The 72089-nt window shown below is 42.5% G+C and overlaps 1 pseudogene; it reads right to left on the bottom strand.

Annotated features, from left to right (window-relative positions):
• Nucleotides 1-40115: 40115 nt before the first annotated feature.
• Nucleotides 40116-56321, bottom strand: LOC102144736 (eukaryotic translation initiation factor 2A-like; annotated as a pseudogene).
• Between the last annotated feature and the right edge of the window lie 15768 nt (nucleotides 56322-72089).

Here is a 72089-nt window from a genome sequence, read left to right as displayed (position 1 = left end):
TTCTGTGGCAGAAGAAGGCACTATGCTTTTCCCTGACACCGGGCCCTTTCGTCCCCGAAGGTGGGAACTCCTGCTACAATTTCCTGCCATTTCTCCCCACCATTGTTAACTCCCAATGTGTTGGGCATGGACACTGCAGAGAAGCTGATGCCCAGGTAGCTGGTGAAACTGTGAGCCTCTGACCAGTGTCTGCTGCCCTTTGTTGGGGGCAGTGCAGCATGGCCTCAGGGCTTGGCATCACATAACTCTGAGGGGCCCCTTGGGAGCCAGCCTCATAGAACACAAGCTGAATATTGCCCCTTGCAGTTCCACAAAGCAGCTACGGACCCTCCAGCACAGGATTAGCCATCAGGAGACCTGGATGCAGATTTCAACTCCACCCCTTTCTGGATGCATGACAAGTGACGGGTTATTTCCCATTTCTGGTCTTAAAGTTTCTCCATCTGCAAAAGAACAGTTTTGAACAAAGTTATTGTTAAATCTGCAGTTCAAATGTTCTATTATTCTAGTGTTGATGAAAGATTATGAACCCTAAATTAGCTGCAAAGTCAACGAGACGCTCTTATGGTTGTGGTTCTAGGGTATTTCCTGAACAAGAGACAGAGGGTCAGAGTGGGCCGTACAAACCTGTTGCCAGGTATCATGGGCTGCTTGCAAATAGAAGGTAGGGAGCAGCAGTGTGCCAAACCTAAGAGCATTGTGGAGGTGGATCTGGAGGCAGATCCATAGGGGTCCCTCTGTTGGATTTTCCCTTCAGTCTTCCCCACCCCCACACATGTCATCTCCCTTGGATTTCCTGCTATGCCCCTTCCTAACCAGATTCTCTCTAACTCATGCTTCAAGACTCAGTCTTCCCATCAGCTTCTTCACGCAGATTTCATAGGAGTCCACATCTGGGTCTGGTGCCCTCACCCATATTTCTTCTATACCCTATGCTTATCACTGTAGAGTGGTTTTAAATCTTCACAGTCAGGCGTGGTGGCTCATACCTGTAATCACAGAACTTTGGGAGGCTGAGGTGAGTGGATCACCTGAGGTCAGGAGTTCGAGACCAGCCTGGCCAACATGGTGAAACTCCGTCTCTACTAAAAATACAAAAATTAGGTGGGTGTGGTGGTGCGTGCCTGTAGTCCCAGCTACTCGGGAGGCTGAGGCAAGAGAATTGCTTGAACCCAGGAGGCAGAGCTTGCAGTAAGCCAAGATCGTGACAATGCACTCCAACCTGGGCAACAGAGCAAGACTCAGTCTCAAAAAAAAAAAAAAAATCTTCACACACACACACACACAAGTCATAGAACTATGTACTCTATTTTTATGTAATCAGTTATAATCAGTTCTCTGCCCCACTTCTACCAGGGCTGGCAGAAATTTCCCTCATCTCTACAACTGGAATTTGTTCCACTCATCCCAAAAGTCTATGAAGGGGGACTTGGTTTGAGGAAGGCATCTGGGAGGACTCTATTGATGGCCAAGCTGGCCACCTTTGGTTCACTCCTTGTCCAGTGCTCCACACCTTGGTTCACCCCTTGTCTGGCCTGTCTCCTGGTAAGCAGACAGTGCCAGGATCCCATCCCAGGCTTGCGTGTGGGGCTCTTTGCTGGGACCTGTGGGCAATCTCCCTGCAGCCAACCCCCAGGGAGCTCCCTCGGAGGTCCTACCACCCCCCGGGCAGTGCAGGTGCCTGCTGCTCACACAACCCCAGCAGATGTGTCCTTTTTAGTGCTGGGGACTCTCTTTCTCCCTCTTTTGGCTCTTGCCCAGTCCCTTCTCCCCTGCTTTACCTTTGTCCTCCTTCATGGGACCCATATACTACTCTTGATGAAACACAAATTCATATCTTATGAAACCTTCCAGCCACATTATGTACTATATTAAATTAAGCAGTTATGTTTATATGTATGTTTTCCCAATTAGCAGCATGCTTGGGGCAGGCAGGAGCTGTATTGTATTAATCTCTACTATGCCAAAAGCTGAAAAAATGCCAGACACACAAAGAAACTTGAGATGTTTTTTGTTGAGTTGAATTGAATTGAATATCCCTGTTGTCCAGGGTTATCCAAGATGAGTCTAATTCCAGATTCTTCTTTCTCTTTCTGCCTTTTTTTGTGGGTCTGGCTGTTTGAGTGAAGAAAAATCACAAGAGTTTCTATCTTTTGGCCTCTTCGAATCTTTGAGAATTGGCAAAACTCAAAGTTAGGTGAGTGATAACATCTTGTTGGTAACTAGGAGATAAAGGAATTAGGTTTCAGCCTTTGGAGAAAGGGAGGCGGGGACAGGCCAGAAGAATAGGGTTACAGCCTATTCTATTTCTATTCTAGGTAACTAGAATAGAAAATTAGAGACAGAGCAGAAACCCAGTCTTAGTGACTGGATCTAATCGGTGGTGATAACTGGGAGCAAAGCGCTGTCTTGGTTGGGCACTGGGGCATGGGGGCCTAATGTTATCGCCACAGGACAGCACCCTTCCACCTGGCAGGGGCATGCTAACACCTGCCACACCTAGTTCTCAGTGACTCCAGACACTGCGGGGGCAGCCTATCCATTAAGGCCTTCATCATCTTTGGTCTAATTTCCTGTTATGGAAATTACAAAGCTTGATGGAGTCATCTACAAATGGAGAACTGTCCTACTCTGCATGGAAGCAGGTCTCCGGGCAGATGAAAGATGACTTCTGAGGAAAGAACACTGATGTTAACTCCAGGGGCTGCTCAAGTCCTAGGGTGGGGATCAAGGCTTTAGATCCGCAGAATGTAGAAGCTCTGATATATGGAGTTTGAAGCTTTGGTTGCATCCACTGGCTAGCTGAGTAGAATTTTGGATTTTTCTCTCTGGCTGAGACTGACAGGCTATGTGGACTGCAAAGGTTCCCTGAGTGATGTCATGGAATCCATGGATTCACTGACTAGAATGTTGTGGAAAGTCTGACTAGAGCAGTCGGTCCACGCCAGCCAAATTAGTGTTCACTCTTCCTTCTGAGCATGGTGAGCCCACAAGCCTGGCTGCCTCTAAAGGTGCCTCCTGGTTTTCAATAGTAAACCTCGTCATCAGCAGAGAGAGGGGTGGGGCTCCTCTTCCTGTGTGCTGCGGCACATAGGCTAACACACACAGTTTGTCTAAAACCTGGATCAGATATTTAGCTGTAAGTGAAAGAGAAGGGGCCATTATTGAGTTCAGGTTTGAAAACTGAGTTGTTTGGAGACTGTTTCTTCCCACTTCCCTCTGGGTAATATTGTGATAGAGGTTTTCAACAAACACTGGCAAACAATGTCTTGTTTCCAGTTACATTTTCATGGAATTTAATTAGATTATTTTAGTGACCAATAGTGAAATGATTATGTCATAAGCCAGGCTGCTTCAGACCATAAGCTGATGTAGAGTTTTGGAGATGACACACTGATTGATCCTCGGCGTAGGCAGAAGCAAAATGTGCAGTTTATTGGGATGGTGATAACTCTACCTTGATTCAACATTCAGGATAAGTAGTAGATCTTTTGGTTAAAATTACAATGCTCCATTTGGAAAAATTCTGAAGAGTTTATGAAAGACCATTTGTAGTGAAAAGAATTAACGTTGTATTTATTTATTTTCTGTTTCCATATGTCTTTAGGATTAAAAATGTTTGGATTAAAACATTAAAAACATTTTTTTCTTTTTAAAATCAAACTTTTATTTTGAGATAATTGTAGATCCTCGTGCAGTTACTAGAAATATTACACAGAGACCCCATGTGCTCTTTACCCAGTTGCTTTCAGTGGTTAAACAAATTCTGGTATATCCACAGTACCATGAATTATAGTACAATATCACCACCAGGATGTTGACATCAAAATAGCCAAGCTACAGGGGCTTCCACCACCACAAAGATTCCTCATATGGTTTGTTTATAGTCAGCCACTTTCTCTCCTATCTCCACCCCTCCTTAGCCCCTGGATACCACTACTCTGTGCTCTGCATCTATAATTCTGTCATTTTTGGGAATATTATGTAAATTGAATCAAATAGTGTGTAATCTTTTGGGATTGGCTTTTTCTCACTAGCATCATTCTCTGGAGATTCATCTGTTAGATGTGTTTATCTATAGTTTCTTCTTACTGCTGAGTAGTATTCCATAGTATGGATATATATTAATAGTACCCAATTGTTTAACCATCTACCTGCTGAAGGATATCTCGTTGTTTCCAGTTTTTAACTGTTATAAACAAATTGCTATAAATATTTGGGAACAAGTTTTTGTGTGAATGTAAGCCTTCATTACTTTAGGATAAGTGTCCAAGAGTATAATCACTGGGTCATATATTATTTGCATGTTCATTTTTTAAAAAAAATTGTCAAACTGTTTTCCAAAGTGGCTGAATGATTCTACATTCCTACCTGCAATGTATGAGTGATCCAGTTTCTCTCATCCATGCATTGGGCATTGCACCCAGCATTGGGTGTTGTTATTATTTTTTATTTTAAGTATTAATGTAGGTATATTGGTGGTATCTCATTGTGTTTTTAATTTGCATTTCCCTAAAGGCTAATGATGTAAAATATTTCATGGGCTTATTTTCCATCTGTATATCCACTTTGTCTTTGTGTCTTTTGTGCATTTTCTAATTCGATTTCTTTTTTAATTGTTAGTTTTGAAGCTTCGTTATATATTCTAGATATTAGTGCTTTGTTGGATATGTGATCTGCAAATATTTTCTTATACTCTGTAACTCATCTTATCATTCTTTCAACAAAAGTTTTTAGGCCAGGTACAGTGGCTTACACCTGTAATCCCAGCACTTCGTCAGGCTGAGGTGGTGGATTGCTTGAGCTCAGGAGTTTGAGAACAGCCTGGGCAACATGGCAAGACTCTGTCTCTTTAAAGTAATAACACAAAAGTTTTAAACTTCGCTAAAGCATTCCCTCCTCTTCTGTTTCCTGGAAAAGATGCACAGAATTGGTGTTAATTCTTCTTTACATTTGGTAGGATTCTCCTGTGGAATCCTGGATATAAATATTTCCATCTGGGCATAAATATTTCTTTTAGGGGGTTTTAAAATTGCAAATTAAATTTCCCTAATAGTTATGGGCTATTCAAACTATTTATTTATATTGGATGAGCTGTGGTAATTTGTCCTTTTCAAGGACTTGGTCCATTAAATCTAAGTTTTTGTAGTTATGTGTGCTGAGTTGTTTATGGCATTCCCTTATCATCCTTTTGCTGTCTGAAGGGTCTGTATTGGTTTTCCTTGTTTCATTTCTGATATTAGTAATTTGTGTCTTCTCTCTTTGCCCTTTGCCAATCTTATTAGAGGTTTGTCAGTTTCATTGATAACCTACTGTTTTTCTGTTTTGAATTTCATTGATTTATACTCTTATCTTTGTTGTTTCTGGAAGCTTGCTTTGGATTTATTTTTGTCTTCTCTTTCTAGCTTCTTGATAGAGGTGCATAAATAAATGATTTGAAACTTTTGTTTTCTATTGTGTACATTCAGTGCTACAAATTTCCCTCTTAGCATTGCTTTTAACTGTGTTCCACAAATTTTAACATTGTGTTTTCATTTTTATTTAGCTCGATGCATTTAAAAATTTTCCTTGAGATGTCCTCTTTGACTCATAGACTATTTAGAAATGCGCTTGTGAGTTTACAAGTGCTTGGATTTTTTCCTGTTATTTTTCTCTTACTGATTTCTAGTTGATTTTATCATGATTAGAGAACACACTCTCTCTGATTTCAATTCTTTTACATTTGCTGAGGCTAGATTTATAGCCTAAGATGGTGTCTGTCTTTGTTTTCTGTTGCTTATAACAGAATACCCAAAACTGGGCAATCGATAAAGACAATGAATTTTTTTTTTATGGTTATAGAGGCTGGGAGGCCCAAGGTTGAGGGCTGCATCTTGTAAGGACCTTCTTGCTGGGGCAGCCTCACTGCAGAGTCCTGAGATGGTGCAGTGCATCACATAGAAAGGGGGCTTAACATGCTCATATCCTAATTTAGGTCTCTCTTCTTTTTCTTGTAAAGCCATCAGTCCCACCTCTATCACAACTATTAACCAATTAATCCATGAATGAACTAGTCCATTCATGAAGACAGAGCCTTTATGACCCAATCACCTCTTAAAGGCCCCACCTCTCAATACTGCCACATTGGGGATTAAATTTCACCACGAGTTTCCAAGGGGACAAACACTCAAATGATAGCAGTGTCTATCTTGGCATAGGTTTGGTGGGCACTTGAAAAGAATGTGCATTCTGCTGTGGAGTGGAGTGTTCCATAAATGTCAACGAGCTCTTGTTGTTTGATGGTAACCTTCATTGTGTTTTGTCTAGTTGTTTTTACCCGTTGTTGAGAGGGGGTGTTAAAGTTTCCAATGATAACCATTGACTTGTCTATTTCTCCTTTTAGTTCTATCTGTTTTCACATCACATATTTTGTATCTCTGTTGTTTGGTGCATACACATTTAGCATTTCTACGCCTTCTAAATGGATTGACTCTTTTATCATTAAATAATGTCTTTGGTAATTGTTTTTGCTCTGAAATCTACTTTATCTGATATGAACATAGTTACTCATTTTTTTGATTAGTATTTGCATTTTATATGTTTTTTTATATATATATATTCTATCCATTTACTTTCTACTTGCCTATATTGTTACACTTGAAGTGAGTTTCTTATAAAAAACATATATTTGGGCCATTTAAAAAGTGTTTGCTGCCAATCTCTGCCTTTTATTTGGCCTCTTTAGTGCATTCATGGAGTACTTAATTCTATTCCAAATTAAAGTCTTGTGAATGCTATCTGATAGACAAAAACTAAGTTATCCAGTATCCCGAGTGCAAGAGAGGTTAAGAAAGCTCATTTCATGTAATCCTAGCACTTTGGGAGGCCAAGGTGGGCAGATCACGAGGTCAGGAGTTTGAGACCTGCCTGGCCAACACAGTGAAACACTGTCTCTACTAAAAATACAAAAATTAGCTGAGTGTGGTGGTGCATGCCCGTAGTACCAGCTACTCAGGAGGCTGAGACACGAGAATCGCTTGAGTCCTGGAGGCAGAGGTTGTAGTGAGCCAAGATCATGCCACTGCACTCCAGCCTGGGCAAAGGAGCTAGACTCCATCTCAAAAAAAAAAAAAAAAAAAAAAAGGAAAGAAAAAAGAAAACAAACAAAGCTCATTTCAGGCTGAGCGTGGTGGCTCACGTCTATAATCCCAGCACTTTGGGAGTCTGAGGCAGGTGGGTCTTCTGAGCTCAGGAGTTCAAGACCACCCTGGGCAACATGATGAAACCCTGTCTCTACTAAAATACAAAAAATTAGCTGGGTGTGGTGGTGCATGCCTGTGGTACAAGCTACTCAGGAGGCTGAGGCACGAGAATCGCTTGAGCCCCAGAGGCAGAGGTTTCAGTGAGCCGAGACCACACCACTGCACTCCAGCGTGGGCTACAGAGTGAGACTCCATCTCAAAAGAAAAAAAAAGGGAAGGCTCATCTCAACTTTCCAAACTGCTTTTCAGTCAAGCACATGAGAAATTAAAACTGCAGCTGCATGAGGTTTTTACTCATCTCTTAGAAATGATCTACCTCCTGCTGAGGGTCTCCTGGCTCACCTCAACTCCTGGCACTGTTGTTCTCATTCTTATGTACTAGTCACAATTCCCTCCTGGGAGTTTGTGGAGTGTGGTGAATCCAGGATGAGCTTCCTTATTTTGAGGTGGCTTTCACTGCAGTGGTCTCTTTATTTGGACTTGCTATTGGTTAAACCATTGGAGCTATTCTGGTAAGTGTCCATAGACGTGGGTTGTGGGGGACTGATATTTTAGCTGTGTTCAAATTCTCATATGGCTAAGGGCAGCTTATTTTTTCTGAGGCAAAGGAAAAGAAACACAGGAAACAGCCATCAGTTCATATTTAATGCTGAAAAGTTCTGACACAGTTTGACTTCATGGTGCTAATGACAGATTTAAATGGAACTGAGGCACATGGATCTGAAACTCAAATTGTCTCTGTTTCTGGAAAATTAACATGTGTCTTTAGAGGCACGATCTGTCCTCACACCCAGGAAGACATGAATGAGATATCTAAAGCAGCACTCAATGGGATAACCAGGAAAGCCACAGGAGGGCTAGAGAATCAGCTGGTGGAGTTGAAAGTCACATCCAGTGGTTAGAACTTAGTTACTAGTGTATAGTCTCTTGGATAAGAGATGTCTAAATCCAGAAGAGCAAATTTCAGAGGTGAAGCCCATCCATCCATCTATCCATCTATCCATCCATCCATCCATCCATCCATCCATCCATCCATCCAGGTAAACCTGATGGGATCCACAGACAAACAAGAGGCAGCAGCATGTTTTCCTGCACAAGGAAGCTGGGTTCAAGACTTAGGCCAGTCAAGCAGCCTGGAGGTCTGAAGTGTCAGCCTGGGGAAAGAAGGAAAGTGTGGAAAAGACAAGGGAAGGCCGGGCACGGTGCTGTAATCCCAGCACTTTCGGAGGCCAAGGCGGGTGGATCACCTGAGGTCAGGAGTTCGAAACCAGCCTGACCAACATGGTGAAACCCCATCTCTACTAATAATACAAAATTAGCCAGGCGTGGTGGTATATGCCTGTAATCCCAGCTACTAGTGAGGCTGAGGCAGGAGAATCACTGGAACCCGGGAGGCAGAGGTTGCAGTGAGCCGAGATCACACCATTGCACTCCAGCTTGGGCAACAAGAGGGAAACTCCGTCTCAAAAAAAAAAAAAAAAAAAAAAAAAAGACAAGGGAAAAACTTGAGGGCCCTCAGCTTATGGTGGAGGGAAACGAAAACGGGAGATGGAGTGTGTGCTGAAAGCCTTCTTAGCCCTGGCCATCCTGGAATGTCCCCTCATCTGGGGTGAGGATAACTCCTTGCTCTGAATCAGATCCCAGCATCTTCTCTACTAGGACCCCAGCTGGTCTGGGTGCACATCAACAGCCATCATCTCCTTTGCTTCCCGTCTCCACATTTTCTTATATGCCATGCATTCTTTAAACAATTCTTTCTACAAGATATCCTGTGTCTTCAGAAAATGCTGCTTAAATGTTGCTAGAGTTTTTATTCATTTCTTATTTAATGTGATATATTAACAGAATGTCTTATAGGAGGGCAATGAAGGACTAGTGAACAAGGGAGCAACACAGAAATGAGAAAAATCTGAAAGGGAATTTAAAAAAAACCTCCCAAAGTCAATGAAAAATCTATGTCTTTATAAATGAAGCAATTACACTAACTGAAGGATACAGATCTGAATAAATGAAGAGACCAAGCATGTTCCTGAATGGGAAGACTCAATAGTGAAGACACTTGTTCTCCCAAATCAGTGGATGTTATTTTGTCTCAGTGCTAATCCAGTGCTTCTTCTCCTGGTTTCTTCTTATAGGTCATTATTTATATGAAAACTTACTCAAGCACTGTACCCTTATCTATTTATTAGCCATCAGTACTTTTTACTATGAATCTAATGTTCATATATTTTGCTTATATGTTTATATTGTTTGTCTTATTTCTTAGTTTTTGGTAGGATTTCCATATATATATTCTGAGAATTATTACTGTTCATTCTTGTTGTTGCAAACATTTTCCCTGCCTGTAACTCTGCCACTTATCTTTATACTTTGTTCATGGTGTCTTCTGTCATACTTCAAGTGATTCTCATGCCTCAGCCTCCCGGGTAGCTGGGATTACAGGCATGCGCCACCATGCCTGGCTAATTTTTGTGTTTTTAGTAGAAATGGGTTTTTGCCATGTTGGCCAGGCTGGTCTCGAACTCTTGACCTCAAGTAATCTACCTGCCTTGGCCTCCCAAAGTACTGGAATTATAGGCATGGGCCACCACACCCGGCCATTTCCTTCTTTTTATTTATAATTCCCCAACAATGTGCCTTGTTCACCAAGGATTCTTCCACCTTTATAAGTTTGTATTTAAAAAATTCCTATATGTACTTTTATTCCACTGGAAGTTTTATGTTTATCCTTTTATTCTAGCTAGAATTCACATTTGCATATCGGTCAAAGAGGGACCTGACTTTATTTTCTCTTCTAATTGTACTGCTGGCTGTACAGAAGTTTATTTATTAATCATAATTCACCCTTTCCCCACAGTTTTGATATACCATTTTAAAAATACACTATATATGGACCCATTTCTACTCCTTTTCTGCTTCATTGATTACTTAACAATTCCTCCATCAGTATTGTTTCAAAATATATTCTGATATCTGAAAAAACAAACCTCTTTTCATAATTCTTCTTTCTCAAAATTTTATTGGTTATCCTTATGTGTTTCCTAGAAGAACTTTAAAATCAGCTTGTCACATTTTATAAATCATCCTTTGGGAATCTTGATTTGAATGTAATAAATCTCCTAACTGATTTGGTAGAACTGATAATTTTACAGTATGGGGGATTCTCAGCCAGAAACATGATTTGTTCCTCATTGATTCAGGTATTTTATAGTTTTTCAAGAATGTATGATTGTTTTATTTATATATGCTATAAACACTTCTTATTAGTTTTTAGGAGTCTTATGGGCTTACAAAATTTTTAAAGGAGGGCTTTTTATTCTATTTTTTTTTTTTTTTTTTTTACTACAAAAGTATTGATTTCTGTATGGCATTCTTATTAATCATCCATCTCCCTGGATTCTATTACAGTTTTATTTAGTAAGTTTTTGTCTTGGTATTCTAGGTACATAATCCTTTCAGTTGAAAACATATAATTTTCTTTTTTGTTTTCAAAATCATAGCTTTGCTTTATTTTTCTTAACTTATTCTATTATCTGAAACTTCTGTGCAATGCCACACAGTAGCAGTGATTACCGAATTATCTTATGTCTGACTTTGTCATATTTTCTAACCCTTACAAACTGAACCACTATTCAAGAATCTTAGTTCTAGTTCCATCTCAGTTGCTGCTCCTTGTTAGTTTCAGCCTATTTATAAAATAAGGAACTTGAATTAATTGAGCTCTTATTTTCCTTCCAGTTCACGTAGTACGTGATTTAACAGATAGGCATGACAACAAAGATTAGCTTTTAAAAGTGAAAACGGGAACAAAATGGGGCCTAATTTATTTACAATAAAATGGAATCTATTTGATAACCAGGTTACAATTTACCTACAAGATTTGAAAAGTCAAGAAAACCTGCCAGTCGGAGATGTAAATCCTGAGAGAGGTCTTCCCCCGTCTTGAAAGCTCATATGCCAGAGAAGCTAATGATTTGAACAAGAGAGTCCCCCACCCCCGCGTCAATATTCAGTTGTGCTAAATTGACTAAAAATGGTGCATAATTGCACACCACAAGTATCCATACCCAACCTGCCTTACTTTCTTTGACTTTTCCCTTATAAAATCTTATAATGGACAGAGAAGAGAAACTGGAGAGAATTTGAAGGTTGTGCTAACAAAACATAAGGTATTGCAAGACTCAGTTCAAGTTTAACCTTCATTCCCTTTCTTCTGAAAGTCAGCCATAATTCTCTGGCCAAATTGTCTGAAAAAGGATCCTAAGGGGTGTCAGAGAAAATGAAGCAGATCAGAGAGTTATGGGGCCTCCTTCCACTCAGGAGAAAGCTAAGGGGCCTTGCAGGAGACAGTGATGGATTCAAGCCATAGGAAAAAGCATACATCAAGGGCCTCTACCTCATCCCTATCTTTGGAGGATGTGTATAATTTATTGAGTGTTTAAATTAGACAAATAGCCCAATCGATTTAGAATAAGGGACAGGAAACACATGTTTATTTTGCATGAAACTGAACTTCACCAGGATAGAAATGCTTATGATCTCCTGAGTTATGGTGCTTGGGTTCTCCATGAAAGTGCGCCTAATTACTGGGATTGCTTCTTTGCACAAAGGCGATCCATTATGGAACACGCTGTCTCCATAAAGAACAGGGAACAAGCTAAGCAGCTCAGGCTAAGTGGTAATTTATATCATTGTTTATAGAAAGAAAGAGCAAGAGCAGGCAGGAGGGCAAGATGACAGCAAGAGAACAAGAAAGAAACCTGAAGAAAAGAAGTTTTAGGGAAGATGGAAAGGCTTGAAACATACCATGGAGAATGACCTCAGCCTTCTGTGTGGAGGATTTGTGCTTGGAGATAAGGAAAGAGAGGGATGTCGGAGAGTTGAGCAGTTCAGTTTCCTTTGCATTTCTTACATCTGAGCAGGTGATGGGAGTGAACACTCTGGAAGCCACAGTGGAGCCCTCTGCTTAGGGCTTTTTTTCTGGAAACCAGATCAATTCATTGAAAAACGATTTGTGAATGGCTAGTTCATTGAGAAGCAACTGACCAAAACTCCGAATCACGGAATGACCTGCTCACTGATTTATTCACTTGGATTTTATTCCAAGGTCTACTTCTCTCAGAATTTGTGGTTGCCATTTCATATGTGAATGTGTGGGTAGTTTGCTGTCATGCCTTTTTTGTGCATCTCTATCCTGACCCTGTATGTGGTGCTGCCTTTTCCCAGGCCCTCTGCCCCTGTCCTGGCCTCTGTCTGCAAAGCAGCTGTAGCAACCTCCCTCATGCTGTTGAAGATACTCATCTGGTGTCTATTGTGAATTGGCTGGAGCCCTTCTATGGGTTTGTCAGAGTCCCTCTGCATCCAGGCCGATGGTGCCTGCCATGCTCCTACATGCTGTTCTCTGCCACCCATCTGAGCCCAGCTAGAGACAGTGGGGAAGTGGAGGAGCCACATCAAAACAGTGTGGCCACCCCAGTCATCCTCCAGTGCGCATCGACGACCAGGCAGCCATTAGACCCAAATGCAGCCCCACAGTGTAGAGGCGAATGGAAAGGCAATACATCCTCTTTTCATTCTCCTTCCATGTGAGGCCCGGCAGAGCCTGGCATCTGTCTTCATCATCATGGCACCCTCAGACTCTTTCTTCTTCCTGGAGCAAGCTGTGCTCTCTGAAGCCACTGCCTGTGTGGGAAGCGCCCCAGCCTTTCTTCTCTGTTGCCAGGCATCCCTTCCTGTCCTGTCACTTCAAATGCATCTTTTCATATGTCCTTCCTGAGCGCCTCTAGCAACTGCATGTTCCTGTTTCAGCCTCTGCCTTTCCACAGCTCCTCCAAGATTCCTCTATTGGAGAGCACAGCACCACCTTGCAGGAAACCTCCCAGAGGACTGTGAGGTCCATGAAGCAAGGGGCTGCATCTTACTCTCCTCGGTATCTGTCTGGCCCAGCAGTGGGCCCAGGCCAGGTAAGTCTTCTATGTGTGTGCTGAGTGATCAACGGACAAGAAAACCAAGCAGTGATGGGCCTGAGAAACGAGCACCCTGGGGGTGCTGAGGGTGTCTTGATATACTGAGTTTTAACATACTGAGTGATAAAAAATGCCAGGGAACTTGAGAGGATGGGAAGGAGGTGGAGGGTCTCTATGAGGTGTGAGTTTCTTCCAACCTGGTGTATCCAGAGTGGGGAATGAAGCTTCAAATGCCCAGAGCCCACTGTCTATACCATCCAGTTACACTCCAGGACCAACCCACAACTGGTAATTCCCTTGGTGAATGCAAGCAAGGATCTCCAATTTATTTTTAGATGTTAGATGTAGTGGTTAATTGCACATGCCCCACACCAGCACAGTCCAACTAAACTTCCTGCAATAATGGAAACGTGCTATATTCACTCTCCAATATAGCTTCCTCTGGCCACACTGGGCACTTGAATTGTGAATAGTACAAACTGAGAAACTGAAAGTTTTATTTTTAAAAAATTTTACTGGATTTTGGCCACTGTCTTGGATAGTGCAGTGAGAAACAAACCATATGGATTCAAAATCTGTCTCTACCAAATGTATACTGGCTGTTTGCCTCATGTCCCATTTCCTCATTTATTAAAGATAATAGTGTATGTACTCTTGTTTTTTGTGATGATTAAATTATTAATGTGCTTTGGTTATCTAAGTGATTGGATACATGACAAATCACTTCAAATGTTGTGACTTTAAAACACAAGGAGCAATTGATGACCTTTCGTGGTTTCTGTGGGTCAGGGATTTGGGCAAGGCTGGGCTGTGCAGTTCTTACTTGGTGTCTCTGTGGTTGCAGCCATGTGGCCTTCTCTTCCACCGTGGCTCAGTCACATGGCTGGCAGGTTGTCCAGTGGCCCCTCTGTTGGCTGCATGAGTGTCCTCCCAGCACAGCAGTTGGCTTCCCCAACAGCGAGCCACCGTGAGAGCAGGGGAGCTGCAATGGCTGTGATTTTGTCACCTCAGAAGCCACTCACTCTCACACTGAATGAGCATCCTCGGGGGCCATTTCAGAGGCAGCTGTCACAGTTAACACTGAGGCCAGGCCTGAAAAAACCCTGAGCAGACAAAGTCCGTAAGCCTCTTAAGTGACTTTAACCTCACTTGCATTGCAAACATTACAGAGACTTAACTTGAGCTATTTCTTGTAAATATCTATTTTAAAGAAAAGCAGAATGTAATCTCAACCAATCAGAAGCAGCCAGCTCACTTATGATTGCAAGCATACCCTCTTTTATTGCAGGTCACTTTATTGAACTTGACAGATACTGTGCTTTTTTTAAAATTTGAAGATTTGTGGCAACTCTGTGTTGTGCAAGTCCATTGGCACCATTTTTCCAACAGTGTGTGCTCACTTTGTTGTAACATTTTGGTAATTCCCACAATATTTCAAACTTTTTCATTATTATTATATCTGTTATAGTGATTTGTCATCAGTGATCTTTGAAGTTGCTGTTGTAATTGTTTGCAGGGGGTACAAACTATACCCATATAAGACAGCAAACTTAGTAGATAAAGGTTGTGTGTGTTCTGACTGCTCCACTGAACAGGGAGACTGTTTCTCTCTCTTTCCCTCTCCTTAGGCCTCCCTTTCCCTGAGACACAACAATGTTGAAATTAAGACAATTAATAGTTCTTCAATGACTTCTAAGTGTTCAAGTGAAAGGAAGGGTCCACATCTCCCACTTTCAATTAAAAGCTAGAAACAATTAAGCTTAGTGAGGAAGGCATGTCAAAAGTGGAGACAGGCTGAGAGCTAAGTCTTGTGCACCTAAGAGTTAGCCAAGTTGTGAATGCAAAGGAAACATTCCTGAGAAAATTAATTTCTTAGAGAAAATCATCATTCATGCATTCAATGAACACATGATTGATAAGGAAGTGAACGCCTTATTGCTGATACAGAGAAAGTTTAAGTGGTCCGAATAGAAGATCAAAATAGCCACAGTGTTCCTTAAGCCAAAGCCAAATCCACAGCAAGGCCCTAGCTCTTCAGTTCTATAGAGGATGAGAGAAGTGAGAAAGTTGCAGAAGAAAAGTTGGAAGCTAGCAGAGGTTGGTTCCTGAGGTTAAAGGAGAGATGCTGTCTCCATAACATAAAAGTATAAGGTAAAGCAGAAAGAGCTGATGTAGTAGCTGCAGTAAGTTCTCCAGAAGATCTAGCTAAGATCATTGATGAAGGTGGTTACACTAAACCACAGATTTTCAGTGTAGATAAAACAGTCTTCTGTCGAAAGAAGATATATTCTAGGACTTTCATAGGTAGAGAGAAGTCAATGCCTAGCTTCAAAGCTTCAAATGACAGGCTTGCTAGGGGCAAATGCTCATTTATTATTCCCAAAATACTTAGAGTCCTTAAGAATTGTGCTAAATCTCCTCTTTCTGACAAAACAAAGCCTGGATGATGGTACATCTGTTTACAGCATGGTTTACTGAATATTTTAAACACATAAGTGAAACCTAGTGCTCAGAAAAAAAGATTATTTTCAAACTATTACTGCTCATTGCCAATGCACCTGGTCACCCAAAATGGAAATGTACAAAGAGATTAATGTTTCATGCCTGCTAACACAATATCCATTCTGCAGCCCATGAATCAAGAAGTAATTCTGACTTTCAAGTCTTATTATTTAAGGAACAAATTTTGTAAGGCTATTGTTACTATAGATAGTGATTCCTCTGATGGATCTGGGTAAAGTAAATTAAAAATCTTCTGGAAATAATTTACCATTCTAGATGTCATTAAGAACATTCATGATTCATGAGAGGAAATCAAAATATCAACATAAACAGGAGTTTGAAAAAAGTTGATTCCAACCCTTGTGGATGACTATGAGAGATTCAAGGCTTCAGTGGAGAATGTACCTACAGATATGGTGGAAACAGCAAAAGAACTAGAATCAAAAGTGGAGCCTGAAGATTAAACTGAATTGCTGCAATCTCATGATAAAACTTGAACAGACGAGGAGTTGCTTCTTACAGGTGAGTAAAGAAAGTGGTTTCTTGAGATGGGATCTATTTCAGGTGAAAGCGCTGTGAACATTGTGAAATGACAACAAAGGATATTATATAAATATAAATTACAATAAAGTAATGGGAGAACTTGACAGGATTGACTCCAATTTTGAAAGAAGTTCTAATCTGGGTAAAGTACTATCAAACAGCGTCACATGCTACAGAGAAATCTTTCATGAAAGAGTCAACGGATGTGGCAAACCTCATTGTTGTCTTATTTTGTGAAATTGCCATGGCCACCCCAACCTTCAGCAACCACTGCTTTGATCAATCATCAGCTGTCAATATCAAGGCTAGAAAAAGATTACGAGTCTCTGAAGGCTCGGATAATCATTAGTATTTCTCAGCAATGAAGTATGAAGTACTTTTGAATTAGGGTGTATACATTGCTTTTTTTTTTCTTTTTTCTTTTTTTTTTTGAGATGGAATCTCACTCTGTCACCTAGGCTGGAGTGCAGTGGCGTGATCTCCACTCACTGCAAGCTCCACCTCCCAGGTTTACACCATTCTCCTGCCTCAGCCTCCTAAGTAGCTGGGACTGCAGGCACCCGCAACCACGCTCGGCTAATTTTTTGTATCTATTTTTTAGTAGAGACAGGGTTTCACCATGTTAGCCAGAATGGTCTCGATATCCCGACCTCGTGATCCACCCACCTCAGCCTCCTAAGGGGCTGGGATTACATGTACATTGCTTTTTTAGACATAATGCTATTGAACACTTCATAGACTATAGTATAATATAAACATAACTTTGGTATGCACTGGGAAACAAAAAACATTATGTGACACACTTGATTGTGGTATTTGCAGTATTTGCAGATAGTAATCTGTCACTGAACCTGCAATGTCTCCAAGGTACGCCTGTATGTAACTAGGGGTTTTTCAGTAGGATAGACCCAATAAGGCAACTGCATATCCATAATCAATTAAATATTTTGTTTTGTTTGACTTCCCTGTTTGTATTATGGAAATCTCCTTCTTGCATTCCTTTGATGGAACTCACAAACCACTTGCTCTTTGGAGCTGCCTAATTCATGAATCCCTGTTTGCTCAAACTGTTTACAAATTTTATTGTGCTTTGGTTTACCTTTTTAACCCTGCAATGTGTATCGAAGGGTGCTTAGAACATAGTGAATGGAGATATTAGTGGTTCTTCTCTGATGCTTTCCAAGTTTGGCGAAACCTTGAGGCTCTCCACTCACATTTGCAAATGCTAAACGCTCCTGTGGTGGAGAGAGCAGGGTCTGGGGTGTGGACACCTTCTGAGGTGTTCTCACCTGGCACTGGCTCCTTTTGTAGTCTCCCTTTCAGTTCAGTATCAGAACTGAACTGTACACCCCTTCATAGGCAACTTTCGAGTGGGCCTCCTGAAACAATCCAGGCAGTCCTCTCCAGCTCAGGGTCTCACTTAACTCTGAGAAGGTAGGTTGTGAGAGATTTAGAATAAGAAACTCTGGAACTCTCCCAGTTTACTGTTAAAATTACACACAAAAAAAATCAAAACCTCAGTTTATTTGTCCAAAAATGGGGATAGTGTTCTTGTCCTACATGATGAGTGTACTAATCCCTCCAGCCAGAATTCACTTGGGGCTCTGTGCTCCAGCAGGGTGCTGGTGAGGACTGCATGCAGGTGCTGCCTTCACACCCGGAGCAGGCTGGAAGGAGTGGTGTGAAGCCTCCCAACCCCACGGATGGGGCCAAAGGCTGTGCTGAGGCACCCGGACATGGAGCTGGTCTGGCCTGATGACTCAGAGTGGAAAGACACTGGCTGCGCTCAAGCATGGGGACTCGGGGAGGGGCGTCAAGGCAAGGACACCAGTGAACAGGATTTGTAAGGCGCTCTTGGTGACTTTTGGACAGACACTCTTACTTGCTTTATTGCTCCCTTTTGACTTCTGCCCCCTTTCCCTAATCGTATTTCCAAATGTGTGGTGCTCACCAGGATCCTGGGCAGTGCAATGGGATGGCTGCTTGGTTTCTGTTGATCCTCACAGAGCCTGGTGACTTCTTCCTCCCAGGTCTGTGGATCAACACTGTCTCCCTGGCCTCTACACAGAACGCAGGTCCCCTCAGCAGAGCAGGAGAACTCGGGTTGGAACTCATTATTGCATGGTGCTTGTCTTGCCACCTGTCCCCATAATGCCTTAAGTGACAATGACATAGGCATCTGACAATGCATGTGGCCATCACTTTTTATCATTTTAAGATATATGGCCCTTCTTTTTCCAACTGCTTTCCCCCACCAGACAGCTAGGAGCCCAGAGAAAGGCTGTGTTGTGTCCTTTACTGAGCCTGACAGGCCTGTGTGCGCCAGGGGCTTGGCATGCCCGGGAATAATAGCGCCAGCCTTTGGCCTTCCCGCAGCCTCTCCTTGGGGTCTTTGGGGTCCCCACAGGCCCTCCCCTCCCCTCCCCTCTGCGTTTTCCAGGATCCAGCCAGCGGCCGGCACACGTTTGTCCTCCTCCGCACACAAGGATCCCCAGGCCCAGTGGTGTTAACCCAGGGAGGAGCGGGGTTTGGGATGTGATCCACAGCTGATCCCTCGTGGCCCCTCCTCCCCCGAATCCTGAAACATGAGGAGGCCCCTCAGTTGCTGGCTCGGAGTCCGTCTATGGGAACTTTCTCCAATCTATGGGGGCGGCAAGGGTCTCGCCTCAGGGACTTGGTTTATTTATCTAGCTGGACTCCATCCCTTAATATCCAGCTTACAGAGGAAGAGGCTTTAGCAGCTAAATGCAGCCGCATCTCCTCCTGTGGACTGTGAGCAGAAAAAGAACAGATATTTACAGAGGCCTAAGCCTCCTGCAAGGCTATCCCAGCGGGTGGAGCTTCAGGATCCTGGTCAGGAACCCCGAACCCAGCGCTGGAGACCCTGAAGGTCAGGGCGTCCGACCCTCTTCCCAGCCTCCAAAGGCCTGTGTTGGTCTGATTGTGGATTCCAAGCTCTGATTTCCATCCATCCTCCCAATCCGAATTCCGTTTGCAGACATAAACACCATCAACAATGTAGAGAATGTGTTTTCTCATCTTTGAATATTAACACTCATCTGTTTAATTGAGCTACTTTTTACATACATGTAAGATGTTCTGCAATTGCAAAAGAAACATGTGCTTCGTGTTGTATAAGCCATATGTTCCGCAAGACCTGCCATCAAATGATTGCTCAAACATTTGTTGAATGGGATGAGCAATGGAGGTTCAGACAGGTACCCTGACCTGCCCAGGCTGGAGGGTAGGGAGCTGGAAATTCGTACAACCATGCCTTGTTCTACTTGTTTTGTGAAAGAATCATGTGATCAGTGACAAAGAGGCTGGGCAGCTCAGCCAGGAAACAGGGAGAGCGACTGAGCTGGGGGGACTACAGTGCTGTGATCCTCTGCACCCCTGCTGGGATGTCTGAGACCAAGCTGACATTGGCCCCCAGAATGCCGTGGGGCTGCTCCTCCTCATGGAGCGGCTCCCCGGTTTCCTGCTTGACTCCTGCTGCTCTTGTGTTGAAGGGCCACCTCTGGGCTGCTCCCCCTGTTCCTGGCCAGAGCCAGGCCCTGTCAGGCACGCACATGGAAGATGAGGGAGGTGCAGTTGTTTACACAGGTGCAGACTCTAGAGGGACCCCACGTGGACTCCATGGCTTCTGCCCCAAGCACTCGCGGGAGGACACAGCTCTGCCCGGAAGGGAGAGTGCTGAGCTGGGTCCCTGCTGCTCACCTCTGTGACATTCACCCTGGGTCAGTCCTTCCCTCTCACACATATGTTCTGCAAGATCTGCCGTCAGATATTTGTTCAGTCAAATATTTGTTGAATGGGATGAGCTGTGGAGGTTCAGACAGATGCCGTGACCTGAAGTGTCAAACGAAGGGATGCGTGTAATGGTCTTCACCATTTATATTGTTTTAAACTTGCTAAGCACTAGTTAAAATAAAAGAGCCAACACTTTTCTTTACATTTTTACTCTCTGTCTTTCTAATATATAGTATGTAAAAAGAAAAATCTTGGCTATTCCAATAGAGGAAGTGGCTGTGTTTTGTTTTGCTATTTGTTTATTTATTTATTTATTCTCCATGTATTAGTCTACTTGGGCTGCCATAGCAAAGTACCACGGACTGGGTGGCTTAAACAACAGAAACTCATTTTCTCACGGTCCTGAAGTCCAAGAACAAGGTGGCAGTAGGGTTGGTTTCTGGTGAGGACTCTCTTCTGAACTTGCAATGGCTGCCTTCTCATTGTGTCCTCACGTGGATTTTTCCCTGTGTGTGTACTTCTCGTGTCTTTTCCTTTTCCTATAGGACAGCAGTCCTGTTGGATCAGGGCCTCATCCTTATGACTGCATTTAACCTTATTTACTTCCTTAAAGGCCCTGCCTCTAAATACTGTCATACTGGGGCTAGGGCTTCAACACTTGGATTTTGGGGGAGACATAGCTCAGTCCATAGTACTGCCCAATGGGCAAAGCTCAGCCAGCCCTCATGTCTGTGGGGCTTCTCTTTCCTGCGAGGGCCTGGTCTCCTAGAGAAGCCCCAGTCCTCCCTGTTCCTGGTTGTCCCCATCCTTCTTCCTCTCAGGGGAGGAGGCCAGACCTTCTCCTTGGGCTCAGTGCTTGACCAGCTGCTCCCTCCACAAGGTGCAGGCAGGAGGAGTTGAGTGTTAATAGCTCAGCCCAAGATGTCTCCCGGAAGTGGCTGTCACTGATCCATGCAAGGGGAGCCGATCAAGCACTTGGAAGTCCATAAGGGCAACTTCCTCTTCTGGCCCTGCTCTCCTCTTTTGTCTCCCTGCAGTGGGTGCAGTCTGAGTGCCCTGGTGGTGCATTTGCACAAAGGAGAGAGAGGCCACTTCTGCCTGACACATATATCTTCTCTCCTCCTTTGTCTAGGGTTAAGAACTGTCAGAGTGTGGCTCAACTGAGAAACAGCTTTCTGAGTAGAGCTGCGGAAAGATGGGCTGAGAGGCTTCTGAGGTGTGTTTACCATCACTGAGGCATTGTGATGCCTTAGGTGGGTCTAAACCCTCCAGCTTCAGCGAGAGTGACTGTGGGGCATCAGGTAATCTGAGACTGCAGCTCAGAGATTACTCCAGCAAAGGGTTAGGCAGGTGTGAGCCCTCCATTCAGAGAGAACTGCTGGTATTTTATCACCTTCTTTTAATTCATTCTTATTTAATAATCATTCTTATTTCATTAACTTGTATTTTAACTTAATGTATTTTTTCCTCTGTTAAAATTGTTTTGTGTTTACTCTGGAGTTCTTCTGAAATCGAAGGTTACTTCAGTACAATATTTTAATTCATTTTCAGTATATTTTGAAGCCAATGCATTTGAGGCTATAATTGCTCCTTAGAGTACTAGAGTACTTTTTGGCCATATCTTAGAGGTTTCAATGGATAATGTTCTGAATTACATTTCCTTTTAAAGAGCCATTTTACCTTTGATTTCTTTTTAAGTCTAAATATTGTTTTGAAGTTGTTTTGTATTTTTAAATGTTAACCTCATTTTGGGGAGAGAGGCTATTTCTTTCTTCTTAGTTTCTGGGTTATTCTACATATGGAGTTGTTATAATTTTTCCTCTTTCAAAATTAAAATTTTATTGGGAGCAAAGTACAGTAGTCCTCACTCATATGCAGTTTGGCTTTCCGTAGTTTTAGTTACCCCAGTGAACAGGTGTTCAAAAATATTAGATGGAAACTCCCAGAAATAAAGAGTTCATAAGTTTTAAATTGCATGCATTCTGAGTAATACGATGAAATCTGGTGCCATTCACCTCCCCATCTCACCGGGGAGGTGAATCATCCCTTTGTCCAGGTATCCACACTGCCTATGCTACCTGCCTGTTGGTCACTTACTAATTGTTGTGATGATGAGATCTACAGATCACAAGAAGGGTGAATACAGTGCAGTAAGATATTTTGAGAGACCACATTCATATAACTTTCATGAGTATATTGTTATAATTATTCTGCTTTACTATTATTGTTAATCTCTTACTGTGCCAAATTTGTACATTGAACTTTATCATAGGTGTGTATGTACAGGAAAAAGCAGTATATAGGGTTTGGTGCTATCCAAGGTTTCAGGCATCTGCTGGGGATCTTGGAACAAATCTCTTGGGGATAATGAGGGGGTACTGCACACAGTAGACTTTTATAATATTTTTGTTTATTATTTATTGTTTTAGGTAGAAACAACATCTCCATATCTTTTTCTGTTTTCTGTCTCTAGCTACACAATCAAGTTTGTTCGTTTTATTATTTACACCCTTGGTTTTTTGTGCTCTTGGTTCTTTCAATTTCTGACATGTTTGTTAAAATCCCATCCAGGTTTTGGAGGGAGATATATACTTGCACATCTCTTTTGGGTTCTTAATCCACTGGGAGCACAGCTGGATGAGTCCTAAGAACAGAGGTGGCTTTATTATGGAAAAGTAGTCTTGTGCTTAAGGGAGAAATGGAATTTCCTTTTCCTTTTTCTTCTTCTCTGAATTGGAGATTCTGGGTCCTGCAGACTGGATGACTAAGGTGCTCAACAACCAAAGCCTGGGAGCGAGGAGCATGAGAAGATTACTGCTTCCCAGAGGCAGCAGTGTGCCCAGCCCTGCAATGACAAAGCACAGGCAGGTCCTGGAAGCTGCAGGAGAAAGTAGAACATGCCCTCCCTGCTCACCTTTTAATGTGGGGAATTCAGTAAAGTGGTCACGAGAATCCAACAGAAGTTACCTTCGCTGCATTTCCAGGGTCAGATAATTTCCTTCTGGATAGAGACCTGCATGTGAGGAAGTGGAAAGGGGGACCAGCCAATGGCTGGAGTGGCATGCTTACCTCTCTAGAAATGTGAGAAGCGGGAGATTAGCAGGCCTCCGTGACAACTCTGGTACTGTTGTCTGTCTTAATTTCAATCCTGTATGTGTTTGTGTATAAGATTTTTGTATTAAGTAAGCAGTACATTTAAGTTGACATAATTTGCCTTTCGAGGGGAAAATTTAGCCCAGTAATAGTTATTATAATCAGTGATATATTTGGAATTATTTATACAATTGCTATAATTTTTGACTTCTATTTAATATACTTTATAACAAGAAAGAAGCAGTATAATAGTTAAGGGTGGGGATTTTGCATTCAAATTCTAGTTCTTAAAGTTACTAGAAAGGCCATCATAAGAAAACCACTTAACCTTTCTGCATCTAAGGTTTTTTGTCTTTAAGATGCATAACTCATAGGATTGTGAAATAATTCTTTGATATTTATAGAATGTTCAGAATAGTGCATGGCACCAACTAAATGCTCCATCAGCTATTATTGTTTACTTTCTTCCCAAATTTTGCCATTTATTAAATTTTTGTTGGTTCTTTTTTCTGATTGGTTTGGTTTAAAATTTAAACCTCTACTAAGTCTGTCTTCAGAGTTTTAATTAATATACATTTGTTTTATATTAAATATGAGTTTTTTGTTTAATTAAAAATAATTTCAAGGCACTGAGATTTATGGTTAAAGTTGCTTTGAGTACTGCTGAAAACATAAACCAAAACTAGTAGAGAAAGGAGAGGGAGAAAATGAACATCTTAAATGAAACAACAAATTACCACAACTTCAAAGCAGAAATGATGTAAAACATTCACCAAATACCATGCCTTTGGACCAACATGAAATGAATGAGTATCATCCATGCCCAGAGACCACATATACCTCTTGGGACCACAGTAAGTACCCCAAACCCTCCAATTGTTGCTGTGACCACCCGGAAGTTGCTTTCAATGAACCCTATACTAGACATGGTCTAATCCTTCGATGGTTTAATGATGGAACCACTTGGCCACAGGTGACCCCACTCATCTGTAGAGACACTTTAACATCTGTGGAATCCTGCATGAGGTCAAGGCTACCTTGTGTCTGTTGTTGATGCATTTGCTAGTAAAATCCTAGCGCTCCACTTTACTGACTTCTTTTACGTGATGAAAGAAAAATCACCACATTGCCTTCCTTTCTGACAGTTCACTGAGTCAGAAGTAGCTCCAGTTGAGATGTGTTTGTAAGGAATAAATTTAATACATTGTCTTGGCAGGAAGCATTTTCTTGGTGCCACTTTCCTAGGTGGGGTTTCTTCTTGCAGACTATGGCTTGCAGTTCCAGAGCAGAGACCTACATTACTGTCTACTACTGAAGTGAACTGCTGCCCCTCTGGAGTCTGGATATCATCAGAATGAAAAAGGTTCAGCATTTTATTCAGAAGTAGTAAATCAGACCCTTTGTGAAGTGTACATTCAATTTCCTTGCCTCTCTTTCTTCTAGAAGTGATGAATCAGAGTGATGCCTTTGTTTTAACTCCTGTGGGTGTGGGGAGGGGTGTCTGGGCTGCCAGGACCCTCCCTCCAGGCCCATAGGCCTCCTGGTTCCTGACTGGATTCCAAATGCGCGCATGTTCAGAGGTGCACTTTGCCTCCAGCATCCCTCGCATCCCCTTACACCCTCTCTAGAGCATACAGTCCCTTCACAATGCCTCATATCCATGGTCCAAGGCATTGGAGTGTTCTCTGCTTGGCTTCCCCAGGAATAAGGGAGCATTGTCAGTTGGGCAGGGCCCTGTGGAACTTTGTCTTTTTGCACACTCTCCCATCCCAGATTACGTGCTTGGAGCCACCATGCACATCATTAAAAGGGACTTCCTATGCTCTTGGGAGGCTAAGGAATAGTTATCAAATTGTGTTAACCGCAGAGACAAAACTAACATATATAATATTAGCAGTAATTAACATAAAACATCTATTTTGCATTCAAAAGTTAATTGTGCAAATATGAGAGAGTGAATGTTTTTGAGTTTGTGGGTGTCTTGCAGCTTCAGTGGGAGCAATAACGTCACACATTGCTAACAAGGCCATGATGGGATGCATTAATGCAAAAATGGGGTGTGGGTCAGAGGAGGCAATGGCCCTATTGTCTTCTGTGCTGGCTAGTTTGTCTGGAACTTTGTAGTCTCATTGTCCATTGCATTATAGAAAGAACCTTGAAAGTGAGTATATGAGACAGTGATAACATCTTGAGTGATCTAGAAACCATGCTGTTTGAAGACGAGTGGAAGAACTATCTAATCCCACAGTGCTGTCTAAAAAAAGACTGGAGGAAAACGGTTACTATCTCCAGATGTTTAAAGGACTGCAACAAGGTAGAGAAAACAAACCGATTCTGTGTAATCGCCATAGGGTAGGACTTTGATCTGTAGGTGGAAGTTGCTGGGGGCAGATTTTATTTCATTCCAAAGAGTAGCTTTTGAACAGCCCTGGGGGCAGTGCTATGAGAAAGTGCTTACCATGTTGCCCCAGATGCCCAAGCCAAGGCTGGCTGCCCTTCTTCTGGAGCTTGGGTGGCTAAACCTGGGGTATCCTGCCTCTGAGTGCAGGGGCTCTGCAGCTGTAGGAGGAAGCAGTGGCATGACTCCCAGGTCTGCAAGGCTTGGACGGGAAGGACGGCCTGGACCAGCTGTACTCCTGGAGGGTGCAGGCCTGCCAGCTGCCACAGGGGATGTTTGTCCAGCTTTGGGGCTCAAGCTGATGAACTAGGCCTGGGGTTTCACCTGCAACCTCTCCTGCACTCCTGATATCTGAAGGGAAGGCCCCAACTCTGAGACTCAGACGGTCTGTCCGCACCCTGAGGACTAGGCGGAGGACAAGCCTTCTTGGCTTGAGGATGAAAGACGGGGTGGAGCTCAGGGTTGGGCTAGGCTCTCCCCTTCCTGGGGGGTCTTCTCTGTTTGTGAAACCCATTCCCATGAACATCCGGGTGCTGTCCTCAGTACGGTAGGAAGCAGCTCTGGTGTTTACCCGAGTCCAGTTGAATCGTTTGCCCAGCACATCCAGCGGGAGGCACTTGGGCTGGTGTGTTGGGCCGGCCTGGTCCACCTTGACCATCAGGGGCTCTGCAGTCACTTGCTAGGCTGGTTGGTGGCACCCAGCAGGGTTCAGGGGCCTACTCATCACACACATGCCTGTCATGCAGGCTCTCAGCAGTGAGTCCCTCCCACTCCCTGTCACACAGATCCTGCGTTTTATAGAAAAAGGAGAAGCAGAAGGAAAAGGAAATGGTGATAAATTTGCTAATAAAAAATCAAGTTCTGAGGGAATCCTGAAGTTAGTTTTCACTCTTTTCAATTAATATACACCTTTATTTTGTCTATATTTTTAAATTTCAATTTTATATAATTTTATACTTTATGAAAAAGGTGAAAAAAAGAATAAAGAATTCCCATATACTTTTCGGCTCAGATTTCCTAGATGTTAGTTTCTCAGGCCATCTGAGTACAGGGAACAACATCAGGAAATTAACATTGATAGAACATTCGTCTAATCCATAGACTTTATGCAGATTTTACCAATTGTCCCATGAATGGCTCTTTCCTAGTCCAGGATCCAACCCAGGTTTGCATGATGAATTTAGTGGTCATGCTCCTTAGCTTTTAATCTGGGAGAGTCTTACCTACACCTTTGGCGAGTTCATTTCTACAGAAGGAGAACTTATCCACTCAAGAAATGTCAAGTGTTTACTAAACCCTGTCTGTAGCCTGCTAGGAATGAACATCACATTGAAAAGGACCAACACCATCCCTGCCATTGGAGGGTACTCCATCTAATGTTGAACACAGACAAGAAAACTAGCAGTATTCACAAAGAATGACAATTACTCTATGGGGGTGTGAAGGGAGCATATAGGTTGAGCAGGTGGACATCTAATCCATATAGGCTAGGAGGGCGAACACCTAATCCAATTTGGAAAGAGGCAAGAATGGATTCTTAGAAGAGGCAATATTGGAGTTGAGGTCTTTGGGATGAGTAAGAGTTATTCAGGCTGGGAGAAAGATGTTGCTGGCATGAGATCACGCATGTGGTGGCAGTGACATTAGTGAAAACCCAGGGGCACGGGACCTCTTCTCTGGTCACTAAACTAATGTGCATTCTAGAGACTAAATGTGAGATATAAGACAAAGGAAGCAGAAGCCACAGATAGTGGAGATTGGTAGGAGGGAGAGGGTGAAGCATAGGGTGATGGAGAGGCTGATGATGGAGAGGGTGGTAGAGAGGGTGATGGAGAGGTTTGTAGAGAAGGTGATGGAGAGGGTGGTAGAGAGGATGATGGAGATGGTTGTGGAGGGGATGGTGGAGAGGGTGATGGAAATGGTGATGGAGAGGGTGTTGGAGAGGATGATGGAAAGGGTGGTTGAGAGGGCAATGGAGAGGGTAGTGGAGAGGGTGATAGAGAGGGTGGTGGAATGGGGAGGGTGGGTGAAGGGCACAGTGAGAAATGAAGCCCAGGCTTTGGCACTGAGTGGGAGCTGGTGTCATTCTCTAAGGCAGAAGACACACGGGAGGAACTGTTTTGAGGATGCATTTATACTGAAGTGTTTGGTTAATTTGAGTAAAGTTAAGAGTATGAAGCTGAGGTTCTCTTGATCCCCAACCCGCAGCAGTTGACCTTGTGCCATGTTCTCAAATCTTTTCAATCCAGCAAGTCTTCATGGAGAAACTGCTAGGTGTAAAATGCAGACAGGTACTCCTGAGATGCAGGCTGAGTGCCATGGTCCCTGACCTGGGAGCAGCCAGGGCCACCCACTGTGGGCAGACCACGTAATAAAAGTTGTCCAAGGAGACCGAAGCCTGGTCAGTGATGGCTCAGGAGGGCACCATAGATGGGGAACTGTCCCACCATGCAGAGTGGTGTGCTGAGAGCAATGGAGCAGATGGCCAAGCCAGAACTTGCACGTGGCTGAGATTCTAAATGCCAGGGAGTGGTGGATGCACATCCAATCCTCTGATCTGTTAGAGAAGGGCTGACAGGAGCTCCTTCTAGATGGAAGCCACTGTGATAGCTTCCATTCTCCCATTTCTCTGTGGGGGAAGAGGGAGCTCTGAGAGGGTAAGCGACTTGCTCAAAGCCACACAGGTAGTAAGTGCAGAACCAGGACTTTGACAGAGATCTAGCGCTAAAGCCCCTGTTTCTTCCTCTATGTCCCTGATATCAAATGAAAACTAAGGTCTAGTCTGGGCAACTGTTGAAATCCACAGGTGAGGTGAGAGGATGTCTGGATGGAAGGAGCAATGGGAAACGTTACAGCTGCAACCCCGGAGTTGTCACTGGCACCAGAAAAAGCCCTGTCCATCATCAGGAAAAGCCCATCCCTACAAGCCCCCCAAGAGGAAATAGGAAGATGAGGTCTAATTCCAGGGAATGGGACTAAGGCCTGGCAGGGAGGGCAGTTACACCAGCCCTGACCTGGTGGCAGGACTGACCTCGGGCAAGCAGAATGCAGCCAGGACTGTCAATGGCACCAAGAAACATCAGGCTGGATCCGGCGTGAGGCTTGGCTCTGATGCATCTTCCTGGTCCCCGATTCCAGATCTTTTTCTTGATTAACTGGGAGGCTGCTGGCGAGGCTCCAGCTGGGGCCTCAGTTCTAGGGCATGGTGTTGATGTTTGCAGAGGCTGTCTCTTCCCTTCTGACCTCTGCTCACCCTGTTTGCAGACCTGCTTTACCCCGACTGCCTGGGTTGGAAGCACTTAAGAAGAGGGGCTCTCAGCTGGATTCTTCCTCAGAGAGTCAGAAGTCTGCTCCACCCCACGGTCCTCCAGCCTCTCAGCAGCTCAGCTGGAGGGGGAAGTCCAGGCAGCCAAGGGTAGTGTGGCTTTCCTGGATCCTTCAGGGTGGGGTGGTAAGAGCAGAGGAGAGAGTACAGAACTTGGAATGTGAGGCCTGGGGGAAGTGACGGGCCCTGTTGCTCATCTGCTAGGATTAGAATTGAAGAGTTAGCGGCAATCAGCGAGTGTTAATTGATCTTGAAGGTCGTCTGCCCAACTTGTTAGTACTCTGTCTCCTCTCCACTCCTCTGAAGGCCCCAGAGGTCCCAGCTGGGCAAACCACACCCCACAGATTGGTATGAAATCTGCACTTATAGCCTGATTTGAAACCTGAGAGGCGGGAATGATGGCCAGTCTACAGAGGGACATGATCCAGACTGGGTCAGGGTGTGTGCACTCCTGCTGTCGGAGAGCCTGGGAATCTGGCCCCAGCAAACTTGCAGCCACAGGGAAAGAGCACAGACTAGAAGCAAACCACTTCCCAGACATCCATGGACCACCACGTTCCATTCCGAATGGCTGGGCAGCACCTCTGAGGAATGAGTATGGGGTCCTGCACTTATGACCCAAGGGCGGAAGTGAGCCAAGTGAAGGTTCTGTGTGCTAAAATTTGCTTTGTGCCTTGGGGAAAGAACCTTGGGCTTCCTGGATCCCATTGTATCATGTGGCCTTGGCAGCTCCGGGAGATATTTTCTCTATTAAGCACACCAACAGCTGCTGATTTTGGCTAAGGTTTTCTTGCTCAGTTCTTGGGAGAAAAGATGCTCAGCTGTCTACAAGAGCTACCAGTGGAAATCAAAAGCAAAAACACAGAACAGATGGGCCTGCAGGATGAAACCCTGAGGGGGGACGTGGGTTCCCATCCTCAGAGAAAGCTGCAAACCTCTGGCAGTTACAGTGTTCTCTTCTCCTCATGCTCAGGCATGGCCTAGTGTGCTCACCGCCATGCTGCAGGGCTGTGTGGATGTGTCTCAGGGCCTCTCCCACCCGATGTTTCAGGACATGAGACATAGGGGGACCAAGGATTTCTATGAGGGGACAGTGAGCGAGGATGCAAGGACAGGGACATTTCTTGGATCAAAGTATTTCACCCAACATCACATTACCAATTCCACTAAATGACTCCTTCCTTTCCGTGTCAATTTCTCCACTAGTAGGTTCTAACTGGAGACAACCAAAATAGCAGTTAACACTTGTGTTACTGTTTGCTAGTGCCGGGCACTAGTATACAGATTTGCAAGAGCACACTTAATCCTCCCATTACTCTTGAGCTGTATTCACTTTGCTAAGAAAGTTGAGGCTCAGAGAAGCCAAATAATTTATCCAAAGTCATAGAGTTAGTAATTGGCATTACTGGTTTGTCTACCACCAAAAATTACTTAAATTCCAGGATAGACTGCCTTTCTGGACAGACTGATGCCATAGGTTATAACTAATCTGTGAAGACGGAGACTTGTTTTTCATTCATTTAATACAAAAAAATATAAGTAGAAACATGTATGTATACACACACACACAAGAGCAAACCTTACCCAGCAGAAATATATGTTCAATTCCCCTCTCAGTCAAAGAAACAAAAGCAAAAATGGCCATACAATCAAGAATCTCCAAACACTGGCCGGAAATCAACATCATCAAAAGGACAAGTTGAATACATTAAAATTTCAAATTACATGAAGAAGATATCACGATAGTAAAGGAAGTTTAAAAAATCAAGAAATTATTAAGAATAAGTGTAGTTATAATATTAACACATATAACATCACAGAAATGGACTGGAGTATTTTATATATAAATTAAAGCAAAAACTTTGAGATCTGGAGGGAAAAAAGATAAATGAAATAAAAATAGTGGATTAAGGAACAGAATAAACTTAGCTGAAAACTGAATTTGTAAACTGGGAAATGACAACAAAGAATTGTTGTAAATGTATCCCCAAATATTAAAGGAACATTGTGAGACAAAGTGGATTTATCAGAGTTCCAAATTCCATCTAATAGGACTTGAAAAAGAAAAAGAAATGAGAATTGAAGGGAGAAAATAAATAACAGAAGACTTTTTTCTTTTTTCATAAATGAAGACATGAATCCTCAAATAGAAGTAACTCACTGGGTGTTAAATAGGATAACTGTAACAGACAAACCATAAGCACACCGTGTGGTGACATTTCAGAAAGCCAATAATGAAAAAGAAGTTCTAAGAGCTAACGAAGCAAACAAAAAATACTACAGGTTGTCTATAAAGGAATGCATACCAGATTGGAATCAGAGTTCTTAAAAGCAAGAAATTTCTGAAAGCAATATATCAGTATCTTTAAAATTTTGTAATGTGTGATTTTGAGCTAGAATTCTAACCCAAGCCCCCAAAATTACAAGGTTAAAAATAGTTGTTTTGAGCAACTTTGAGCCCTTTTTTTTAAGGACCCAAAGTTTACTAATCATAAGCCCTATTATCAGAAATTTCTGGCAAATCTATTCAAGCAAACTAATATCAATAGTTAAAATGAGGAAGACTTGGAATGTAGGAAGTAGTGGGTTAGCTAAATAAATAGTTAATTATTGATTCTAAAAATGTATTGATTTTTAAGATAATTGTGATAAAACCTGGAATACATAATCTCCAATTATTTCAGAATAGAATGGATTCTCAAACATTGTTCTCCACGAGCACTGAATTTTTTTGATAATAAAAAACAATTCGTTTCAGTGACCCCTTTTTCTCAAGCTGTTTGTTCTAACAAAAAGACCAATTTTGTATTTGAAACTCAGAGCAGGCTGCTTCCCTTTAAGTCACGATCTTGCCTTTTATCTCAACTGAGATGCTAAAAAAAAAAAAAAAAAAAAAAAAAAAAAAAAAACCTCAATAAGAAAACAAGAAAGATGGCTCAGAAATTTAAAAAAAAAAAAGACTTTAATTTAAAAACATTAGGCCAGGCCAGGTGACTCATGTCAGTAATCCCAGCACTTTGGGAGGCCAAGGTGGGTGGATCACTTGAGGTCAGGAGCTTGAGACCAGCCTGGCCAACATGGTCAAACCCCATATCTACTAAAAATACAAAAACTAGCCAGGCGTGGTGGTGCGCACCTGTAATCCCAGCTACTTGGGAGGCTGAGGCAGGAGAATTGCGTGAACCAGGGAGGTGGAGGTTGCAGTGAGCTGAGATCATGCCACTGCACTCCAGCCTGGGCAACAGATTGAGACTAAATCTACAAAGGAGTGGTAGGTAAAGTGGTAAAACACAGAATGCAGACAAAAAGGCATAGTAGTGATTAATGAAAAATAGCTAGATGTAAAATTAGAGGCCAGGCATGGTGGCTCACACCTGTAATCCCAGCACTTTGAGAGGCTGAGGCGGGCAGATCATGAGGTCAGGAGTTTAAGACCAGCCTGACCAACATGGTGAAACCCATCTCTACTAAAAATACATAAATAAGCCAGTGTGGTGACATGTTCCTGTAATTCCAGCTACTCAGGAGGCTGAGGCAGGAGAGAATCACTTGAACCTGGGAGGCAGAGGTTGCAGTGAGCCAAGATGTCACCATTGCACTCCAGCCTGGGAGACAGAGTGAGATTTCATCTTAAAAAAAAAAAAAAAATTAGAGGTTTAATTCACTAGAACAATATCTAACTAAGAAGCACTCCAGAGAACAGAGAAAACAATTAGAGGGAAATTATTGGAAAAATAATACTGGACAAATGCCCAGAACCAGTAAGCTTGAGGTTTCAGATTGAAAAACCTCTGTGTATGCAGCATCATAAATTCACATAAATTCATAAAAAATAAATCTACCAGTGATATCTTTGTGAAATTTCAGAAATAAAGACATGATACTAAAACTGAGAAAGGTGAGAGAGAAAGAGAGGAAATAAATACAGCTAACATGTACAGGATTAGAATGAGAGGTGCTGACTTGATAGCAATGTTGGAAGTTGGAGAGCATTGGAAAGCAATGCTTCTACAAGCTTGAGAAAATAAAGATATTTTCAGACAAGCAAAGACTCAAACCACAATAAATTCCTGCATAACAGAGGGTAAATCCTTTCAGCTTACAGGTCTTTTCTTTTTTTCCTTTGCTAGGAAAGGATAACGATGCTGTCCCATCTACTTCACAGAGTTTTAGAATTAACCGGACCCGTATCAAGTGTCAATGTAGTACAGAATCTGTTTCGTGGGAACCTGAAGAAGTCATCAGTTTCAAGGGACGGAAGGGAATGATGCCTGGGTCCTTGTTCAGTTAGAGAAAATCCACCTTGGAAACCATTTTCTGAGCACTTCCTTTGTGGTTTTTGTTTACATATTGTGAGTTTCTTGTCCTTACGTAACTAATTTTACTTTGGAGCAAAGATACGTGTTTGGAATATGGCACAGACTGTGATGCCACCCGCTTCCTCTCTTCAGCTGATGAAATTGTTCAGTGGGGACAAAACTCCTGTGCATGTAATTCTCATGTACCAAAGCAACCAGAGGGCGTGTTCAAGCCATGTAAAGTTAAGAGCCAAACAGAATAGAAAACAATTTTTCAACCCAGGAAAAGCGTTCACAACAAGTTATTAAAACAAAGAGGAAGAGCAAAAACGAAGACTAAAGGCACGAAACCAGGTAAAGAATAACTAGGAAGATGAGGAACCAGGGAGAGAAGAGGGATATCAACTATAGGAGGAATGCAGGATGGCTGTTCAGGACAAATGCCCAAGCCAGGGGCTCTTGCCAGGGGCACACGTCTATGCAGTGCAATGCATGCGTGATCTTTCTTGTGTAAAGGCTGGAGCATACGAATACTGTCTGCTCTCTTTGAGTAAGGCATTCATCTCCATGATATTTGAACAATTCGATCACTTTATTCAATTAGAGAAGATATCAGAAATGTATTTATAAGAGACTAGTGTGGAGACCAGTGTGGAGCTGGCCCAGAGAGGCAGAATGGACAGGTGAAACCAAAACTCAGGAGAGCTCGCTGAGTGCAGAAAGGGTACGAATTATGAAAGATGGAGCCAGGACAACATATCCCAGCATGTGGAGCCTCTGTGTTCAGTGCAGGTGCCTATCTGGCATGATCCAGGGGTACCCTTGTAGGAGAGAACACTGCAAAGAGCCCCATAAGGTAACCTCAGTGAGGAAAGAATATGAAGACCATAGGGTGGGCTTTACAGATAATCACAGTAAGACTTTAAGGGATGGGAAACTTGATCAGGAAGAAAATACAAAGAATCCTGGGATAGCTCAGCCTGGAGGAAAAGACTAAGGAAAAATTTACTACAGACAATGAGACACAGGAATTTCACACAAGATGGCTGCTGCCCTTCTATGAAGGGAAATGGGTCTATGTTAATAGCAAAAGGCAATTCAATTATTTATTCTTAAAAGAAAAACTTTAGACAAAATAAATTTAACAGATTGTATTTGAGCAAAGAATAATTCATGAATTAGGCAGCATTCAGAACCAGAAGAGATTCAGAGAGCTCCACTCTACATGAGCAGTGAGCATTTACAGACAGAACCTGGAAGTAAAGCCCAGAAACAGTTTCATTAGTTGTAGTTAGGCATTGCCTTATTAGGACATGGCCTTATCAGTTGGCTGCTGTGATTGGCTGAAGCTTGACTGCTTGACTGCTTATGATTGGCTGATATCTGGCTGTTTGTTACAACAAGCTTAAAAATTATACTCCTAAATTAGGTTTCACTTTGTTTATATGCTAAGTTGCAATTTGTTATGTAGGAACTCAAAGTATGGAGATAGCCTTGTGTCAAAGTTAAACACTGTACATATAGAAAAATTATATGTATATATAAAACACATGTTTTATATAAATAAAATATGTAACACATATCATGCTATGTAACATATGTACTATGTAACATATATACTTACATATAAGATAGTAGAAGATTTTAAGTCTATATCAAATTTGAATGGGTATTGTGGTACAAAACAAAACATAAACTTGTAGTTTTCCAGCAAATAAAGTTGGATATGATTATGATGAGTGATATCAGATATATGAGCAGATAAGCACAGAGTATTGTTTCTTTGTTTCTTATTGAGGTGAAGTTCATATAACATGAAATTAAACCATTTTAAATTGAACAATTCAGTGGCATTTAGTACATTCACAGTGTTGTGCAACTATCATTGCTATCTAGTTCCAAAACATTTTCATTACCTCCAAAGGTATTCATCAAGCAGTCACTCCCACTTCCTCTCCTGCCTTTTAACTTGAGAATTGTATTGATTTGCATTTAGTATAATTCTTAATAGTATATGCATTATCTCAGGTCCTATTTGTTTGCTTTACAACACTTACAGCAACGTGCAATTACTTTACTGTCATTGATTTCTTGTATTGGCCATGCCTGTCTCCCCACTGGGCTGTAAGCTCCCTGAGGACAAGGGCCTTCCAAGTCTTGTTCACTGTTAGACCCCCAAAAACCTCACATGGTGCTTTCCTCAGGAAATTGATTTGAGTGAACTAATGTGAAAGGACTCAGTAAACTGTATATCAATGTGAACAAAATGAGAGGTATTTATTATGGAATGGACAGAGAGCAGATGCTAACTAAGCTGGTGATTGTATGATGCTGATTTCAGGAAAGTGTGAATGACAAATATGCTACCTGGGTCCCTATTCCCATAGCGAGCGTCATGGGCAAGGAGAGGAGTCCAGCAGTATGGTCGCCGTGTGGTTTCTCAGCTGGAGCGCAGCAGGAGCAAGCGCGGAAACATCCTTCTTTTCTCTTCTCCCCTCCCCTCCCCAAGTGCAAATGGAACCTGTGAAACATGGCTTGATTTTGAGGCTTCTAATTCTTCATTGCATTCCCAGACCCTTCTTTTATCTCTGATGGCAGCCCTGAGAATAAATCTCTTGGTCACACTCTTCAATCAGGTTCTCCCAGAGAAAAGGTTAGGCTGCAAGGATGACAGGAACCAGACGTCAAATGAGTTTCCAGGAGCCGAGGGAAGGAAAGGCTTTTCCTAAAGTTTCTCCAGCCAAGAGATTAAGAAAAGGATGGGGGTCATAGAGCAACAGCAGTAGAAGGTGGCATTCCAAGACTTTCTCTGGGACTCCACCTAAGGTCAGTTTCTTGTCACGCATGCCTGTTTGTCTTTTGCCTGGCCACCATCAATGTAGTGTTAAGAACCAGCAAGCGGGAACACGCTCCCAAGTCACAGTCTGCCTCCACATACTGCAGTTTGATTATAGCATCCTGCCTCTCCACAGGAGGAAAGTGGTGTCGTTCTCCAGAACCAGGTGTGGATTGTGATCACACCTAGAGTCGGCTATGTAGAAAACTTGAGAGATTCCATGTTCTGCAACAGTGTCCACAATTCAAACCTGTATTCAAAATAAAACTGAAAGCAGAGAAAATCCACAGCAGACCTACCACTCTCCAGGCAGATAGTGCCCTCTCCATTCTCTGCAGCCATCACCTGCCTCTGCTAGACACTGCCCAGGCAGAGACCTGCTGCTGCAGAGCAGTTCTGTGTCAGCCACTATGGCCTCAGAGAGAGCTGCAGGAAACGGAACTTCTCACGTCCTCTCCACAGTGGAATCACAGGTCAGCAGCTAAATGGAGCCTCTACCCTCTGGGTGACTTTCTTGTCACTTAGTATTCTTTTTTTCTCATTCTAGTACTTTAGTTTCTTTTTTTTTTTCAGTTGTGTTATCTGCTGGAACCTTTCAAATGTATTACTAATGTCCTTCCAAACAGACTCCACATGGGACTTTTCATGATATCTTGGCTGTATTCACACAAAGATTAGCTTGTAGGAGGCACAAAATAAGTATGCATAAATAAATGAGTGGCTCAGCACACCAGAATTGTGTGTCCAGCTCCATCATTGACTGTTCCATCAAAGAGATTGCCCAAATTCCTTTCATGAGGAGAATGACAACACTTGACTGCGTATTCGGACTCTTCTGAGGCTCCTCAAATATACACACTCATTGAATAGAGCAAGGCCTGAGTCCTGGTTTAAAACTGCACTAATGGAATTTTAAGGCCCTCCTAAGGTAGTGGACTAGAAAGAAATTCAGTTTTCCCCAAATTTACTGCTTCAGTTTATGTCAAGCAATTCGGTGAATGTATTAGGCCAGTTTTGCACAGCTATAAGGAACTATATGAGGCTGGGTAATTGATAAATAAAAGAGGTTTAACTGGCTTATGGTTCTGAAGATAGTACAAGAAGTTTGGTGCTGGCATCTGCTTCTAGTGAGGCCTCGGAAGCTTCCACACATTGTGGAAGGTGAAGGGGGAGCAGGCATCTCACATGGTGAAAGTGGGAGCAAGAGAGAGAGGGAAGAGGTGCCACACACTAAAACAACCAGAGTTTGTGAGAATTCACTTATCAAGGGGACAGCACCAAGGCCTTCATGAGGGATCTGTCCCATGATCCAAATGCCTCCCATTCGGTCATACCTCCAACATTGGGTATTACATTTCAACATGAGATTTGAAGGGGGCAAACATCTAAACTCTGTAACTCCTCCCCAGGCCACTTAAATATCATGTTCTTTTTACATTACAAAATACAATCCTTCCCTGCCAGCTCTTCTGTCTTAACTCATTCCAGCATCAAGTTCAAAGTACTAAGTCTCATCTGAAGCTCATCTCCTTTTACCTACAAGCCCATAAAATAAAAACAAGTTATCTCCTCCCAAGATACAATGGTACTACAGGCATTGGATAAATATTACCCTTCCAAAAGGGATAAATTGGCCCAAAGAAAGAGGCAATAAGTCCGCAGAAGTCTAAAACCCAACAGGGCTGTCATTAAATTTTAAAGCTCCAAAATAATCTCCTTTGACTCCATGTCCCACATGCAAGGCACACTGGTGCAAGGGGTGGGCTCCCAAGGCTTTGGACAGCTCTGCCTCTGTGTCTCTGCAAGATTCATCCCCCATAACTCCTCTCATGGGTTGAAGTTGAGTGCCTATGCCTTTTCTAGGCATAGGCTGCAAGATGCTGGTGTATCTACCATTCTGGGGTCTGGATGGTGGTGGCTCCCTTCCCACAGCTCCACTAGGCAGTGCCCCAGTGGTGACTTGAACATGTGGACTCCAACCCCACATTTCCCTTCAGCATTGCCCTGGAGGAAGTTCTCTGTGGGGGTTCTGCCTCTGCAGCAGGCCTCTATCTGGGCACCCAGGCTTTCTCATATAGCCTCTAATATCTAGGTAGAAGCTGTCAAGCTTCTTTCATTCTTGCATTCTGTGCACCTGCAGGTTTAACACCACATAAGCCACCAAGGCATATGGGTTGCAACCTCTGGAGTGGTGGCCTGAGGCATACCTGGGGTCTTAGGAGCTGCAGCTGGAGCTGGAGCAGGCAGGATGCAGGAAGCAGCATCCCAAACCTGTGGAGGGCAGTGGTGTCCCAGGTCTGGCCCCGGAAATCATTTTTTTCCTCCTAGGCTTCTGGGCCTGTAATGGGGAGTACTGCCTTCAAGATCTCTGAAATGCCTTTGAGGTCTTTTCCCCATTGTCTTGGATATTAGCACTTGGCTCTGTTGTGGTCATGCTAATCTCTCTAGCGAGTGGTTTCTCTGCAGCCTGGTTAAATTCTCTGCTACATGGCCAGGCTGCAAATTTTCTAAACTTTTATACTCTGCTTCCCTCTTAAACATAAATTCCAACTTTAAGTCATTCCTTTGCTCCCTTATCTGATTATAGGTTGTTGGAAGCAGCCAGGCCACTTCTTGAACATTTTGCTGCTTAGAAATTTCTTCTGCAAAATACCCTAAGTCATCACTCTTAAGATCAGGTTTCCATGGATCCCTAGGACATGAACACAATGAAACCAAATTATTTGGGAGAGCGTAACAGTGGTGACCTTTGCTTCGGTTCCCAATAAATTCCTCATTTCCATCTGATACCTTGTCAGCCTAGCCTTCACTATCCATATTTCTAATAGTATTTTGGTCACAACCATTTAATTAGTCTCTAAGAAGTTCCAAACTTTCCCTTATCGTCCTGTCTTCCTCGGAGCCCTCCGAACTCTTCTCACCTTTGTTGGTTCCCTAGTTCTAAAGTTGCTTCCACATTTTCAGGTATCTTTATAGCAATGCCCTACTCCCCAGTACGAATTTTCTGTATTAGGCCATTTTTGCATTGCTATAAAGAAATGCCTGAGGCTGGGCAATTTATAAAGAAAAGAAGAAGTTTAATTGGCTCATAGGTCTACAGAGAGTACAGGAAGTGTGGTGCTGGCATCTGCTTCTGGTGAGGGCCTCAGGAAGCTTACAATCATGGTGGAAGATGAATAGGGGAGCAGGCATGTCACATGGTGACAGTGGGAGCAAGAGGGCAGGGGGAGGTGCCACACACTTTTAATTGGCTTATGGTTCTGAAGATAGTACAAGAAGTGCGGTGCTGACATCTGCTTCTGGTGAGGCCTCAGAAGCTTCCACTCACGGTGGAAACAACTAGATCTTATGAGAACTCACTCACTATCATGAGACCAGCACCAAGCCATTCATGAGGGATCCACCCCCATGACACAAACACCTTCCATTAGGCCCCACCTCCAACATTGGGGATCACATTTCGACATGAGATCTGGAAGAGATGAACATCCAAAGCATATCAGTGAGTGAATATAAGTTGAAGAGAAAGAAACAAATGTTCATTCTAAAGTTACAGAAGCAAACTTTTGTTTGCCTTGTTTTTATTGACTTCTTTTGGATTATGATCTAATGAGTTACATTTATTCGTTTTAGTTTAAAATACCCATATTCATTTATATAGTAAATACTGGTCTCTACTGAATGTCAAGATATTTGTCTTTTAGTCTATCAAACTTATCTAAGAAATTCATATGTATATTTTCTATAACTTGCATTGAAAGATGTTAACTTAGTGGTCATTAATACATAATTTCCCAAATGTGCAAAAGCTTAGGTAAATGGTTAATATAATGTTTGAGCATTAAGTGTGGGTAGATGGATATTCAGGGTGCTCTCCTGGATTTAACCCAGATGTGTTTCTATGGATTTATTCTAATAAATCTGCTCTCTGTGAGTCTTTAAGTAACCATTTTCAAATCTTCCAGCTCTTGGAGAAGGGAAGTATCTTTTATTTTTCTAACTCATTGTTTTTCTAGCTATGTTTCAATTGCTGTGTTCTTTGAGGTTCAGCTGCTTTTGGATTTTTAGGTTCTTGAATTTTTCGTCTATCTCAGGATTTCCAGATGTTAACTGAGAGTCAGTTGCTTTTGGCTTTTTAGATTCTTGGATTTTCATCTATCTCAGTGTTTCCAGATGTTAACTGAGACACTGTATTTCAGGGTGTGCTCTGCGGGACAGAGGTAGGTGTCAAATCTGGACTCTTGTCACTTCTTACTTCCTGCTTTGCAGTTTTCTTAGCTTTATATTTCCTTTGATTTTTCAGGGCTGCTTTTGATCATGGTTTATCATTTCCTGGTTGTGATTTCTTATTCTGGGGTGATTTCTCTTTATGCAGATTAGATTTGGTGATTGGTTTATTTCTTAAAGCTGGGAGTCTATCAGTCATTGTAAAGTTAGGTTCCTAGTTGGGTGCTTCACTTGGAACTGCTTGATAAGTTACTGCTTTTGCTGGAAATAGTTCATCCAGAAATGGCTGCCAAGAAACCTGCCATATTTCTACATTTGATGATACATCTTACTCATGCAGGACAGGACTGGTATAATGTCAAAGCTTGTATCCATTATTAACACACAACCTGGGAGCATGTGTGATAGTAAAAGGTGCTCCCATCTAGGTACCTAGCATAATATGTATGAACAGAGGCTACTTGTTTGGAAATAAGTTTGTAGCTTTTAATATCCCACACTCACGTTTGTTCTTCAGATTTCCGAATCCAGTTAGTATTAATATATGGCCACAAGGGCCAAATAGGCTGCCTTAGAGCACCAGTTCCAAGGTCAAACACAAGATCACATTTCAGGTTGAAAATCATAGCTTTGGCAGGCATAAAACCATATATAGCATAAAACTCAGTAGAACCAGAATTCCAAATTATATCATAAATGGGGCTATGTTTTGGTAATTGAACAAATGACAGCATTTTCTCCATTGGTTGCAGTGCAATGCAGCCTTTGTTCCCCATAGCAGGAAGTTCTTGTCTTGTCAACATCTGTTCTCGCTATTACAAGCCAGCAGCGGCTTTTTCATTCCACAGCATTGTAACCTTATCAGCTTAGAGAAACTGCTGTTCGCTAAAGCTGCATGAGGTCCAAAAAAGTTGGGGTACGAGTATAATACAACAAATGAAAGTACACCCTTACTCCTGGAACATGGACAGACCCCTGTGTGACTGGAGTCCAAGCGATAACTCACAATTAATGTTTTGCAAAGACAATTTACTTATAATTTTATAAAATTGTCATTTACAAGGAAGTGAACTTTATTGTTAACATTTTGGACACAAAACAGTTTCATCATCTGACCAGATGGATACCAATTTGCATTTTTTTCTTGATGAAAGACTTCAAGCACACCCCACTCTCACGTGATGGAGTTGCAGGTTGAGTCTCCCAGCAGTGCCATGTGTAGGGAAGTGTAAGGCTGCTATATTGCCAGGACATGGGACTTTGGTAAGAATTCAAGGCAAAGTGCATTTGGAGGTAGAAGAAGTGTAGTAAACCCATGTTAGTGACACAGATAATATTTATAATTTTTTTCCTTTGCCCCAACAAATGAGGGTCCAACTGTTGCTCAAGTTATAGACTTTGTAATTTTCCTGAGATTTCCTTGGAAACACTATGCTTTCTGCAAAACATGGTGGTGCATTCACCATACAGAGTCCTTCTGATCCTCAGTTGGGTTCACATACCGACTGTGGGAACTTAGAAGCATCCTTATCTCTGAGTCTGTAGCCAAATCTTCCAGGAGTGGCATGGACAGCCCCACCATCTCCTGGAAAACAGTTACCTTTCTTTCCAATCCCCCTTCTTGTCATGAACTGTTATACTGCTGCTGGGTCTCTTATTTGACTAACTTGGGGGAGGTCTGTCCTCCCCTCCCCGCTGGAAAGTAATGGGAAATGCATGAATTCTCCAGGTACACAGCCTTTGCTTCTGCAGTTTCTCTTTGGCCATATGAATAAGCCCGCAATGAATCCTCAGCAGTAGGAATTTGGATTGCAATTGGTGCTCTCTGTCACCACCTTATTGATGTCGGCTGCAGAAACCTCCACCCGGTCTTCAGTGGGGTCCAAATGAACCAGAGCAGGAGGAAGGAAATAAACTGCCGTCCCTCCATAGGCTCCTATCAATTCACACTCAGCACCAAGGCCATCTGGCACCTGACTCACATTCCGCAACTGTGTCCACAGAATCTGAGATCTGGCAGGGCGGGGACTGACATCCCTCCTTCCCCAACTTCCAGCCTGATTCTTCTGGTACCCTCATCTCGAAAGGGTCACTACCATCCTTTACTTCCTCAATCCAATAATGTAAGCAATTGGCTCAAATCTCTTTCACTCCCTTTCCACAAAGAGTTCACAGTCAGATACAAACACACCTCATACTCCACCATGCATCGCTGCTCTTACTACCACAGCTGTGTCACAGTGATACCTCCTCCCCACATCCCCTCCTCCATGGCCTCTGCAGTGCTCTCTCTGCTTGCTTTCCCTTTCTCACTTTACTCACTGCATAACAGCAGCATGATTCTCCAAGAAGTTATTCCATCCATCTCCCTGTTCAAGGCCCTAGAACACCACTCATGGCACCTACAGTAGCTCCCCACGCCTGCCATTCCCCACACACCTGTCCCTCCTGCTTCCCAGCCTCAGGCTGAGTGCCTGTCCCCTGCTGGATCCCCAGCCAGGCTGCCTCTGGTGAGCATGAGCCTCTCTGACCTGGGAGCTCTGCACGGTTCCCTAGGCACCCTAGGTGTGAAAGCCTTGTCCTGGGTCCTTCTGTGACGGCTTCCTTCTTACCTTCAGATGCTACTTTCTGAAGTAGCCTCTCCCGGGTCATATCTACCTCACTGCCCTGTTACTACCTTGCCTGGTCATGTGTTGACTGGCCAATTGTCTGTCTTCCCAGGCAGAATGCTGGTTCAGTGAGGGGAGGAGCGAGGTCTTTCTCACCATTGCTCCCCAGCCCTAGCAAGGAGCCTGGCACATAGTGGGTGCCCAATACATGTTTGTTAAATGAATTAATTAGATCCTTTCCTTAGACTTCTGTGTCCAGTGTGGTTAGGAAATAGCTATTGAATGAAAAGTAAATAGATGAATGGATCAGTAATGGTGTAATTATGTTGTAAATCCTTCTGCAAATGCCCCCGACATGCAAGGCAGCTCCTGGGTGTGAAAGCATCTCTTCTCACAGTCATGTTCATGCAGCGGCATTGTTTATAACCAGATTTCCTTTGATCTTTTGCAGGACAAGAATTCATCTTGTGTGGGTGGAAGAGATCATGACTCTGGAATTCTAAAACATCTCCCAGATTGATTTTTTTTTTTCACCAAGGAAGCACCTGTGGATGTGGGGTCCTAAATGAGAAAGTTCTGATTTTATACATCTATGATTTGGATGGAAACAAAAGTGAATCTCTGACCTTCTGGTCACCTCTCTGACTAGCTCTCCCATTCCTGTACATTTACTCCAGGGGAAAGTGCAGAGGAGGTGGGCCATGCCAGGAGGGGCACAGCCATTGGGGAATCTGAATTAGTGGATTTCAAGCAAGGTTAGTGTCTGGGGCTAGGACCACCTGGAAGCTCCTGTGGTCTTCCAGAACTGACACAAGTGGCAATGAAAATGGCCTGAAGGAGAGGTAAAGGGACTTACTACAACAGCCACTGGCCCCTGCCTCTGGGTTTGCCTTTTGTCTTCTCTTCCTTGCTCTTTAAACCTGGCTATCCTTACTCTCCCTTGGAGAACACTCCTCCCAAGACTGACTGTAAAGTAAGGCTGCCCCTGCAAAGCCCAAAGATGAGCCTGGCTGAGAAACAAGAAATACTCTCCTGGCTCTCCAGACTCCCCTCTCCCCACTGTTGGTGAAGCTCATGGCTGGTGAAACCTTGGCACGTTTAAGCTCTCCATACAAGTAACTCCTTGATGTAGATTTTGGAAGCATCTGAAAATACAAGATAGCGTTAAAGTATGCCTGTGTGTGTTCGAAAGAACAGATGGGAAAATCCCTTTCCCATAGCTATTAATAACCCTTTCCAGGCACTAAAAGAACAACAGCCATAACTCTCACCCATCCAAAGAGTGCTGAGCACAGCACTTTCTTACTTTACACACCTCCTCCCTCCTAATTGTTCACTGATTGGATTTCTGTTCTGATAACTCTCTTTAAAAATTTAGTTTTATGAGAATTTCTCCCGTGTCTGAGCTCTTTCATTTGGACAAGCTCTTCACCTCTGTGGCTGCCTCTTCTACCCTGTGAAACTGGACCAGGGTGGCATCTGCTCCCAGAGGTGCTGCAGCCCCAAACGGGCATGATCATCATGTGGCTAGGGCCACTCAGTGCAGTTCCAGAAGACCCTAACTCCCCACAGAAGAATCTGTGAAATGACGCATTTTATTTCTCATGTCGGCCAAGTCCTACATCTTCTGGCACTTGAGGTCCCTTCATTTTGTCTCCTGCCACTTGATAGAGGCCTGGTGTTGAATGAGCACTCTGTGAATGCTTGTGGAATGAGGATTTTCACCTCTCACCTCTGCTCCCTCTGCTAACCAAGTTCTCAAGATTCTTGGTCACATCGTGGCCTTTCCTGGGTTTGAGTCTTTGAACAAGAACAAGGTGTTCTGTCTGCCCATCTTGCCTTAAGAGCACCCATTTTCCAGTTTCCTGATGTTGAGTCCCTGTGTGTTTACCTTTGAAAGGAACAAACTGAAAATTTGCAAAAGGGTTGAAAAGTGGAAAATGGTGCCGTAAATAGTCTGAGACATAAAGGAAATTTTTGATGAAAGGAAGTCAGTGGCATTGGAACCAGTGGTTTCCAGGATTCAGCACTGAAATGGGATAGGAATGGAAGGGCTTCCCCAGAGAGTGTGAACCCCCCCAGCTTGAAATAGCAGGGCTGGGAGCACTGAGGCCAGGGTAGGAAGCAGGTTGGAGGGAAGGACTTGGAGGACCACACTAACACCCTGCCCAAGCTTCACTTGGCTCAGCCTGCAAGCCGGGGAAAGGAAGATGTGCCTGTAGGCTCTGAGCACCAGTGGGCAGAAGCACAGAATGTCTCAGCTGGCTCAGAGCTACACAATACACCCAGGAAACACCAGCCCCAATTACTCGGCCCTGCAGTGAACCCCTAATTCTTCTGGCAGCTGAGGCAGGATGAGCTAAGTTTGTATGAATGAGGGAAGTTGATCAAAATTTACTATTGAGTGAAAACATGAGTCACAAAAATTATATTTCCATATAGTACACACAAGCATGCACAAATACGCACACAGACACACACACACACACACACAGAGAGAGAGAGAGAGAGAGAGAGAGAGAGAGAGAGAGAGACATCCCTATATCCCTGAAGGGATTTACAACCAAACGAACTCGGGATTCAGATTCAGAACTGGACTTTCTCTTACAGGTGTTGTCTTATTTCTCCTCCCATGCAATGATCTGGTTCCTGATTCTGAGGGACTGGCTGATTCTGAATTCCTGTTGGTCATGCTTTGAGGAAGAAACCTCCAGTCTCCTGACTGTGCATCTCAAACCCTGATTTCCCTTCCAGGACAGTTCCCTGTGTGCGCCTGCAGCCAATTTGCTTGCTAGGTTGACTATAGCCTCCCAGTAGAATCTATAGATTATCTGTGGGATGTTTGCACTCCATGGAGCCTAGTTTGATACATAAATGTTCAATTGACCATATCATTTAAGTAATGTCCAGATTGTGTCACTGGAGGGCTCTGGTTGGGGGCTGGACCTCAGGGTCCTGCAGAAAGATACTTGGATTTTCTCGTAAGTTTAAAGGGGACTGGATCTCATGTCCCCCATGTCACTAACCTCTTTTACTCAGCCTCTGCAAAACCCCTGGTTCTGATGGTACACAGGTGGGAAGGCCATTGTGCCTCCCTTATTCTCACAGGGGACACCCAGCTCTGAGCACTCAGCCAGAGGCCTCAGGAACACCCCAGGGAGACTGGCACCCAGCCAGCTCATTGCCTGACTTGGCTGCAGCCCCAGCCTGTCTTTGAGGTATTTAGAAAGTGCAGCATGAATGCCTCTGGCATGGCCCCAGCTGTGGGAAAATAAAATGCGTCATTTCTCAGAGACAAGTTCTCAGTGTCAAGTTCAGTGTCATTCAAGTGGCCCCTAACAGAAGAGTGTGCTTCCTGTCCAGGGAGTATTGCCCTTCCATGTTGGACAACTGCAGGCATCACTGTCCAGAGGACACAGGGACAACCTGAGAGAGATCTGGTTCTGATTTTCTATAAAGAAAATTCATCACCTGAATTTCCACTATTTTAATACAATCTCCATTGTTAAAAAATAAACTTTGGCACACTGAAATTTCAGAGTTTATTTAAGCAGTGATTCATGAATTGGGCAGCTCCAAACTAGGGTGGTTTGGAACTCCCCGGAGGTAGATGAAAAGCTTTAAAAGGGTGAATGTGGAAGCAGAGCAAACAAATTAGTTGGTTAAAATTTGAGCAATGGCCTTATTTGGACTATGTAGGTGGGAAGTTCAAAATGATATAACTAATAATGTTCAGTTGGCTGGTGGTGGGCTGAGCTTAAGTTTAATTTTTAAAAAATTAGTCATATATAGGAAACGAGTCTGAGTTAGGTTTCAGTGGTTTGTTTATATAGAAACCCAGGACATAGGAGCCACCTCAGTCTAATGGCCTCCCCATTTAATTATTTTAACATCGTTAGTGTTCTAGAACCAACCCTTATATTTTAAAGCATATATAGAGCACTCTCTCTCACACACACACATACACTTGTGTACATATGCATACATATTTATTTTTGCGTATTGGTCTTTTATCCTGTGACCTTCTGAACTTACTTATTCTAGGTTGGTTGGTTTGTTTGTAAATTTCTTGGAATTTTCCATGTAGACTATTATGTCATCTCTCAGTATTGAAAGTTTTTCTTTCCAACCTATGTGCCTTTTAGTTTCTTTTCATTTCTCATTGTGCTGGCTGGATTTTCTAGTACTATGCTGAATGACAGTGGTGAGAGTGGACATCCTTGTCTTGTTCTAGAGCTTAGGTGCAAGCACTTAGTCTTTCACTGTTAACTATAATAGCTGTGGATACTTTGTAGATGTTCTTTATTTCTAAACTTCTAGTCCTCAGTGGTCCCCTATCCGTGAATCTTTTTTTTTTTGCTCAATTAAACTCTGTTAAATTTAATTTATCTAAGGTTTTTCTTTTAAAAGTTATATCTGAAATATTTTTGCTTGTTTGTTTTTTAAACTATGTATAGTTGGGTCATATTTTTGCTTTAATCCACCCTGTCAGTCTCTGTTTCTGCTTTTCATTTGGTGTGTTTAGACTATTTACGTGTTCAATAGTTATTGATCTATTATTTGATCAATATAATATAATATTGAGGTTATCCACCATTTTATTTTTCATTTTCTGATTATTTTGGTTGCTTGTCTTTATGTTTTCTTTTTATTCACTTCCTGTGGGAGGCTTAAATATTTTTAGAATTCCATTTTGACTTAGATAGTGTTTTCCAATGTATCTCCTTGCATATCTTTTTAGTGATTACTTATGTAAATTATATGTACATAACTTATCACAGCCCATTTGGGTTGACATTGTAGCAGTCTGAATGAATTAGAACACTTACCTACTCTTATGCCCCTTTACCCTCCCCCATTCTTAATATAATCATCTTTAATATTTCCTCTACATGTGTTGGGAGCTATACAGACATTATTACAAGTTTTGCTCCAGTGGTCAAACATACATTAGGAAATTTAAGAGGAGTAAAGTCTGTTGTATTTACCCGTATTTTTGCTTTTTCTGTCATTCATTCTTTCTTCCTGATGTTCCTGTACCCTTCTTTTATGAATTCCTTTCTGTTTAATGAACTTCCTTTAGACATTTACGGTAGGTCTGCTGGTGACAGATTTTCTTGGTTTTACTTTATCAGAGAATGTCTTGATTTCCCCTTATCCCCTGAATGAAATTTTTTCACTGGATATAGAATTCTGAGCTGACAGCTCTTTTCTTTCAGCACTTGAAAAATGTGCCTCTTCCTTCTTGCCCCCGTGGTTTCTGAAGAGAAATCTTTTGTTCTTTGAGATGTTTTTATGCTGTGGTTAAGTTATTCTTTCCCTCTGACTACTTTGAAAAATTTTTCCTTGTCTTTAGTTTTCAGAAATTTGACTATGATATATTTTAGTATAAATTTCCTTGGTTTTATTCTGTTTATGGTTTTCTCAGCCTCTTGAATATGTAAATTTATATATATTTCCAAATTTGGAAATTTTCTGACATTATATTTTGAATACTTTTTCAGCCTCCACTCCTGTTCTCCTTTCCTTTGGGGACTTCAGTGACACAAATGTTAGACCCTTAGTTATAGTTCCACATGTCCCTGAGTTTATACATAAAAGACATCAGGTATATATATGTTAAATATAAATATATATCTTTAATGTATCTTCTTTCTGTTGTTCTTTCCTTTGTCGGGTATATTCTATTTTATTTTCAAGTTTACTGATTCTTTCCTCTCTTTTCTTCATTCTGCTGTTGAGTTCATCCATTGAGTTTTTCTTTCTGCTTTTGCATTTTTTAATTCTAAAATTCCTATTTTGTTCTTATTCATATCTTTTATTTCTTTGTTATAATTTTCTTTTCTTTTTTGGTGGGGGGCACAGCCTCGTTCTGTTGCCCAGGCTGGTATTGCAGTGTTGAGATCTCAGCTCACTGCAACCTCTGCCTCCTGGATTCAAGCACTCCTCCTGTCTCAGCCTCCCGAGTAGCTGGTATTACAGGCATGCACCACCACGTCCAGCTAATTTTTTTTGCATTGTTAGTAGAGACGGGGTTTCACCATATTGGCCAGGCTGGTCTTGAACTCCTGACCTTGTGATCCATCCACCTCAGCCTCCCAAAGCGCCGGGATTACAGGGGTGAGCCACCGCACCCAGCCTCTTTGCTATAATTTTCTATTCTTTTCCAAACATCTTTATCTTTGCTCCTTGAAACATTTTTGTGGTGCCTGCTTTGAAATCCTTGTCGGAAATATTCCAACATCTGTGTCATCTTGATGTTGTAATTTGTTAATGATCTTTTCTCATTCAAATTGAGATCTTCTTGGATCCTGGTATGTTTAATTGAATCCCGGACACCTTAGCTATTATGCTGCAAGACTTTGGATACTGATTAAATCTTGTGTTTTAGCAGGTCTCCTCTGATGACATCTTAGCCATGAGTGGAAAGGGTATCTCTTTACTACTGGGTGGGCATTGAAGTTGAGGCTTCTGACAAGGTGTCTAGAGACACTGTGGGAGGTGGGAGGGAACTCATTACTGCTTAGCAAAGATGAAATTCCAGCCTCCACACTTAGTCTTCTTGACTTAGGAAAACTTGGGCAGGTTTGAGGGAGCCCCTTTACTCTCTGGCAAGAGTGGAAGTGCAAGCTCTCTACCCAGCCTTTGCTAGTGGGATAAAAGTGGGGCTGCAGGTTTTTTCCTGTGGTGTTCTGCTGGAATAGAATGGTTATTGTCTAAAACTTTTCTGTCTTGTGAGGCTGTACAATTCCTGGTCCCTCGGCTAAAGTAAACAGCTTTTTCTTGTGGAGGATTGGGAGTGTTATTTTTGTCTGTATCTGTTGGCATTTCCGGGTCATTAGCTTCTCTAATACCTAGTTTGGAATATATGAGGCCAGAAGAAAATTCATAGAACTCACCATTATATCATTTGTTGGATTCTGAGGTCCCTAACTGGTCTGCCTTTTTTCTATTTACTTTTCAGTCTTCTAATTTTTTAAAAAATAAAGTCCAGATTTTTAACTATACTCAGCAGGAGGAATAGTTTAATATGTACAGCTACGCCCCCTTGGTAGAGCCTCTATCATTTTGTTTTTAATGTGTGTGTGTGTGTGTGTGTTTTAAACAGTTTACTGCTCAGTTTTGCTTTTATCCTAACTGAATTTCTTTACTTTTGAGTGAGGAAATTCAGCCCATTCACAATGACTCCAAATCCTGCTACAAAACAATGCATTTCTTCCATTTTGTTTACTATCTTTGTGCTTTGCAGTGATTACCTTTTCTTTTTTAGTTTGCTGATTTAATCAAGTAAAATTTTATCTTTCTTCCCTGTGCCCCAATGTCTTTAACTTGGATCATCTATTTTGCTTCTCGATTGCACTTTGAGTGGCCTCCTATGTGGCCCACAGCTACTAAGTATAGTGCTCCATTGATCCTCTGTCCATATTTTGAGGTTCTGGGAGAGTATTCAGTAGGAACACAAAAGCTGTGACTTCTCAATCTGTTCTTTGGAGCAAGTTTACATGCTTATATTTCTCTAAAAGAGCATAAGAAAACTAAGTTGTAGAGGTAGGACCCAGAGGCAGTGGATCACACTGACTTTAGGACTATCTGAATGCAGCTGTTTTCCCTGGGCAAGATGACAATCCCAAGGAAGTTATAGCCCTAAAACCTCACATTGTCATCATCTGAGTCTGTTCCACATTAAATGAACCCACTAGCCACAGCCTAAAGGGGACCTGGAGAGTCCACTTTGCGTAGGGAAAATAATTTCAAAGAAGTCCCTCTTGTCTTCAGCTGGTTCTTCTTAAAAGGTGACATGAGGGTATAACCCAGCATCTCAAAGCATCTCAACTGTCTGTCTTTTGGGTACAGGCACTCCTTATCCATCATACTATTTTGGTGAATGAAGATGAAGTGCCTTGGCCTGGAGCCACCTGGACTGACAGGATTTTAGGTTAATTGTCTCCACCTGGGACTTGTCCATCATTACGGTTATCTTCTAAAGTCCGCTTATGTTTTAGACATAGTTGGTGCAGAAAAGCAAAGATTTGTGGAAATTATTTATTTATTTATTTATTTCTGAAGCAGAAGCACATCCTGAAAGGCCTCACAAGTTCAGGTATTCACTCAAATTAGGTCAGAACACGGGAAGATGAACCATATGTGTGCCCCATCGGACTCTGAACACTTGCTTAGCCTCTCTATGTCTCAATATTCCCCTCAATAATTTATTTTATTTTAGAGATAGGTTCTTGCTATGTTGCCCAGGCTGATCTCAAAGTTCTGGGCTCAAGCTATCCTCCTGCCTCAGTTCCCAGGTATCTGGAACTATAGGTGGCATTCTTATTTTTAGGAGTCATAGCATAAAGAAATAAATTAGATAAATGTAAAGTATATCAGGTGATGATACGTGTTAAGAGAAAAGCAAGTCAGGAAAGGAGATATGGAGGAGGTTGGAGGGGGCTGAAGCTTTAAATAGGTTACTCAGAGAACTCCTCACCGAGAAGAGGGCATTGAGCAAGGATCTGAAGGAGGTGGGGGAGGAAGCCCCGTAGATGTCTGGGCCAGGGGTATTCGTGGTAGGAGAAACAGCCAGCATCAACTCCCTGAGCTGGGGCATTCCTGGGGTGTCAGAGGTTCAGAAAGGAGACCATTGACTGAAGCAAGGTGTGCAAGGAGCAGAGTAGTAGAAAATGAGTGGGGGAGGTGGTGGATGGGGGCCTGGGGTGGAGTAGGGAGGGCAGACTGGGATGGAGACCTTACTGAAAGCTCTAAGTACACTGACTTTGTGCATCGAATGCGAAACCACTGAGACTTTTGAGTAGCAGGTAATGTGACCCATTTTTTGTGTTAAGTTCTCTCTGGGGTTCTGTGGAGTGCAGAGTTTATGGAGCCAAGTGTGGAATCAAAGACGCCAGTGAGGAGGTTACTGCAGAAATTCTGGGAGAGGTGACAGGACTGGACCAGGGTACAGGTGACAATGAGTGGTCAGGTTTGGGAAGTGTTTGGAAATAGAAATGGAAGGCTCTCTGCTGACGGATTGTGTGGAGTGTGAAACAGAAAGGTAAAACATGACTCTAGGTGTTTGGCTGAGCAAGTAGAAACTCACAGCGGAAACTGATGAAATTCAGGCCACAGATACATTTTCATTTAAAAATATCCAAATTTCTGAATTTCTTGAACAATTGGAAGACCTGACATCAATGGGCCCAAATTATTGCATAACAGCAATTTGCTAGAGGTGAGTCCATGCTTTCTTTCAGAAGAGCGCAAATGCCTTCTAATTTGCCACAGTCTCCACCCCCCACCTCCCTCTCCGCTGTGCTCATGTTGCCTGCCAGGTCCCGGCAGTCATTTTATTTTATAGCTGTTGTGTTCCAGATGCTATACTAGAGACTTCCATATGTCCTTATACTTAAGAACATATGAAGAGAACAAGAAGAGTTATTGTTGAGAACTCTGACTCTCACTGTGTTCCTAGAGCCACCCCAGCAGAGGTGGCTCTAAGTGATGAAGAGAGTCAGAAAACCATGTGTCCACGGTTCTGCTCTTTCCCATTATACAGAAGTTCCTATCTTCTTCCATCCCCTTCCTTATAGTCTGGGAGCCCCAGGTGTGACTCATGCATTTTCTGGGCCACTGTGTAGTACCTGCTCTTCCCTGTCTCTTCTGATGCCTATGATCTGTCCAACCATGTGAAACAGCTGGAATCAATGTCGCTCATGCCTCCTGCTTACCATGTCTCCTCCCGTTCAGTCAGCACATGGCTTTATTGCAAGTCTTTGTCCTAAGATTCAGGTGGATTCTAGGAACTACAGGATACTCCTAGTGAAAGATACCATGTTGTCTTCTAAGTCACCCTGAGCCTATAAATTTCCCCCATTTTTTCCTTAGGACAAGGCTCATCCCAGGAGGATCCATGATGCTTTATGAAGACTGTCCCAACAGCCCATCTCTGTCATCCTCCAGACATGCTAAGGCTGAATCATGGAGCAAACACAGCACAGGCTCAAGCTGAGACCCTGCCATGTGACCTCCTAGTTCTATGAAATACCCTTAAACAATGCAGAATTGACAAATCCTCACAGAACCTGATAAAGGTACACATATTTATTATATAAGTGTCTCAGTAAATGAACAATTTTCTGTAGTGCTTAGTAGACTTCTGACTCCATGGAATGTTTCTAAGTAGAGGTTTCTTGGTCAAGGAATTTGGAAAATGCTCATAGCATATACAATTCTGGGAGACTTAGGAAACACATTAGTGTATTCAGAGCCCCAGGAAGCCCTGCAGTAGTCTGCCACTTGACTTATTCCAGTTTATCCCTACATTATGGAATGCTTTTATCACTGAATACCTTCAGAACGCATTTTGGGAAAACTTTTATTTATTCGTGGCAACCCTGGAGAAAAAACTTAGAGGTAAAGTTCCCTCTCTGAGAGGCCATAATAAATGTGAAAGTGTGGAAAAGAGCCCTCATCCTCCACCTCCGAGGCTGGTGTTCTTGCCAGGATATCACCCTATCAGTTCTTCCTAAAACTCTTCTGTCCCCAGTACAAATACTCTCATCACTACAATGCCTCACTTCCGCAGGGCTTCTCATGGAGCTGCAGGAGTTCTTTGCAAAGTCCTCCAGCCCTGGTCTAGGAATTGAGATTGATCTATCACAGCAAGAGTTGCCTCACAGATGCTTGATTATTGTTACTGGTTACATGTGTGATATGTAGCGTACATATCAACTACACTTTTAACGGATAACTTTTACTTATTTTTTTTTATTTGGAGAATGATATGTGCTCATTAAAGAAAAATTGGGGGAAAAGTTGGTAAAGAGTGAAGAAGAAAAATTCATGTCAACCTAGAAATAGCCCAGTTAACATGCTGGTGTCCAGGGTGTACATACACATATACATGTTTGCATGTTTTGGGAACAATTTGAAACAATATGCATGTTTGTTACAGTTTTGGAACTGTAACAAAAATGCACAGTTATAGTTATTTATCATGACCTCCCTGTTTTCCTTACCATGATAGGTTGTGAAGATGTTTACATCTCATTAAATACTCTTTGGGATCAGACTTTTAATGGCTGCACAATGCTGCCTTGTATGAACGTGTGATGTTTCACTCAGCCATTGGTGGTAGAGTCAATGCCACAGATTCTCCATGCCATTTCCTCTCTCTGAGCACTTGGTAAGCCTTCATTTCCAAATCTCCCTTGCAGTTTGAGTTCTGGACATTGGTTGTGGACAGAAGTTATGGATGCTACTTCTCTGCCTGATGTATCTGTCCTCAAACGGAAACTGTTGGTGACAGAACCACAGGTTGGGAGCAGCCTGGATCTAAGAGTCACTGCTTGGGAGAAATCTGCTTAGAGATGCCCAAACTACATCAGACATTAAGTGAGAAATGAATCTTTGTGTGTTGAGTACTGAAATTTCGACGTTTACTTGTTACTGCTGCATTGCTTAGCATACACTAACATGTCATCACTCTAGTTACATCTTTGGGTTTGTTTTCAATTTATATTTTTAAAAATAGAGCTTCAGGACACATATTAAAGCATATATCTTTGTTTATATCTCTGGATACTTTCCTCAAAAATATCCTGCTTTTCAGAAAATGTGTACCAATGCATGCACCGCCCTCTCTGCCACACACAGAGTACTGTATGAGAGTAACCGTCAGATCTTGGTCTCATCAAAATTGTTCATTATTCTGAAAAAAACTTTTGCTGATTTTATAGAGAGCAAATAGCATCTATAATGTTAATGTGCATGTTTTTGATCTCTAATAAGGTTGAAAACATTCTTTCCTAAGGTCTTTCTGGGAATGAGTGTAAGTGTGATAAGAAAGCTGAAGCTGCCGCCATTAGCATATCCCCACTTCTCTGGCTTCCATGAGTCTTCTGGCTCCATAGGCTTCTTTGATTGAGCCCTACCCATGAAGAAAGGTGCCCCTTGCATCAGTCTTACAATTAATTGCCTTTTTAATAGCCTGGAAGAGTATGGCTGTGTCTATACAGAAGTGAAGATACTGATTCTTTCTATTTCATGTGTCTTTAAAACAAAGAGCAGCCTCCTGGCTGCCCAGGGAGAAGTGGGTAGCAAATCTGAAAAGGTTGCATGGACTCTTACTGATGATACAAGGAACTCACGGTCTAGGACAGACACATATACCACAACAGACCCCGTCCTGCAAAAAGGCCAACCAAGGGGTTGCAGTAGTACAGAGAATAGGGGACCACTTCTGCCTGGGGGGCTGCAACATTCAAGGTGGATTTTGAAGGTGACATTCAAAATGACACTAGAGTTTGATCTCTGGTCCTGAGTCCCAGGCTGGGCCTTGTCTTCCATGGACAGGCCTCATGGCAGCCTCTCTAATGGGATATACAAGCCAGGTTTCCCTGTGCTGAAAGGTGATCAAATCAGACAAATTGTAAATCCACAGCTCTTGTTTTGTCAGCATGTATATTTTTATAGAAAGGAGCACATCTTTGACGAGCTGGCCAGATAATCATCTCTGCTTTTCCTTACTTCTTCAGAGCTGTGAAAGAACGCCCTCGGCAGGGACCTGGTTTTAATCACCTTTGATTAACACAGAAGCTTTTGAAAGCAAAGGTGCTTTCTGTAAACCATAGCAGGATCCAGAGGCATTAACATTTCAGACCTTTCCTCAGTATATGAAAAGCCTAAAGGAGATTCAAGGTATCAAGCCCATGGAGACAAAAATCACTGCGTGGGGAGTTACTTTAATGCCTCTGACTCATTTCTCACAGAAAGTTTTTGGCTTTTTATTATCATTATTTTTTCAATCTTGAAAAATTGCAGGCCATACAAAGCCAGAGCCTTCTGGGTCCAGGGAATGTTTCAGCTTGCCTTTTATTTAGTGCAAAAGGAAGGCTTTTAGGAGAGATTGAGAGAAGCCAGGGGAAGCCTTGGGAATGGACCCAGAAATGATTAAGAGGCTGGAAATATCCAGCCTAGAAGAAAAGGCAAGAGGGTTTATGGGACTTCACTGGAGACCATGGGTGAAGTTACTTTGTGCCCTTAAGAAAACTTAAAAGTTAAAACATAGTGTTCCCCTTACCCTGGGATTCTATTATGGGCTGCATGGGTTGGCTGGGGACATAGGAGCCCTGATGCACACGGGCAACAGGAAAGGTCTTTAAAACTAGGACCAATATCCATCCTTTGGCCTGGTTTAAGAGTGGATCTACTTTAAAGTCTGTATTGCTGAGCTGATACAGGACTTCTGGGGGTAAGACTCAGCAATAAGGAAAAGAAAAGAATAACAGGGCAAATGCTTGTGATATTTGCTTTCAGAAGCCCTAACTTGGAGCATACACCTCTGGCTGCAATGAGTCTGAGTGAATATTGAGAGAAATAGACTTATGGGCTCACCTGGATAGGAAAGTCATGGTGAATCTGTTCTCTCCAGTGTTTCTCAAAGTCAGGCAGGACCAGGCACATGCTCATGGATGAGCTTCCAACTTTCTCTTCTCTCATTTCAGAGGAAGGGGTTCCCCAGTGGAAAAATGCAGCCATGGCTAAGGGTTCATCTTTGGTTTGGCTTCCCAGACCTCCCCAAACCCTGATGCTCCTCTGGTGTGGGGTTCTGTCTGGGGATCCTGGCTTTTTAATTTCCCTGTAGATTGATCAGTTTTGCTGGGTCCAGGGGATTCTGCAGCATCCAGACCACTCAGGATTGCTCAGGAAAGCCAGTTCACAACTTTTGGTTTCCCACAGAACAGAGCACTTCCCTTTAAACCAAAACATAGCTGGGGCTACTCCATGGTGAGGAGTAGGAGAGCAAGGTCAAAGACAGGAGTCCACAAGCATCATAGAGGACATGGGGGCCTCTGTGCTTCATCCAGTGTGTGGCCTTGCCAGGATCACATCACATTTGGAAAGAGAGCAAGGGGGAAAGAGGAGGCCCACCCAGGACCCCTCTCTCTGGACGAGGTTCTGAAGACTGAGATTGGTCTAGAACTTTCCCTCTGTGATATCACGCTCATAGACAATATTTCCTATTCAGTCATATTTCTTGTAAGAAATGAGAACAGACAGCAAAGGTAGGTGCTGTGTAATAAATTTGATTGTGGGAACTGAAAAATGGAGAGGGGTAGATGGACAGTTTGGGAGGAATTGCTGGGTAGGGGGTTCTGGGTGCAGTTTAGAGAGAGATGTGAGAGTGCTTATAGGCTAATGCATGGGAAAGATTCAGTTGAGAGGAAGAGGTTTAGATGAGGAGGGAGAAAAGATAATCATTAAGGAATTGTTTCAGAGAAAATGTAGAGGACGGGTTCTGAAGCTGAATGGGAGGCCTGAAATGGACATAGATATTGGAAAGTCTGTCAAGACGTTAACGAAGTCCCTTCCCAATGGTTTCCCTGTTCTCTACAGAGCAGGAGAAGAGGCTAGCCTTCTGCAGCAAGGGCAAGAGAGTCCAGAGGACTGAGGCACATGGTTTGCACGGTTGCAGAGGAAAGGAAAGCCACCATCCAGCCATGGGAAGGGCCCTGTGAGCTCCATCTTCTCAGCCAGGTGGCCTGTCTATATCACCATGGCTCTGGCACCATGAGCAAAAGATGAAGTGGCAAAAGATCTGGGGTCTTTTCTTCACATTGCAGAAATGTGTGCTGCAGAACACAGGAATCCATGTGTGTGTGGTGCACCATGATATTTCACCACACAGGGAAATAGAGGGACCCGTGTGCTGCAGTGCAACCTCTCTCCCTGTCTTGTGTTTTCTGGCTACCAGCCACATAACTTCTGACCCATTGAGACCCTCTCTAGACACACCTTGTGTCTGCCAAGCTCAGTGCCCCGGGTCCTTCCAGGTTTGTTCATGGCTTTCACTCTCATACTTGCCCTGGGCTTCCTTCCCAGTCACCCAAGCCGGAGATAGATCCCAGCACTGCTCTGCCCTGGGTCGTCATGTAGGGAATTGGTTCAGCCTATCAAACACTGGCTAGGTGGTTTTTAAAATTAAAAATTTTGATTAGGAGGCATTTTGAAGATCTAGTAAAGAGTTGGGGGCTGGGAAAGGACTGGAGATCAGGGAGAATATAGGTGGGGAAGTAAGCGTCAGGGCCAGCATCAGCCTTTCTGGTGGGGAGCATGGTGTTTTGGGTTGCACTGTGTCTCCAGAAGAGATACGCTGGAATCCTCACCCCCACCACCTCAAAATGTGACCTTATTCAGAAACAATGTGTTTATAGTGTCAATCAAGTTAAGATCAGGTCATTGGGTGGGTCCTAATCCAATATAACTGGTGTCCTCATAAAAAGGAGAAATTTGGACACAGAGACAGACAGTTGTAGAGGGAAGAGGATGTGAAGCCACAGGGAAGAGACGGCATCTGTAAGTCATGGAGACAGGCTTCAGGAAAACAGCCCTGGCAACATCTTGATCTTGGACTTCCATCCTCCACAACTGTGAAACACAAACTTCTGTGTGTCAGCCACCCAGCCTGGTGTTTGTTACACAGCCCTAGCACACTGATACAGAGAGGGGAGGATGGGGGAGCAGGTAATCAGATATATAGTAAGTAACAATTGGTAACTTAAAGGTAGGCTTCCTCCTCTGTCACTTCTCAGGGAATATACAGGCAGACTGAAATCAGCAGGATTCAATAGTCTTCTTTGTCTTGGACGCCATCTGCAGGAGCCTCTTTTCCAGCCTTCTTAGAAATAACCCTTTCTGTGTCCCAAACATGAGAGTTAAAACTGGCAGTGCTGTGCTGAGGGTGGGTTGGGAAGAACCGAACCAGAGTAGGGAGTCCCGACCCAGGTGGGCAAGATGCCATGACCTCCAGTCAGACAGGGCTGAGGAGGCCTGCTGTGAGGACAGAGAGTGCAGCCCAGGTTCTGTGGGATAAGACCTGGGCAGGGGAGCAAATTCCAGGGGTCTGGAAGGTTCTGACGTGATTCAACACTCCAATGAATTGCCTTGTCTGTGAGAAACCAAAGCAGCCCAGTTCTGATGTTTAAACTCCCTTCCGGTGAGACAGGAGGGAAGCATAATGTCACGATGACCACACAACAAGGGACAGACGATGCACAGAGGTGCAACGATGTCAGGCTCTGGTGTGGATCGTTTCATGTAACCCTTGTCCACAATCCCTCGAGATAAGTTTTCATGTTAAATTAAAATGGAATCAGGTGACCAAGCAATTGCTCAAGGTCTCTCCAATACTATACATTGGAGAGGTGATTGGAAGGCAGGTCCCTCTGATTCTCACGTTTGTAATTAGCATGCGTGCAGGACAGTGCGGAGCCCAGTCACGGTGGGGTGAGGGTGGGAAACACCAGGGAGCATGACCGAGAGAAAGAGGTCTTGGCAGCTGGGATCTGCATCTGATGCCAGGGAGAGGCAGTGAGTGTTCTCTCTGCAACAGGTATCACCATAATAATTCATGGAGGATGCATCCGCAGAGCTTGCAGGGGTGTGTGTGTGTGTGTGTGCATGTATCTGTGTGTGTGTGAGTGCATATCTGTGTGTGTATGTGTGTGTGCATGTGTGCCTGTATATGTCTGTGTATATGTGCGTGTGTGTGTGTGTGTGTGTGTGTGGCGTGAGGTAGGAGGGTACAAGTGAGGCCCTCCACAGGAACGCTTGCTAAGGCTGGATGACCACAGACTGGGCATTTGCTAGGGAAGCACAGTGCCAGATGGAGGAGGCTTGGGATTCAATGCTGAGGCCTTGGGCAAATATGGAGCATCCGAGGCTCCCTTCCAAGCCAGGCTGACCATGAGGTGGGTGTGATGTGAACCATGACCAGACAAAACAGTGTCAATAAAATTGGCCCCTGATAATCTGAGACTGTGACCACGTTAAGGATGTCAAAAAGTCCTTCCTATTTTTTCTAAAGCATCATTTTGCACAATAATTTCAAGGAAGCTATTTCAGCAGGCTGTGTCTGGAGGTTACCAGGGCAATTTTGATGGATGACAGACAGAAAGCAGAACTCCCCACCTCCTGGAATACGTCTCCGTCTTTGTGGAGAGAGGTTAGGCTGGAAAGGCTGGGTGACAATTCAGCTGCAGCTAGGCCGGGTGGAATTTCTGTCCAGGGCTCAGTAGTGCCCTATGGGAATACTTGCCCTTGGGCCTAGAAGGACACACTCTCAGACCTTCAGGGACCTGGGGAATGTCTGAGTCCACTGAGTCACCCTCTTTCTGTGCTCTGGGCATGGAGGAATGTGGGAGTGTGGCTGGAGCCAGAGACAACCCATGTTCGTTATCACACTGTACAAAGGACCTAAGTTACAGTCCATGTCGAATCACCCTGACACTGCATACTTCGAGGCCTTTGGCAAAGTATTGGATAACCAGTAATTACAGCAAAGCACTGGCTTTTGTCTCAACAGCTCTTTCACCATGAAAAGAACCAGGTACCCAAGGATATTTTTTACCCTGGATAATTTAACTGTTCTAGAAGGCTCCTAATGTAACTAGTTTATTTTTCTTGAAGTACGATGAACGTGGTCAGCCCTACTTGTAATGTCTCTCTAGCCTCTACAGGTTCTCATCCACTGGGCTGAAGGCTAGTTCTGCCATTGGGTTGACCTCACAATAGTCTAGCTGGATGCCTACGTCTCAGGTAGCTCCCCACCCTTCCCTGGCTTCCTGAGTGCCCAAGGGTGACTTGCTCATTCACTCATTCAATCACAAATATTCTTGGGGTGGATTCACTGTGCTACAACGATCAGTTAAGTATTTTGCACCTGAAAACCCTGAAACAGAAAGTGCATTAATTTTTTGATCAAGAAAACTGACTGTCAGCTTTGCCCTTATGAAACTTCTCACCTGGGGCATCACTAACCTCTGGAGGACAGGGATGGTGAGAAGGTTGTCCCAGGGATTTTGTAAGAATAATAAACATGAATTAAGTAAGATAATTCATGGGGAATTAGTAAAGAGTAAACCACTGTACAAACTGAGATATTCCACCTACTACTGTATTTATTTATTTATTTTCCATAATAAAAAATAATACCATGGAGGGAAAATATGTCCGTTAAGAGTTCCATAAATTGGAGATGGGAGAATCACAGCTGTTTTGAATGGGCAAAGTTGAAATTATAAATGGACTCTCAACAAGATAGAGCAGGCTCATGAAGATGTAGAATGTCTTAGCTTTCTGCTGGACTCATGCCTGCTTGAAGAAGTGAGATGATTACTCTCTGTTGATTAGAATGGAAAAATAAATGCCATTTATTTGTTAAAAAACACATTTGTAAGAGAAAATATGAGAGGGGGTCCTTGAGATAAGCAAGTGATTCATGCTGGCCTTGAATTGTGTTTTGCCTGCTCCATAGCAACTTTCAGCCAAGAGAATGGGACTCAGCAGCAGAAGAACTACGTTTACAGACTTCGCAATTTTCCTGCAGTCCTGGCTCCTTCCAGGAACATTCCTTCTAATGCGCCCAGAAAACAAATTGGGCTGGTTTCACCATGACAACTACTAATTTAATCCAACATGAAAAGTTAGAGGCAGGCAATTTGTTGTGTACAATTCAAGAGTTACCAAAAAATCCTTCGGATTTGGGTGCCTTCCACACCTCTTAGGTAAGTTAAGCACATCCTTTTGATTCTAAGGAAAACTGCTTGTAAAATATTTGGGAGCTCTTGGGACATCAAATAGCTCTTAGAGGAGTGCATTTTAATGGTTTACTTGTAAAAGAATCAGTAAAAGAAGTAGAAACATATGGTTCAAATTCCTCTGAATTCTGCAAGGTATTTTTGTAGATGTCTTTTTTTTTTCTTTTTTCCTGAGGGTCTCCACACATCTTTGAGTGCTTATCCTAAAAATACTCCAAATAACCATTACATGTACTGGCACAGCAAATGAGACATCACATGGTAACATGGGTCTTGCTGAGGTTGCAGACCTGGGTCCTAGCAGACACTGGGTTCATTGAGAAGTGTGGGGAGAAGGAAAGAAACAAGAATGTTTGGGAATCCTGAGTAATTAGGGTGCAGAGGCAGCCTATCCAGGGCTTCAAGCCTCAACACCTTACAAACTCCAAGCAGGTAGCTTTAAAGCTTAATTGGATCCTGACAATTGAAAATGGAGATTGGGTTGTACAAGCAGCTTGAAAATTGTAGCACTGTTGTTAACTCTGGGGCATTCAAATTCAACTAAAACGACACACTGACCAAACAAAATAGGACTGTGGACAGCCTCTGCCACCAGCCTTGCCCCTACCACTCCCCACTCCGGTCTAGCTTCCTAGGTTGTGGATTAGCACATGAGCTGGGAAGAGACTTCCCTAAAGGCAAATGAGTAGAAAGGTGGGTACTGAATACAAGTCCTGGGCCCGTCTGCATTATATCACATCCCAGTGCACAGGCAAGCAGAAGGCTGTGGAACGAGGGTGATGATAGACTTGGGTCAAGGGCATGTGACCTTGGGCTAAGGACACAGTCTCATTATTGTGAGATTTCTCAACTGCAAGGCAGAGGCAAGAATGATCGCATCACTGAGTTGTGAGGATGGAATCTTTATACTATTCTACTGTTATGTGCTGCATAATGATGTTTCTGTTAATGACAGAGAGTAGGTACGACAGTGTATGGTATTTTTGCTGTGCCTTTTCTACATTTAGATGAGTTAGTACACAAATGCTGACCCTTGTATTACAGTTGCCCGCATCATTCATTACAGTCACAGGCTATATAGGTTGTAGCCTAGGTGTGTAGTAGGCTACACCATCTAGGTTTGTGTGTGAGTACACTCTACGATAGCACAATGACAAAACCACCTAAAGATGCATTTCTCATAATGTATGTCTGTCGTTAAGCCACATATGCCCATAGTTACTATTGTAACAGTTGATTTTTCCAGTCTTAGATATTAGCTTAGCAATTATGATTGGGCACTTGCTTTGTGACTTTCACTGAAGATGCCGTGGGGAGTCAATGCAGACATGGCTTCCCTGGCAACTCAGTCCAATGGGAGAGACCACCACCACTGAAGTGACCACACAAGTAGACATAAGATAGCAGCTATGGCCAGGACTCCAGTTTGGGTCAAGAGGAGCCTTCCTGAGAAAGTGAATGATGAGTGGGGTTTAACTAGGAAAAACTTCCCATGCAGAGAGAATGGTGTGCAAAAAGGTTCCCTGTGTCTGAGGGCCAGAGTAGTTGTAGCTGAGGCTGTCAGCACAGTGACTTAGGAATTTCCCTCCTGCTTTCTCCTAATATGCATTTGCAGTCTGCACCCTGTGCTAATGGAATTGGTCAAGATAATCAGTTATCCATGGCCATACAGCTGGGCATTCCGGGAGCAGGCTGGATATTGCTGTCACCTCTTTGAATAGCATCACTAGAATTCTTAACAAAACAAAAACAAAGAAGAAAACAAAATGAACTTTCCACATTCCCTCTACTATTTTGTCTAAAATGTTGGCAAAAGAAGGGAGGTCATATACTTGTTAAGAAAAAATGATCTAGGGAGGTGGGAATAGGTGGGCAGGAGCTAGGCAAAGAGAGGGATGGGTAGGTTGGGAGCGTGAATATAGGCTGGTGGGGACTGGCCAAGGATGAGAATCAGAAGGTGGCTACAGCTCAGCTCCTCCAGGACAAGAGGTAAGGTCCAGGCAGGACATGAATATCTTTTAGCAAAATAGTTGCTGTGTTCCAGGTCTAGAAGGAGATGAAGCCTAGGCGGTCCAGGTGACAGAGACAGAATGAGAGAGCACGCAGAAGATTTAGAGGCCTGGGACTCACTGAGAATTGAGGAGCAAGTGGGTTGGGGTGATCCTAGTAAAGTCACTGGGAACTATGGTAGCTACAGGAGAAGACAGTTCAGGCGCCCTTTCTGCCCAGGGTCTGGGTTGGTCCCATATTGGATCCCTGGGTTGAACAGGACTTAAAGATGAACTAGGTGCTGAAGAGTGAGCCAGAGAGAGGAAGAGAATGATGCCCAGCTTTTAGCATGGATCACTGGGTGATAATGGTGCATTTACTAAGTTGGGACATACAAGAGGAGAACCAGGCTTGAGGAAGTCATGGGCAAATTGGGTTTGAGATGCTAGTGGGATATTAAATATATTGTTGAATTTAGACTGTGCTTGTCACTTAGCAGATGTTCAATAAATACTTGTCAAATGAATAAATTGACCCATGAGCCATTTGGAAGACAGAGATTATAGCACGTGAATAGCTATGGTTGGATCAAGGAGAGAATACATGAGAGAAGCAAAAGAAGTTTCCCTCCCTGCCATCCCCATCAGCACTAATGATGCCCTTTCAGGCAGATGACTCAACAGAGTTCATGCTAACATATCCCACAGGTCCATCTGGGGTCCCTTACTCTCCTCTAGAGCTTCCCTGGGGTCACAGCATGGCTCTTAGTGCTAAGTGTTGCTGTTCCTCTGTAGGGATAAGTTCCTGGGGCCTCCACCAATGTCTCTTTTCTCTTTTGAACTTCTATTTGGTCATCACGTTCTTGGTGCTGTTCTCCTGGTGCTTTCCAAGTTTTCCATGGAATTACACTAATGGCAAAAAGAAGAAGCTCATGTAGAGTTTTGGGAGCAGAGCAGGTTGGGCCAACACTAAATTTCTTTGAAGCTCCATTTTATTTTTATAAATCATGTGAATATGTTTTACTTTGAATTTTTTGACTGCTGAAGGAGATCGACACTCCTGACACATGTATATTCTACAGCCTCAAACATGGCACCGTTCCCCCAGCCCAGCCTGCAGTTTGAGAAGAAAGTCCGACAGCATTTATTCTGTGAAATCTCCTGCACTCCCACTGCAGAACAGCTCAACCATCTCACTATTTTCATGTTCTACAACATTTCAGATCCAGAAGAGTCCAGGTGGACTTACATTTATAAGGCTGTTCAATTTAGACAGGGCCAAAAGGAAAGATCTGTGTGGCCACAAATATCATTGCTTAGAGGGATCTCAGTGGTTTTCTGATTTAAGGACTAGAAGAAGCATGCCACATGTATTACTACTCTGATCCTCTGTGTGCAAAGCAGGTTTCTGTCATTATCATGGAGCCCTTCCCTTTGGGCCTTAGAACCCAGCATTTCTTTTTAAATTAATATATATTACTGATATGGATTATAATTATGCATGTTTTAGAAGTGCATGTGATATTTTCATACTAGAATACAATGTGTAATGATCAAATCAGGATAATTGGGATATTCACCACCTCAAAAATTTATGTTTTCTTTGTGTTGAAAATGTTACAATTCTTCTAGCTACTTTGAAATATACAATAAAATATTGTTAATCATAATTTCCCTACTGTGCTATCAAATACTAGAACTTATTTCTTCTTTCTACTGTTTTTTGGCACCTCTTGACCAAGTTTTCTTTATTGTCCCCCATCCCCTGCTTTCCTTTCCAGCTTCTGGTAACCAGCAATCTACTCTCTACCTCTACTAGATCCACTGTTTCAGTTCCCCCATAGGAGTAAGAATATGCAATATTTGTCTTTCCACACCTGGCTTATTTCACTTAACATAATGACCTCCAGTTCTATCCATAATGTTGCAAATTACATAATTTCACTCTTTTTTTGGCTGAATAATATTCCACTGTGTATATATGCTATATATATCTATGTTTTCTTGGTCCATTCATCTATTGATGGACACTCAGGTTGATTCCATATCTTGGCTGTTGTGAATAGTGTTGCAATAAGCATGGAAGTACAGACATCTCTTTGATGTGTTGTTTTTCTTTCTTTTGGATATATATCTGGCAGTGGGATTGCTACCTCACATGGTAGTTATACTTTTAGTTTTTTGAGGAATCTCCATATGGTTTTCCATAGTGGCTGTACTAATTTACACTCCCACCAAAACTGTATAAACGTATACATCTCTGCATCCCCACCAGCATTTGTTATTTTTTGTCTTTTTGATAATAGCCATTCTAAGTCGCTATTATGAGATATCACTTTGGTTTTGATTTGCATTTCCATGGTGCTTAGTGATACTGAGCATTCTTCATACACCTGTTGCTTATTTGTATGTCTTCTTTTGAGAAGTATATATTCAGGTTTTTGCCCATTTTTAAAGTCAGATTATTATTAATTATTATTATATTGCTATTGAGTTGCTTGAGTTCCTTATATATTCTGGTTATTGATCTCTTGTTGGATTGATAATTTGCCAATATTTTCTCTCATTCCATAGGTTGTCTCTTTGTTAATGGTTTTCTTTGTTGTGCAGAAGCTTTTTAGCTAATGTAATCTCATTTGCCTATTTTTGCTTTTGTTGCCTATGCTTTTTAGGTCTTACCCCCAAAATCTTTGCCCAGATCGATGTCCTGTGGCATTTCTTTAATGTTTTCTTCTATTAGTTTCATAGCCTCAGGTCTTACATTTAAGTCTTTAATCCAATTTGAATTAGTTTTTGTATATGGTGAGAGATGGGGATCTAGTTTCATTTTTTTCGGCATATAGATATCCAGTTTTCCCATCACTATTTATTGAAGTGACTGTCCTTACCCCAATGTATGTCCTTGACGACTTTGTCAAAAATGAGTTGGCTGTAAATTCATGGATTTATTTCTGGGTTCTCTATCCCATTCCATTGGTCTATGCATATGTTTTTATGCCAGTACCATGGTGTTTTGGTTTCTACAGCTTTGCAGTGTAATTGAATCAGGATGTGTGATGCTGTCAGCTTTGCCCTTTTGCTCAGGATTGCTTAAGCAATTCTAAATCTTTTGTGGTTATGTACAAATTTTCAGATTTTTTTTCTATTTCTGTGAAGAATGTCATTTTCTTTTGATAAATATTGCATTGAATCTGTAAATTGCTTTGGGTAGTCTGGCCATTCTAGCAATGTTAATTCTTCCAATCCATGAGTATGGGATATCTTTTCATTTGTCTGCGTCCTCTTTAATGTCTTTTATCAGTGTTTTATAGTTTTCCTCATAGAAATATTTCACTTCTTTGATTAAATTGATGCCTAGGCATTTTTTTTTTTTTGCTATTGTAAATGAGATTACTTTCTTTGTTTTTCAGATCGATTGCTATTGGCATATAGAAATGCTACTGATTTTTGCATATTGATTTTGTATCCTGCAAATTTGCTAAATTTATTTGTCAGTTGTAAGGGTTTTTTGGTACAGTCTTTAGTTTTTTCTGAGTGTAAGATCATGTTGTCTGTGAATGAGGCTGATTTCAACACAATATCCCTAGAATTGTGGGGATCGCAACCTACTTGTCAAGCTCTTGATGGTCAGTCCCTCTCCACTTTACAGAGAAGGCTATTGAGGTCTAGGGAGGTGGAATTTACAAAGACTTCTTGTAGCAGAGCCTGGACTGGAGCCTGGTCTCCTAATGTCCAATTTAATTCACTGTGCATTCCATTGAAAAACTTCTGGCTAGAATCAGTCTTCCCTCCCTGTGGATCCCTTCTTAAGTGTCTTTAACACAAGTTCTTTGTTTAAAATTCTAATTGGAGTGATTAAAATCTCTCACTCAGCTCTGAAGACATGAAACAACCATAAATTGCCTAATGAACTGAGAGAATTATATTCCATTCACTAAGGGAAAGGAGTTTACCTGGTTTACATCTCTGCTCCACCACTTACAAGCTGAATGACCTTGGATAAGTTACCTAGCCTCTCTGAACTCAGTGTTCATCATTTGTAAAATGGAAACAATAGCCACCTTGGAGAAATAGTACATTAAATTAAATGAAATAATATGTTAAACACATGAAATATAGATAGCCTTTGACTAAGAAAAAATTCTTGGTTGTGTCATTCATTTTTCAAGAGACAGTATTTTCCTAGGTCACTGGGGCTTTGGTCTAAAATGCTTACAGATGGTACATCACCTGGTGGCATATTCCCGGGCACTCGCAAACTACAACAAAGCATTTGAACATGCTGGACATACCAGTATAAGACAAAAGGAGGTGGCCTGTTGCTTTTGTTGTCGTAAGTTGAAACAGATCAGCAAGGGGAAAATAATATGGGACAAATTCGCAAAGAATGTGGAGAACACAGAAAAAGTAAACTTAGAAATCATCATGGGATGTAACACTACCAAAGAGAGAGCCAGGCAGTCGCAATGGGCCCTGAGTGTTGACCTCCACCTATGGGAGGTGCTGCCTCTGTGCTATGCAAAACCCTACTGGTCTCCACGCTCAGCTAAGGTGATGAGCCACACAGACAGAGGAGCCTCCTCCTGGTCCTTTGAATGTCCAGGTTGAGGGACAGAGCAAGAAGGACAGGAAAGTAGCCCAGGGACAAGAAGAAGAGGGCTGGCAGCCATGTGGCCAAGAGCCAAGCCAGGCTAAGACAGCAGATGTGGGTGATGTTTCCAGGTCAGGAGCCACTGCCAGGATGCCAGGCCTCCTCGAGGGCATGAGTGAGGCCTCTTGCGAACAGGAACGCCTCTTTGGAAGCAAGCTATTTTATTCTGTCCACATTTTCTTTTCTGGTTTTCAAGAAGTTCTCAGCGAAAAATGCTGGTCAAATTGGTGGCACAAGCCAAAGATAAGAGTCAGCCGTGAAAAGCTAAAGGGATGTCACTGTGCAGTGGAGGGTGAGTAGCCGGGGCTGCGCCAGAAGACAGATGAAGATGCAGGAGAAGAAAGATTCAGGGAGCAGAGAGGCAACTCCTGGTAAGTCCCCAACAAGCCGACTCCATATTCTAGAATGGGCACTTCTAGCACCACTAGGAGCCTGGGGTTCGGATTTTATAGAAGGGCTGTGCCCTTACAATTTCTCTTCTGTTTTTGCTTCTCACACTCCTCTGGCTGCTTTTTGTATTTCAATTTACAAGAAAATTTATTTTTTCTATTTTTAAAATGATAGTTGGGATCATGACTTTGACATTTGGGGAAAAAGCAGGTATAACTCACACCTTACTTTTAAATTCCAGATGGATTAGAATGACCATTTCTAAAAAAAAAATCTGTATTAGAATAAAATATGTATAGGGTAAAATGTAGACTATTATCTGAGCAGAAATTGCAAATGAAAAGATTGATAAATGAGACTGCACATAAAAGTAAGATGTCTGCAGAGTACATATAATACAGTATCCATGGAATTTAGAGACAAAGAACCAACCAAGAGAAAGATAGCACAGCAGACTAGAAAGGAGGAGTGTTGGCCGGGCGCGGTGGCTCACGCCTGTAATCCCAGCACTTTGGGAGGCCGAGACGGGTGGATCACGAGGTCAGGAGATCGAGACCATGCTGGCTAACACGGTGAAACCCCGTCTCTACTAAAAAGAAGTACAAAAAACTAGCCGGGCGAGGTGGCGGGCGCCTGTAGTCCCAGCTACTCGGGAGGCTGAGGCGGGAGAATGGCGTAAACCCGGGAGGCGGAGCTTGCAGTGAGCGGAGATCCGGCCACTGCACTCTAGCCTGGGCGACAGAGCGAGACTCCGTCTCAAAAAAAAAAAAAAAAAAAAAAAAAAAAAAGAAAGGAGGAGTGTTATCACTTTTGATCTACAGAGCTCTTACTTGAAAGCCAGTTAAAAAAACAAAATCTGCTTAATGATAGTAGAAAAAAAAAAATGGGCAAAGGATATGTGTAAATGGACAATGGAGATATAAAATATATTTAACCAATTTTATAATAAAATATAATAGATATAAACAAAAATAATGAGTATTTTCTCCTACTTTTCAGGTCAGTAAAGATGATGGAGACTGGCGGCACCAGTCGGGGTGGGGGGAGGGGAAATGCCGGCATCAGAGCAGAGGAGTCAGGGCACGGACACACACCCTCCCAGCTGGGTTGAAATTCAGCTTCACTACTTGCTGGCTGCCACTTGCCTTCTCTGTGCCTTAGCATTATCAGCTGTCATCTGTATAATGGGATTAATAATGCCTCAAAGGGTTGCTGGGAAGATTAAAAGGGTCAACATGCAAAGGGCTTAGAATAGTGCCTGGCATGTGGTAACTGCTACACAAGCACTCATTTTATTATAATTATTACTGTTGTTATTCTCAACATGTTACCTATGGGAACATAAACTTACAAAAATCTGGCACAATATGTATAAAATATGCATGCACTTCAGCTTATCGATTTTTTTCTCTTATTTTATCCAAAAGTGTTAACCATAAGTACATGAGGAATTGTGTGCAAAGATACTCATCACTGTGTTTTCATAGTAGCAAAACATTGGCAAACAAGTTGAAATTTTAACTTTAAGAGCTTCTTTGCATGAATGTCACATAATGTCAGTATAATGAACTGTTATGCATCAATTAAAACTAAAAAGAATGATATACCTAAGCGAATTAACACAGAAACAGAAAACCAAATACCACCTGTTCCCACTTATAAGTGGGAGCCAAACATCAAGTACACATAGACACAAAGATGGGAATAATAAATCCTGGGGACTCCAAAAGGTGGGAGGGATGGGAGCAAGGGTTGAAAAACTACCTTCCGTGTACTAAGTTCCCAATATGGGCTGCAGGATTATTAGAGGCCCAAACCTCAGCATCACACAATATACCCATGTAACAAACCTGCACATGTGTCCCCTGCATCTAAAATAAGATAAAATAAAGAATAAAAATATAGAAAAGAGAATGATATATACTCAAATGTGAATCTGTATCTGTGTCTGTAGCTCTACCCACATGCTCATTTACATTTATTTCCAATCCGTCTGATTCTGGAATTAAATTCTGAAAATGCAACACAGATGTTAATTTCTACTTTGCTACTACAATGGTGTTTTAATTTTTGTATTTCTCATTTATTATCTGAATTTTCAACAATGAATTCATTCCAAATGACAATAGCTTTATTTTTTTCTAATTGCAATATTCTGAAATTTCAAAAAATCAAAATACTCAAAATAAGTGGAATCACACAATGTCAGTAGACACATCGGTGGGATTCTACTTTTCCAGTTTGCTTTCATTGTACTTGCACATATGAAGGAGACATTCCTATAAATGAAGATTTCTAAGAAATGAAGATTCTTACAAATTCTATAAAAGGAGATATTCTTATAAACCACACATATACCCATAGTGTAAGTTAGGGCTGCAGGATTTGCAGTTTTTCTATTGTCCTGTGTTTTCAAAATATCACAGACATCATTGCCTTTGAATAAAGATAGATGTAACTTATTTTAATGAACTGGTTAGTCTAGAGCTTATGGAAATGTAATGCATTATTCATATGTATTGGTTCAAACTTCTGGGCTACTAGAAGTAGAATTAATGTGTTAAAAGAAATAGAGATTTAAGGGTGGGTGCAGTGGCTCACACCTGTAATCCTAGCACTTTGGGAGGCTAAGGCGGGTGGATTGCCTGAGGTCGGGAGTTCGAGACCAGCCTGGCCAACACAGTGAAACCTCATCTCTACTAAAAATACAAAAATTACCTGGGCATGGTGGCACATCCCTGTAATCCCAGCTACTCGGGAGCCTGAGGCAGGAAAATCGCTTGAACTTGGCCGGGGGGAGGTTGCAGTGAGCCAAGATCCCGCCACTTCACTCTAGCTTGGGCTGAAGAGCGAAACTCTGGCTTGAAAAAAAAGAAAAAAAGAAATAGATATTTTAAGTCTCTTGATGGCTATTTCAGATTATTTTCCAGAAAGATTATACTTATCCATACTCCTGTTAGCAGGATTCAAGGACTATCTAAGTGTACATGCATTTTTAATTTAACTGTTGAAACTGTTATCTCTTCAGTCTTAGTTGGCACTCAAAAGGAACTTTCGGTCCAAAGTCCATGAAGGAGCAGTAGAGATTCTATTGAAAAGTAAAAACCTTATTAATTCAAATGATAAGCATTTGAAGCCTTCGTAGCTGTAAATAATTCATTTACAAATGTCAAAAACAGAAAGTAAAGATTCTAGGAATCATAGCTTGAGAGTGTATAAGAAACAGATTGTATGGGCACCATCCAATTCCAGTGGAGAGTATCACTTTATCTGTAATCTCTTTATTCTTGGCTTCTTCTGCCAGTTGAAAATGAGCTGCAATTAGAATTATTTTGGGCACTACTTTTCCTTTCATTATTCACGGTAGAATGCATGCCTCAAGTATTTACTTTTGACTACATCCTTAACTTTGCAAAACATTTCTCTTATCTTTAGGTACATACACACACACGTTGATGTAATCACAACTAAACCTAATGCTGTGTCTTTAACTCATACAAAAACACATTGAGACAGTCAAACTTAGTGCATGCTAAAGGGATATACTTGTAAGTTTTGCATATATCTGCAAATGGTATGCATGTGTGTGTGCATGTGTTGCGTGTGTGCCTATGTTTATTCTTGGGGTGAAGGACAGGGAAGGTTACTGCTGATAAAGATATCTGGGGTGTTCATCTGA

This window comes from Macaca fascicularis, chromosome 9 (genome assembly GCF_037993035.2).
Source record: "Macaca fascicularis isolate 582-1 chromosome 9, T2T-MFA8v1.1".
NCBI classification, from domain to species: Eukaryota; Metazoa; Chordata; class Mammalia; order Primates; family Cercopithecidae; genus Macaca; species Macaca fascicularis.
This window is presented reverse-complemented; position numbering and strand designations above follow the sequence as displayed.